Source organism: Helianthus annuus, chromosome 8 (genome assembly GCF_002127325.2).
Source record: "Helianthus annuus cultivar XRQ/B chromosome 8, HanXRQr2.0-SUNRISE, whole genome shotgun sequence".
NCBI lineage: Eukaryota > Viridiplantae > Streptophyta > Magnoliopsida > Asterales > Asteraceae > Helianthus > Helianthus annuus.
In genome coordinates, this window is record NC_035440.2 from 132,038,624 (window position 1) to 132,110,712 (window position 72,089).

A 72,089-nucleotide genomic window follows, 5' to 3' on the forward strand; every position below is an offset into this window, starting at 1 on the left:
TATATGATGGATAAGGGTCGAAACTTTGTTCTTCATAGTACTCATATGAGGTGGGTTGTTCACGCCATGGTTCCACATAATAAGAGTATGAAGGTGGTGGCTCATACCTTGAGTCCTCAAAGTATGAGTATGAAGGCTCATACCTTGGTTCATCAAAATATGAGTATGAGGGAGGAGGTTCATACCTTTGGTCTTCATAGGATGTGTATGAAGTTGATGGCTCGTACCTGGGCTCCTCATAATGGTTGTATGAAGTGGATGGTTGGAACAAGTTACAATATTGTACCGAGTGCGGGTTACCACAGTTAGTGTAATAGTCTCTCATATAATCATCCTCCTCATAGGTGTAGTTGTAACCTCCTGAGTATTGATCCATAAGAATCACTCAGCAGACCACAACTGAGTCTCGGGACCAGAAAACAAAATAAAAAACGGAAACAGAAGGCTGGACACGGCCCCGTGTTCAGTGGACACGGCCCCGTGTACAGGATCTGTATCTGGGCGTTTTAAATAAAGTTACTGGTCTCGTTGAGCACGGGGCGTGTTCGGTGGACACGTCCCCGTGGTCAAACTCTGTATCTGGGTATCTAACTAAAAATATGCAGCACGGGGGCGTGTTCAGTGAGCACGGCCCCGTGTTCAGGCTACTGTAAATGCAAACTAAACTAAAATGCAGAAAAATGTGCGCGCGTTTAAAAAAAGGTTTTGAAAAACTGATTTGGCCGTTTATTTTAAGCTTTCTTAAAATCCTTGTGTCCCCGGCAACGGCGCCAAAAACTTGATGCGTGTCAGTGTGTATATGTTTTAGATGTATATTTTAAGCCCTTTTACACTTTTAGCCAACTTTTAAATTTATAAAACACGATATTTACTAACACTAAACACACATATGGGCAAGTGCACCCATCGTGGACGTAGTATAGTGTTGGTAAGATACCGAGATCGTCCAAGGACACAAGAGCTTTTAGTACCGGTTTATCCTCAACGTCTAAATGTTAGAAAAAAGGTTTTTAAACTAAGAAAATAAAACTAACTAAATGCTGAAAAATAAAATAAAAATAAAAACATATAGACAAGATGAATCACTTGGATCCGACTCGTGTATTAGTATAACCTTTGATTATTTTCGCACTTTTGCACTTGTTTAAGAGATTATCTTAGTTATTGTAGTAGGCCCCTCTTTTGAAGGCGACGTTACCCTCAACCCAGTAGTTTGAGTCAGCAAGGATACAATCCTAAAGGGTCGGATTATTGAAAGATAATGAATTCAGTTATTAATGCAAATTATGGTAGGCCCCTCTTTTGGAGGTGACGTTACCCTCGACTAAGTAGTCTGAGTCAGCAGGGATACAGTCCTAATAGCCGGGTTATAGTATTAATAGTAGTTAACTTATGAGGGGGTCAAAGAGTTTGGATCCCCGCCATCCAATACCTATGGGTATTGAAGGAGATCCTACTAAATTTGACCCAGGTCCCTTGCAGGACCTCTAAACGCTGAACAAGGGCAAGACCCTTACCAAACCGTTCCCTTAACCCCCCGACCAGGTAGCCAACATACCTCCATATAGACCGTGGAGATATGAATGGTGAAAATCTTTTATTTTATATAGACAGTAAAATAATGCCAAGACACCACGGACAAACGATAAGGAAAAGTCACCTTCAACATAAGCGACTAGTTATTAAAGTCATTAATACAAAACCAAATAAAAAGTGCAAAAGATTAAAAATAATAAGTATTATACTAAACACTTGTCTTCACCAAGTGATGTAAGAGACTTAGGCAAATATGGCCTTGATTGTCAAGAACTCTTACGATCAATCTTGGATCCCGAGACGACTCACACACTCTATGATGGATAATGGATGATGGTGGTGGATGATGGTGTTGTGATGGTGGTGGATGGTGGATGAAGTGTGAGAGAGGTGGTGTGCCAAGGGATGAGTTGCAATGAAACCAAGCACTCCTATTTATAGGCTGAACAGAAGCCTAGGCACGGCCCCGTGCCTGTCTGACAATCTCTCTCCTCATTAATTGTAATTCGCAATTACAATTAATGCGCCTGCAGTACTTTCGCCACGCCCCCGTGTTCACTGGGCACGGCCCCGTGGTGGCAATAGAAGCTTCTATAGGTTTGTCTTATCTGCTGCTTCTTGGGCACGGCCCCGTGCTCGCTGAGCACGGGGCGTGTTCAGTCTTCTACCTTCTCTGTTTTGCTTGGGAGGATGCTGTCGAAGGGTCGGGCAATCCACTTATGTTCCTTTTCTTGTATTTATGTTAGATTTAGCTGTCTTTTTGCTTCTTTTGTTAATTTGAGCTCATTTAATCCGGAAAATACAAAAGGAAGACAAAAACACTCTTTTTCCAACATTAGTACTTAAAAAGGGTTAGTTTTATGCCTCATTTGATGTAATTTATATGTTGCATTTTACACACATCAAATGGATTTCCGTTATTGTTATAATGGAATGATGTCAACCATAGTTGGCGACAATACGGTATCCATCATGACTGAGGAGATGCATGAAAGGATCTATGGGGAAAGGCTACTGAAACCGTTTAACCCGGATGATGGCAAAGAAAGAAAAGATAAACGAGTTGAGAGAAAGTGATGCGTGTGAAGTGTTATATATATTAGGTGTATATTTTAAGCCCTTTTTACACTTTTTAGCCAAGTTTTAAATTTATAAACACGATATTTACTAACACTAAACACACATATGGGCAAATGCACCCATCGTGGACGTAGTATAGTGTTGGTAAAATACCGAGGTCGTCCAAGGACACAAGAGCTTTTAGTATCGGTTTATCCTCAACGTCTAATCAAATCAAAATGTTAGAAAAAGGTTTTTTAAACTAGGAAAATAAAACTAAATAAATTGCTGAAAAGTAAAATAAAAGTAAAAACGTATAGACAAGATAAATCACTTGGATCCGACTCGTGTGTAGTGTAACCTTTGATTATTTTCGCACTTTTGCACTTGTTTAAGAGATTATCTTAGTTATTGTAGTAGGCTCCTCTTTTGAAGGCGACGTTACCCTCAACACAGTAGTTTGAGTCAGCAAGGATACAATCCTAAAGTGTCGGATTATTGAAAGATAATTAATTAAGTTATTAATGCATAATGTGGTAGGCCCCTCTTTTGAAGGCGACGTTACCCTCGGCTAAGTAGTCCGAGTCAGCAGGGATACAGTCCTAAGTAGCCGGGTTAAAGTTTTAATACTAGTTTAACTTATGAGGGGATCAAAGAGTTTGGACCCCCGCCATCCAATACCGTTGGGTATTGAAGGAGGTCCTACTAAATTTGACCCAGGTCCTTTGCCGATCTATACACTGAACAATGGCAAGACTCTTACCAAACCGTTCCCTTAACCCCCGACCAGGTAGCCAACATACCTCCATATAGACCGTGGAGATATAAATGGTGAAAATCTTTTATTTTATATAGACAGTAAAATAATGCCAAGACACCACGGACAAACGATAAGGAAGAATCACCTTCAACATAAGAAACTAGTAATTAAAGTCATTAATACAAAACCAATTTAAGAAGTGCAAAAGATTAAAAATAAAAGTATTACACTAAACACTTGTCTTCACCAAGTGATGTAAGAGACTTAGGCAAACATGGCCTTTGATTGTCAAGAGCTCTTACGATCAATCTTGGATCCCGAGACGACTCACACACTCTATGATGGACAATGGATGATGGTGGTGGATGATGCTGTTGTGATGGTGGTGGGTGGTGGGTGAAGTGTGAGAGAGGTGGTGTGCCAAGGGATGAGTTGCAAGAGCTCCAAGCACTCCTATTTATAGGCTGAACAGAAGCTCGGGCACGGCCCCGTGTCCACTGGACACGGCCCCGTGTCCATCCTCCTCTCTTTCTTCATTAAATGCAGTTTGTCTGCATTAGTTGACCACGCCCCCGTATCCGCTGAGCACGACCCCGTGTGTAGAAGTATATCTGTACTATCAAGATTTGCCTGGATTCCGCGAATCTTATAGTTGACCACGGCCCCGTGTCCGCTGAGCACGGCCCCGTGGTGGGCGATGGAAGCTTCTACCACTTTGTCTTTTCTGCTGACACTTGGGCACGCCCCCGTGCTCACTGAGCACGGGGCGTGTTCAGTCTTCTGTCTTCTTGTTTTGCTTGGGAAGATGCTGTCAGGAGGTCGGGCATGCCACGTTTGTTCCTTTTCTTGTATTTATGTTAGATTTAGCTGTCTTTTTGCTTATTTTGTCTATTTGAGCTCATTTAATCCTGAAAATACAAAAGGAAGACAAAAGCACACTTTTTTCAACATTAGTACTAAAAAAGGGTTGGTTTTATGCCACAATTGATGTAATTTATATGTTGCATTTTGTGCACATCAAATACCCCCACACTTGAATCTTTGCTTGTCCTCAAGCAAAACTCTTTATAATGTGGCTTTTTCACTCCCAAATGGAATGGGTAGAAGAGAAGGTTTTTGGGCTTGTCATAGAGTGTCGGGATTTCCAAGATTCTTTATCAAGTTTTATTTTTATTTATTTACAATCCTATTCGTCATGATTTATTAAAAACGTTTCATAAGATAAATTACTTATTAGGGCATATCATGCCTTTTTAAAAATTCATTTATATACAAGTTCACATACCTCACGGGGGATCACTCAACACTCGGCCGAAGGTGTATTTTTAGTGAATCACTCGAGAGCGGCATGGAACTTACTCCTACCATAAGCTTGCCAAGCAATCAATCCTCCTCCTTTTTAACTATATACCTTTGTAAATATCAAGAGGACTTTTTGGGTGAAGGGTTAGGCTTGGGCTAAAGGTGAGTGGTTGGGTTAGTGGTTAGTAAAAAGGGCGAAAAGCGTAAAAAGCATCGGTTTTTGAAAGACTTTTTATTTTTCACAATTTTATTTTATTTTGATGAACCATTTCTTTCAAACAAAGTTATTTTTTTGATGAACTTGTTTGTTTATTTGGTTTCATCATATTTTTTTTAGGAAGTCGTAAGAAAAACCGAGCTTTGTTACTAAAAGAAAGGGTTAAAATAAAAAGGTTTAGGTGGGTAAAAATGGTGATTGTTTTCGGTTAAGAAATGAAAAGGTTTAGGCTCAAAGGGGTTAACTAGGGGGATTTTGGGTAGGTGGTAAAAAAATTGAAAATAATGGTGTAGAAAGAAAAAGGGTTAGTCCTAATGCCTCCATCATTTACTTACTCGGGTTTAAGTTGGTAAGGACCGGGAATGCATTGTCGTGGCAAGTTCTAGAGTCGTAAGAACCAAGCGGCTATTCACACAAGAAACGAAAAATGAGCATTTAGTGTAAAGATATGTATTTGTATGCTCAATAAAGGCTCAAAACTCACTTTTGTGGGAATGGGTTTTTATGTGATCAAGTATATATAATCAAATTTTAACTAAGCTTATCATGCTGTTTCGTAATTTTTTATGTTGGTTCTTTTTATCATGACGCTATCGGTTGTAAATTTGTTAAAATATAACCTTGTTAGAGCTTGAAATTCCCAACTTAAACTTAGACATGTAAAAAGAAAATGAAAATTTTTGAAAAAATTTGGGGTGATTAGCGGTTCCAATAGAGTTTTGAGTAAGGCTTGTTAATTAGGACTTGCAAGATTCAAAGTTTTAGCACCCCCCCCCCACACTTAAATTACACATTGTCCTTAATGTGTCCCAAAAATAAGTTTTTAGGTTGATTGAATGTGTAAAAAGGTGTTAAAAAACAAAATTTTATGTTACTGGCACTTTGGACACGACCTTGTGGTGACCGGGCACGGCCCCGTGTTCAGATGCCAGTAATCAAAATTTAGTAAAGAGAAACAGAAGCCTGGACACGGGGGCGTGTTCAGTGAACACGGCCCGTGTCCAGTTACCTGAACTGGGCGTTTTCTGCAGATTGTGCAGCACGGGGCCGTGTCAGGCAGACACGGTCCGTGCTGAACTTGCTGTAATGAAGAATTTCTTGTCGGGAAGTTCTGTTTTCGTGCATGGGGTGATGTTTCTCGTTTTCCTTGTTATCCTTCACCATCCCGAGTGTGATTTATTCATTACAACATCATCCAAACACTAAAACCATCATTTCATTAAAGTCATAGAGAGAATTACATTATCCTAAAAAGCTAGTAAGTTGGATAAGAAAGCACAAGAAGCTTAAACCAAGGAGTTCTAGCTACAAGTTATTTTAATTAGCAAAACTTCCGAAAAGATAATTTTCTCGGTTAGACGCGGCTTCAAAGAACTCCTTCCTCCGGGCAAGGGTTCCTCACACGTCGGCGAGCCACTCCTCTATGTCCCTTGGGAGGAGGAAGGCGGGCTCGTTGGCGTCGGTTTGAGGAGGTACAACTTCCACCGGGACTTCTTGTAGATCTTCAAGTGGAGGCTCCGCTGGAATGTCATCCCATCCGGTAGGATTGTTGACTCCAAGTGCTAGGTTCCAATCCTCTTGAGGGAGGATCGGTTCCATGGGAGGTGTTACAAGAATGTTTAACCTCTGGTGCAAGAGGTTAATTTCTTGAAAACTGTTTTCCAGCCCTACCGTAAGATAATTTATACGGTCTATTAGGACCTCCTCTACCGAAGTCATTTCATCAAGAGCTTCCCGTAGTGCCATGACGTAGCGTACAAGGGTAGCCTCAATTGAAGACGTTCTCTCTCTTCTACTGTTTCTGGAATGTGCAGACGATGTTCCACTGTTTTGACTTGACATTCTATGAAAACAAACCGAAAACAGCTCATTTTGATGAAACAGTACTTTGGACACGGCCCCGTGCTCAATGAGCACGGCCCCGTGTTCACCTTTCTGCAGAATTTTGGAACAAGGAATCTCAAAGTTTTAAGTTATTTTTCCAATTTGTGAAGCCATTTTGAGTAATAATAACTTAAAACAACGTTACACAACTTATTTTTTAACAAGATTCCTTGAACAAAACTCAACAATCCTTACAATAAAGCTTGATATCTCAAGCTTTAATGGAGGTTTTGGAGAAAGATGAAGAAGAAGAAGGAAATGGATAAAAGAGGAAAGGACAAGATGGTTGTTGGAACCTTCTTTTAGAACATACCTAGGATGGTAGGAGAGAAGATCCCTTCAAATCTCTGTCCCTGGATGGTCCAAATGTGCAGGATTCTTGGCTGCATTTATAGAAAACGATAGCATGCTGGACACGGCCCCGTGTCGGGTGGACACGACCCCGTGTGCAGGCAAGATCCTGACACATTTTTTCCGTATTCTGACGTAAAGTCAGAAGGGAATCTTTTGGTGGACACGGGGGCGTGTTGGCTGGGCACGGCCCCGTGTCGGAAGGCTGATTATGAAGATTGTCTATTTTCAAGGAACTTATCCGGATCAGGCAGTTCCTTACTGGACGGAAGAACCCCAAAGTGCCTAAGGTACCTTAATTGCTCTAGATTAAGACGAGAACACAAGAGGTTATCGGTGAGGGTGATTCCTATGCTAAATGTAGGTGGACAAGTCCAACCCTTTCCCGGGCTCTCGTTAAAAAAGGTGTATGCCGAATTTCTCAGGTCTATGTATGCATCGAACGAAGTCGATGGGGAGTCCTTCACGGCACAATCGGCACAGGGACGACTATCGTCTAAGTCCTCGCTAGAGTGGAAGGTATTATCGGGAGCAACGAGGTTGTTTTTATTTGAATGCGACCCCAACAATTCTTCTTGGTCATCGTCTTGAGATGAATTAAGGAAATCCATCTTAAGTTCTTTTAACCAATTAAGAACTAGATCTTCTAGTTGAAATAGTTCGTCGAGGAGCATTTCTCCTAGAATATCTGGTTGAGCGCATTCGAGGGAGAGATAAGGATTATTTTTACTTTTGCCCCTCTTAAGGCTACAGGAAAACGATGGGTCTTATAGTGGGGCTTATAGTTTAGAAAATAACATTCTAATTCTTTATGACCGCCACCACATAATTGACACCATGTACCATAAGAGTGCCGAAAGTAAAAAATATCATTATCACTCATGTTTGTGTCAGAAATTACCAACCGTCGGGATCTTACGTTTTTTTTTCAGTAACTGAATCTTGGGCACGGGGGCGTGTTGAGTGGGCACGGCCCCGTGTTCAGCTTACTGTCTGACTTAAAACAGGATTGCCAGTTCCAATGATTGGGCACGGGGCGTGTTCAGCGGGCACGGCCTGTGCTGAGTTCTGCAGAAGCTGAAAAATTAAGAAAATCATAAAAAAATAAAAATAAAATAGAAAAAATGATTAGGCCGCTAATTCCTAACTTTCTTAAAATCCTTGTGTCCCTGGCAACGGCGCCAAAAACTTGATGCGTGTGAAGTGTTATATATATTAGGTGTATATTTTAAGCCTTTTTTACACTTTTTAGCCAAGTTTTAAATTTATAAACACGATATTTACTAACACTAAACACACATATGGGCAAGTGCACCCATCGTGGACGTAGTATAGTGTTGGTAAGATACCGAGGTCGTCCAAGGACACAAGAGCTTTTAGTACCGGTTTATCCTCAACGTCTAATCAAATCAAAATGTTAGAAAAAGGTTTTTTAAACTAGGAAAATAAAACTAACTAAAATGCTGAAAAGTAAAAACAGATAGACAAGATGAATCACTTGGATCCGACTCGTGTGTAGTGTAACCTTTGATTATTTTCGCACTTTTGCACTTGTTTAAGAGATTATCATAGTTATTGTAGTAGGCCCCTCTTTTGAAGGCGACGTTACCCTCAACCCAGTAGTTTGAGTCAGCAAGGATACAATCCTAAAGGGTCGGATTATTGAAAGATAATTAATTAAGTTATTAATGCATAACGTGGTAGGCCCCTCTTTTGAAAGCGACGTTACCCTCGGCTAAGTAGTCTAAGTCAGCAGGGATACAATCCTAAGTAGCCGGGTTAAAGTTTTAATAGTAGTTTAACTTATAAGGGGATCAAAGAGTTTGGACCCCCGCCATCCAATACCGTTGGGTATTGAAGGAGGTCCTACTAAATTTGACCTAGGTCCTTTGCAGGATCTATACACTGAACAATGGCAAGACTCTTACCAAACCGTTCCCTTAACCCCCGACCAGGTAGCCAACATACCTCGATATAGACCGTGGAGATATGAATGGTGAAAATCTTTTATTTTATATAGACAGTAAAATAATGCCAAGACACCACGGACAAACGATAAAGAAGAATCACCTTCAACATAAGAAACTAGTAATTAAAGTCATTAATACAAAACCAATTTAAGAAGAACAAAAGATTAAAAATAAAAAGTATTACACTAAACACTTGTCTTCACCAAGTGATGTAAGAGACTTAGGAAAACATGGCCTTTGATTGTCAAGAGCTCTTACGATCAATCTTGGATCCCGAGACGACTCACACACTCTATGATGGACAATGGATGATGGTGGTGGATGATGGTGTTGTGATGGTGGTGGGTGGTGGGTGAAGTGTGAGAGAGGTGGTGTGCCAAGGGATGAGTTGCAAGAGCTCCAAGCACTCCTATTTATAGGCTGAACAGAAGCTCGGGCACGGCCCCGTGTCCATCCTCCTCTATTTCTTCATTAAATGCAGTTTGTCTGCATTAGTTGACCACGCCCCCGTGTCTGCTGAGCACGACCCCGTGTGCAGAAGCATATCTGTACTATCAAGATTTGCCTGGATTCCGGGAATCTTATAGTTGACCATGGCCCCGTGTCCGCTGAGCACGGCCCCGTGGTGAGCGATGGAAGCTTCTACCACTTTGTCTTTTCTGCTGACACTTGGGCACGCCCCCGTGCTCAGCGTGTTCAGTCTTCTGTCTTCTTGTTATGCTTGGGAAGATGCTGTCGGGAGGTCGGGCATGCCACGTTTGTTCCTTTTCTTGTATTTATGTTAGATTTAGCTGTCTTTTTGCTTCTTTTGTCTATTTGAGCTCATTTAATCCTGAAAATACAAAAGGAAGACAAAAGCACACTTTTTCCAACATTATTACTAAAAAAGGGTTGGTTTTATGCCACAATTGATGTAATTTATATGTTGCATTTTGTGCACATCAGAAAGCCCATTGGGGTAAGTATTGTAGGTACACGTATTAAAACTTCATTAAGTTAACGTTGGGCAACAATTAGATAATGAATTAAGGCTAAAAATGAGAAATTAAGACTTGGGCGGAAAATATCCTCAAGGAAAGACTAAATGAATTATACGTATTATTCGCCACTGCGAATAAGAAAGTATCATTAAATGCGGATTTAGAAACTTGGGTATGGGTAACCATCCAAGTAATATGTTCTTAATTAAATCCTTATGAGAAAAAAAAAAACAATGATCACATCGATGGGTGTGATTGTATAAAAGAGTAGTAAAAAAATTAATTAATTAACATTTTAAAAAGTGATGGAACGAAAACGGGTAAACCCCAAAAATCATATAACAATAGTAGTGATTTTACCGAATAAGGGTTAAGAAATGGGCCTTCGTGGCATTAATAAAAGAGATGGACCTAAGGGTCGCTAATAAAAAGAAAGCTGGGTGTTCAAACTAAATAAGTAGACTGTTTGATATTAAAGAAATACGTAAACCCGGGTAACGGGCTGTAAAGAAATACAAATATGAATCAGATAACGATAAGCGAAGAACAAACCGACGTATAAATGACGGAAGAAGTCATAGAGTCGGAAGAATAGTTCAAAAAACGGGTGTAGCCATAGACTACGGTCAAATCGATAAAATTCGAAAATGAAAACGAATAAGTTTTAGGATGGAAAAGGGTGCCCTGACACCAGAAGTGTAATTCTAAGAATACGAAATAACACAAGCAAAAGATGATCTACGGGATCATCATAACCCTTGAGATAATAAACAAAGTAAGGGTTTATAAGGACTAAGTGAACTACGCATTAGCAATAAAAGGAAATAAACCAAAAAGGGGTGAAAGCCTAACGGAATAACCTACGAGGCTAAGCAAAAGAACATATGAGTCACTTGGGGTAAAGCATGAGGATTAGTTACGATTCCTCGCGTAATATAAGAGCGGAAAAGAATAAATTCTTGTCGTCAATTCCTGGGTATGAGAATTTGCCATAAGTTAAAGAGGAAAACGTTAAACTAAAATTTAGTTCTAGTAAGAAACAACGTTTAATGATTATGAATATTATGAGACAAATTAGAAAATAGTTAATAATAAAGGATATAGGTCTTTACACCGATAGGTGTAAGACGATACATTAGAAAAAAGATTTTGTTGATGAAAGGTTTATGAAAACTTAAACATGACGTGATGCGATGCGATCATGGTCATAAAAGGTGGTGTAGAATACAACCACGTTGTAATATGAGTTATTGGATATGAAATTACAAGCGCGCAAAGGGCTGATGACGGCAATATAGTATATCAAAATAACGAGGTATGAGGTAAAACGTTGACTAATCAGTCTAGCCGATAAGACCATCTGAAGTCAAAATATTGTTGTGATTTATACAAAACACTGGTCAATATGGGGTTAGTATGGAGTAAACATGTTGACGAACTCATACTATTGAGTGGTTGATTGTCAATTGGGACAAATAGACGACAAAAATAAGAAATATAAGGCGAAAGTTAAGGCCCATGAGGACTTATATATAAAAGACACCCATGTCAATACGAATGACAACTCTTACCGAAAAGAAGGAATGTCATGAAAATGAAACTAGGTTCGTTGGTCTAACCAATAAACTACGTAAAGAAGGTTTCGGGGACGAAATCTCTTTAAGGGGGGTAGACTTGTAACACCCCGAAACTATAAATATTTATATTATAAATTAAATGTCAGACCAAGATAAAGTGACTAGAAATAAATAACCTAGTTAATCACAAGGCAAGTAATAATAAGGGAACTTGGTTAAATCACAATATATAAAATTTGAGGAAAATTGAGGGGCCAAAAGTGACAAAACCGAAAATGCTTTTTATTAAATTAAAACAACAAAAACCAAAACACACACTACGTGTGTGCTCTGGTTCAACTAAAAACAGGGGGCGACCAAGAAGTTCTCCACCAAACCCTAACAAGCACAAAATCAACAAATTAGAAGGGCAAATCGAGCCCAAATCGAAATTCAATCATAGATTAATGATCACCGCAGTAATGGGATCATAAGGTATGTAAAATTTCGTTGTTTGATTTCATCTTGAATTCTAGATGAACACATGAGAATCGAAATTAGAGCTTGCATGATCATTATCTGGATGAAATAAGAATAAAATCATGTCTATGGGTAAACCCTAGTCTTTATCTTGTTGAATTAATGATTAAACTACGAAATTCATGATCATCCACCATGTGTGTGTAGTGGGTTTTGTAGAAAAATGATGAACACTAAAATCATGATTAGTAAACTAGTGTTATTTGAACTCTATGAAGTTAATCTTGATATTGAACAATAAATTAGATGATTGACTAGAAAAAGGTGTTAAAATCTTGGCTAAATAAGTAGTCATGAACTTGAATGTTGATTTAGTGAAATTATGCCCTTTAGGTGTTTGTTGAAATGCCTAAAAGAAAGCTAGATATGGTGATTTCGAACGAAACGCATATTTAAATGATAAGATGAATTATGCGTTATAATACATGAATGGAGTTCTAAACGAAGTGTTGTTTGAACTCTATAGGCAAAGAAGCCGAGTCTTCAAGCGGACAAGCCGGAGCGGACACGTGCTTGAAAGGAACGCTTTGAAGGTACGCGACTTATCGTCTCGTTACATTTATGTAGATAAGCCTAGTCGTAAATATGTTTAATGTTGTTATAGAGAAAATAGTTGTGTTTGGTGAGTCTAGGAAGTGATGGAATTCACTCGACAAACAAAACGCGTCAAAAGAAATAGTTGAAATAGGTATGTTGTCGAAATAGTGAAATTGTATTCCTTTGGTAAGTCTAAGAAGTGATGGAATTCACTCGACAAACAAAACGCGTCAAAAGAAATAGTTGAAATAGGTATGTTGTCGAAATAGTGAAATTGTATTCCTTTGGTAAGTCTAAGAAGTGATGGAATTCACTCGACAAACCAAGCGGATCAAATTAAATAGTTGGTTAGATATGCTTATTGATAATATTGCTTAATTAGTCATAATGGGATGTAAGTAAAGTGACGTAATTCACTAGATAAAGAACGGGTTAAAACAATGGTCGAAATGGTAGTGTTTGGAGTGACTCGAACGTCACTCGTTAAATTGAGTCATAAAAAGCAAAAACCATGGATTAGAAGGGATACGCTAAGGTCGACAAGCCCGGGAATGGGTAATTATGGTTAGAAAGCAATGTCGACAAATTATGAAGGTATGTAACTTGTTCTGTTAGATTATGTAAATTTGATATTTAAATCATTCATAATTGTGTTTTAGAATAAAGATTTGTATTAGTTGAAGTGACAGTGTTCACTACTTGATTGAATAAGTTAAATTTAGATTAGAAAGCATTTGGTAGTCATTAGAAATGGAGGATTCCATAAATGAGCCAAACGGGTCGAATAATTGTTTAGTAAGTAGTAAAAGTGTGTTTTGAATAGCATTCGGCGATGACGGATCACAAGAGCGTGAAACCATAGACTTGGTAATGAAACGTCGGTGATCATAAGCCCCGGATGTTGGGTAAATACGCCTTGCGGTCATAAAATTTGTTAGTGGTTGAATTATTGCAAAACTATACGGGTCAAATAAATACGTTAGGCATTTATAGACTTCCAGCTTGTACACTTTATTTTTGACACAATGATCATAATAGACGCGTTGGTAATTTAATTACGGATGCGTAGGAAAAAGAATCATGAAAAACGGACTTGTGGAACGAAAGTTATGTTGATTTAAAGTTGATTTTGGTTAAAAAAAAAATTATAGCTGGGAATATGCAGCATCAAGGACCCAACCCTTCTGCCGAAATGGGGTGCCCGCGTCGCGCGGCACCAACCAGGAACAGAGTCGCGTCACGTGACAATTGGTTGCGGCCCGCGTAAGCCGAAGTGGGATCTGTCGCGGGGCGCGACAGACCCAAATTGCAGAATTTTTGCTTTGTTTTCATTGTTTGGCAATAGAACTTGATTATACACGTTTTAATATTGTCAAGACTAACATTTAAGTTGGTTTTGATGTTAGGTGAAACCGGAAATACTCCGGATGGCGATCAAGCAAGATCTTATGAACCGAACAGAACAATTTGAAGCTTCCGCGTTATTATAGTTTGTTTTGACTAAATATGAACATGTAACTTTGATGTCACTTTTCGAACGTTTTAAACTAGTAGGGATGTTAATCCTAAATACTCTAACCATGTATTGGATATTAGACTTAACAATTTTTGATAACCCGTATTTTACGCAAACTAAATGCGTATTTAGTAGTAGATTCATCTAAAATTGAGACAGGTGTTACACCTATAAGCGTACACCACGTTAAAGTTTGAGCATAAGACGTAGATGGCGTTCATGATCAACTCTAGTTTTCGAATAAATAAGAATATCATCAATGAAGACTATCACAAAACGATCCAAATAAGGTTTGCAGACATGATTTATAAGATCCATGAACACGGCGGGTGCGTTGGTCAGGCCAAAAGGCATAACCACGAACTCGTAGTGCCCATAACGAGTGCGAAACGCAGTTTTAGGGATATCATCTTCGAGAACACGGAGCTGATGATAACCACATCTAAGGTCGATTTTCGAGAAACAGGACGCGCCTTGTAGTTTGTCAAATAGGTCATCAATACGAGGGAAAGGATAACGATTCTTAACGGTAAGCTTATTAAGTCCTCGGTAGTCAATACACATACGAAACGAACCATCTTTCTTCTTGACGATTAGTACGGGAGCACCCCATGGAGAGGTACTTGGACGAATGAACCCTTTGTCGAGTAGTTCCTAAAGTTGACGGGATAATTCTTGCATTTAGGAAGGTGCAAGTTGATTAGGAGCCTTGGCAACAGGAGTCGTGCCAGGTATAAGATCAATACGAAAATCAACAGATCTAGGAGGAGGAAGACCAGGAAGATCTTCAGGAAAGATATCAGGGAAATCACACACTACTGGAACATCGCTTATGTTCTTTCCCTTGCCCTTTTGTTCCACCACGTGGGCCAAGAAGGCAAAGTTCTGTTTACGTAAGCACTTGTTCGCTTGAGTGCATGACATCAACTTCAGTCCTCTAGAAGGTCGGTCTCCATAAACGTGGTAAAATATCACCAGACAGAAGAGGTAGGCGAACAAACTTCTCGTGACAAGCAATCTCGGCATGATTCTTACGCAACCAATCCATGCCGATTATGACATCAAAACTACCAAGTTGCATGGGTATTAGATCAATAGTAAATACGTGGTCGTTAAGAGTCAAGGAACAACCACTGAGCATAGAATCAACTAGAATCGATTAACCATCGGCAATCTCAACCGAAAACGACTTAGGTAGCTTAGAGCGTGCACAGTTTAACAAAGATTCAAATTCTATGGACATAAAGCTTCTGTCGGCACCAGTATCAAATAGTATCAAAGCGTAAAGATTATTGACGTGAAACGTACCATTAACGACATCATTGTCGTTACGAGCCTGAATAGCATTAATGTTGAACGCTCGTCCACGAGCGGCTAGCTGTTGCTCCTTGTTTAGCCGAGGGCACTGATTACGAAGGTGAGTAGTGTCTCCACACTTGAAGCATGCACGAACAGCGTTGACTGGCCTAGGATTCTGCTGAGGAGCTGGTATAGTTTCCTGAACTGGGGCTTGCTGAGCTTGGTTGGCTTGACGGCAGCAGAGAGTCGTGTGACCATAACAATTGCAATTGGTACACAGGCGACCGACAGAAGTAACAGGATGATGAAAGTTGCAAGTTGTACACTTAGGATGAGGCCTAGTGTACTGCTTTTTGATTTCAGGAGCAGGAGGGTTTGGAACAGCAGCAGCAAGAACAGTCTTAGCAGCAAGGTTTGCAGCAGGGACGATCGCATTGCACCCTGAACCCTGAGACTTTCTCTTCTTGTTCTTGCTGCCACTTGGCTGCTGGGTAACTTGGTTCGCTGATTTGGAGGGAGCAGAGGTAGCAAACTGTTTGTGACGGACATGGTTATTGTTTAAGCTTGCGGCAAGACGGTAAACTTCTTCAATAGTCTCCAGTTGAGCTGCTTCAATCGAATCACGCATTGCAGGAGGTAACCCATTGATGTACTTGGTTATCATGCATTTAGGAGTAGAAACTAAATGGGGCACGATAACGCTGAGTTGCTTGAAACGGGTAGTATAAGCCAGATTGTCATCACCAATCTGCCTGAGATGCCAGAACTCTTCCTCAAGCTTTAGCTGTTCATGGGGAGGACAGAATTCGAGCATCATCATTTCTCGCACCTCAGGCCATGGAATAGCATAAGCTTCTTCGTTAGAGTGGATGTTTCTCTCATTCGACCACCATTCCAAAGCTCTGACTTGAAACATTCACGTTGCACTCCTAGTCTTTAGATGTTCTGGGCATTCGCTGTTAATGAAGGTAACCTCGATGCTGTCGAACCACTCCAGCATAGCGGTCACCCCATCACTGCCCGTGAAAGGCCTAGGGTTGCAAGAGACAAAGTGTTTGTAGCTGAACTTTGTAGGCTTTAGCTTCTTGCCTTTAGATTCCACAGAGGAATGAGGAGTGTTCGATCCTTGGATGTCAGAGACGATCTTTGGCACGATGCGAGCGATCTGATCGGCCATGAATGACATCATCTTTTTCTGAGATTTTCCCCTGGACTTCTTGAGAGAGTCGGATAGTTTGCGGGAAGACATCTAAAGATCCAAGAAAAGGATCGTATGAGTCTAGGTCACAAAGTCTCACATTATATAGATTCATACACGGTTGCATAAAGACTCAAGTTTCACATAGTTTAAAAGATTCAACATCCGCAAACTCACGACTTTCGAATGGCACGTTGTGCGAAGGTCGGCGACATGTCAGAAACACTTATATATAGGAAGTTGCGGCGTATCCACCATGTTTCGGGCACATTACGCCCGCCTCGTATTCGGGGTCATGTTACGAGTCGCTTTTTGCCAACCATAACCATACACTCATTGTCACACACGCGTAGATTAATCAAATAGTTTCATATAGCTTAGCGTTCAACATTCTCACTACAGTCCATAAAACAACGAATTCCCACATGGCATGTGTTACGAAAGTTCGGCAACAGGATAGAAGCACTTATATATAGGAAGTACTAGTGGCGTATCCACCATGATTCGATCATGCCACGTCCGTCTCGTCGTCAGTGTCATGTTTCGCCAACCATAACATCAGACTCCATCATTTTCACATAACTTTCACATAGATCAATCAAGTAGTTTCAACAATTCCACCACGAGTCTGCAAACTACGAATTTCACATAGAACGTGGTACGAAAGTTCGGTAACATGCCAGAAACACTTATATGTAGGAAGTACCAGCGGCGTATCCACCATGTTGCGGACATGTCACGTCTGTCTCGTATTCGGTGCTAGGCTACGTTTCGTATTTGCCACTCACAACAACACATACACATTAGAGTACACATAGATTAATCAAGTAGTTTCACATAGCTTCAGAGTTCATTCTCATCACCGGCCTGCAAAACACTAGATTTCACATGGCACGTGGTACGAAAGTTGGTAACATGTCGGTAACACTTATATATAGGAAGTACCAGCGGCGTATCCACTATGTTTCGTCCATGTTACTTCTGTCTCGTATTTCGATGCCATGTTACGTATAGTGTTTTGCTACCACAACAACACATAGATTTAACCAGTAGTGTTACATATTTTCACGTTTAATCATGTTTCTCATAGTTCAATCAAGATTACCACATAGATTATCATGATGAATAAAGCATCATAAATTTAGTTCGATCCTGAAAGATTATGAATTATTGTTTTAGATTGCGGACATACATGCGATTTGTGTAAAAGTCTCGAAATGAACTAAGAATCAAGTTTAAAACCACATATAAAAATCGAGATAACATAAAAGATAGGCTTATAAAACATATGATTGTTCCGGGTAGAGGAACGTTGACTAACCAAAGTGATTCGAACCCCTTTCGAATTAAGGCAACGTGTTTTGACTTACTTAGACAAATACGTCATCGATGTTAGGCCTACGATATTTGTCCTTTTGGTCATTTCACGTTCCTAATTGATTGGGAATTTTGAGACTTCAGTGAGACAGAAAAATCAAAGAGTGGGACTAGTTATCAAGGTGCGAGTTTCACCTCTAACTTGACAACATCGTACCCTAATAGTATCGGTACTTATCAAAGGACAAGACCTACTAGAATATAGTATGGAAATTTCCTTCAAGGTTTTGATGTCACTCCTGGATTGAAGGTAATCTCGTGTAAAACACAAACACCGCATAGCAACGTTTTTCAAAGTATCCACCTGTATATTGTGTCAGCCTTAGGAAAGGCATGTAAGTTAACAAGAATATGTGTTGCTAGGAAGCAAGTACGGTAGAATGCATAAGTCTTAAAAAAAAGATAAGAGTCAAGATTCCTATAACTATAGACTAGGCAAAGCATTCCTACTTTTCCTAATTCCCTATAGTTATGGCTCTGATACCTATCTGTCACACCCCAACCGATGGCGGAAACATCGGGGTGCGGCAGTAAGCGTTCAGATTGGTCAAAAGTTTCCATAACACTAAAGATTTCAATATAGATTAATCAAGTTTCAAACGTAGTCTAAAGTCACACACAACGATCACCACAAAAGTATCAAATTACACAACTTCTCAAATTTTGTTCATAACTTATTAAATTAACTAGGTGAGTTTCTATGCATCATCCTAGCTTGATTCCTGAATCCAGCATCCTATCAGCCTGCAACATGTATTAAAATAATGTCAATACAATAATGTACTGGCGAGTATACAAGTTTGAGTATATAGAATAATACTTTAAAAGACTCATATCCGTCATGTAAACATATAAAATAGTTTCAGCCATGCTAGTTTTCGCAGTCCGAGTGATAGCCCAAGTATCCCAATGCGTTTACCACTTTCCCAAGTCTCAAGGAAAGCAAAATAGAATCATCCTAACAATACCCCCGAGGATAATGGGGAGGTGCATTACTCCTATAACGCTACTATTGTTAAGGCAGAACTACACACAAGGATTAAACGTTCACATAGCATAAAGAATCAAGAATCCAAAAAGTATCAAGTTTCACATTTACCGAGGATAGAGTATGATTCAAATAGTTTCAAGTTTCATAGAATACATGCTGCATCCCAAAAGTTTAAAACGAAAAGGGATCGAGTATAGTCACAGCGGGTGCTAAGTATCGACACCTACTGATTGGATCAAAGGGAGCTTTGAGATTAGCCTGATTATAGCTTAACAGATAAGCATCGGATAGAAAGGCAGAATCGTGAAAAGTGTCAGACCAGTCTTCTGATCGGATGGCCATCCAGACAGATGGTCATCCGGTCGGATGACTTATTAGATTCAGGATGACCACCATCCGATCGGATGGTCATCCGGACGGATGGCCATTCGATCGAATGGTCATTCGATCCAAAAGTGTGTTTTCCAAAATGTTTCAACTTTTGAAGTTTTTGTTGTAGTATAAATCCAAGTCGTTCGATCGGATGGTCATCCGAACGGATGACCGTTCGGTCGAATGACTGTTTGAGTGTAAGTTTCAAGGTTTAAAGTTCTGATTCAGAAATAGTTTAAGTGTTGGAGTTAGGGGTGCAAACGAGCCGAGCCCGAGCTCAACCAGGCTCGAGCTCGAGCTCGATTAACTTATGAGAGCTCGGGCTCGAGCTCGGCTCGAGTCGAGCTTTGTTTTCAAAGCTCGAGCTCGACTCCTTTGTATTTTCTCAAGCTCGAGCTCGGCTCGGGCTCGGTTCGTTTATTATCTATTTATTAGTATATTAAATAAAATAATATAAATAATAGACTTTTTAGGCTCGCGAGCTCGATAAGTGAAGCTCGGGCTCGGGCTCGTTTACTAAATAAGCTTATTTTTAGGTTCGAGGTCGGCTTGTGAACAAGTTTAAATAAGCTTGGCTCGACTCGGCTCGTTTACACTAAGGCTCGATAAGGCTCGACGAGCCTAACGAGCTTCACATGCGAGGCTCGAGCTCGGGCTCGATAAACAAACGAGCTTTGTTTTGAGGCTCAAGCTCGGCTCGGGCTCGATAAGGCTCGGCTCGTTTCGAGCTTTTTTCTAAGCCAATCTCGAGTAGCTCGCGAGCCGCTCGGCTCGTTTGCACCCCTAGTTGGAGTTCACTGAGATAATCCACCTGGTCGGACGGTCATTCGATCGGACGGCCGTCCGATCGGATGGTCGTTCGTTCTTCCTTGGTGTTCTTGTCTCTTTGAAACATCGTAAAATTTCTAAGTTTGAGTTTAATGAAGGTGACATGGTAACGCATCGATACAACAGAAAACCCACTAAGGTTCGGCTCGCCTGATCGGATGGGAATCACCCCGTTCGATCGGACGGCAGTTCTTGGCTAGGTTTCATGTCTGACCCGTAATCCGGTCATCTTCTTCGGTGGAATCCATCATCGAGCCAATCTCCAGACTAAGAAACAAGTCCTAAGTCTGTTTTGGATCTAGATTCCACCGATTTTAGTAAAAGTTTAAGAAAACTTGAAGGAATCGTGTGAAATCAACCAAAGGTGTTTATTTTATGATTAGATTGCAGAAAACATGTAAAAATCTAGTGAAATCTTTCGGATTTGTACTGACTTTGATGGAATGACATCATACTCACTAAACCGAGATGACATCACCTCCAAAGAGTCTAGATCTTGGGGATTTCATGGTGGAAATCAGTGATTCGACCGAGATTAAGATGAGGAATTGTGTAATGAGTAAAGTTGTACAAGAATCGAGTTAAAAATTACAGAAATCGCCGGAAAATGGAGGAAAAGTGTAGTGCGTGCGCTTGGATCGGAGGGGACTGTCACATCAGTGAAGAATGATGTGACAGGTCCTATTTATAGTGTCAGAGGTGAGAAAGGCGGTGCAAGAAGCTAGATCGGATGGCTGTTCGGTCGAATGGCCCTCCGATCGGATGGTCATCCGGTCGGATGGTCATCGATTGGATGTCCATTCGGTCAATCCAATCCGTTCAGCAACTTTTCCGTCTTTGGATCGTTTTGCGAGCTAGATCAAGCGTTGCGTTGCGTATTATTGTGTAGTTTTATGACAAGATTATTTAATTAACACAAAAGTTTCCAAGTTTACGTAAGTGTCAAGCCTCTAGTTTCTCGTTCAACCAAGTCTCAAGTCTCACGAGTCTCAAGAGTCAATAGTCCAGTATCAAGAGTCAAGCACCAAGTCTCTAGTTTCAAGAGTCAAATATCTAGTATTAAGCATCAAGTATCAAGAATCAAACATCAAGAATCAAGTATCAATAATCAAGTATCAAGAGTCAAGTATCAAGAATCAAGTATCAAGAGTCTAGTATCAAGTATCACCAAGATTCAAGTTTCAAGTGTCAAGATTCACAAAGTATCATAAGTGTCAAGTTTCACATCGTATAAGGACTAAAATTGTCAAAAGATAAAAGTTTAGGGACGCAGGGCGTTACAGTTATAACATCAAGTATAACAAATCATATTGAATGTCCAATTACGTAATAATTTATATTGAATGTTTAATCACGTAATCTTTAAAAAAATAAAAAATTAAGAAAAACTATAGCAAGAATCTACTTAAATTAAAGATAATGAAATTCTCGTTAATTTGATGTAATTTTTTTATAAAGCATTACTATATAAAAAAAGTTATAATCGTTTAAAAATTATGAGAAAAGTAACTTTATAAGTCGAACAATATTAGACATTATCAAAGTACTCTTCTTCACTTCGTACAAGATTAATGTGTTTAATGTCTTGTAGAATAACCAATCTCTCAACAACAATTACTGAAGACAACTTATTTCTTTAAAAGAGTAGACTGTTAAAATGGTCCCTGAGGTTTGGTCACTTTGGTGACTTTAATCCAAAACTCAAACCTTTTGAATCGGGGTCCTTGTGGTTTCAATTTTGTTATTATTTTCATCCAAAATCAAAATCTTGTCGGATCTTTTCAGTTAACATCAAACTTTTTGTCTTTTTCCTCCCTTTTAATGCAGGGTAAAATGATTTTTTAGCGTTTTATTATAACAATATAAAAAAAATTTGACCAAATTTTAACTAAAAAAGATGGATGCTAACTGAAAAAAATTTAACTAGATTTTGTTTTAAAATGAAAATGGCAACAAAATTAAAATCACATAAATTCATATTTAAAAGGTTTGAGTTTTTAACTAAATTGATAAAACTGAACGAACTTATCTGACATTTTGGGAGTTTACTCTCTTTAAAAAAGACGACTTAAACGATCACCTTTTTCCTATATAAATAACACCTGCAAAGCACCTTAGGCACCACGCTATTCAGCTGCACCACCTCTCATTCGGTAAACCATCTCTTTGACCATTCAATTAAGGGCTTTCATGATCTGATATTTTCATGCTACAAACTTGTTTATGTTCTGAATTATATGCTATATTTAGGTTTTCAAGAACGAATGTTTGATCAATTTCACACTCAATTCACATGATTATTTTGTTATATGTGATGTTGGGGATCTATAATTTCAATTTGGGATGGTGGGTTTGGTTGGAATTGTGTGAATATTTTGGTGAGATTAGTGTAGGCAAGGTGTTTTATGTGAGTTTGTTTGTGTTGGTTTTAGTGTGATATTATGGGGAACTTGCTCTGTTTGGTTCAAGTAGATCAATCTACTGTTGCTATAAAGGAGACTTTTGGGAAGTTTGATGATGTTCTTGAGCCGGGTTGTCATTGCGTGCCTTGGATATTCGGAAGTCGGCTTGCTGGTCATCTTACTCTCAGGGTTCAGCAGTTGGATGTCAAGTGTGAGACCAAAACAAAGGTCTTAATCTTTCCCTTCGTATAATATGTTCAATTTGGGGACAATTTATATTTGAGTAAAGATGTGTTGAATGATGAGTTCTCAATGTTTAAAGTACATGTATAAATGTATTTATGAATTATTAAAAGACAATCTGAACCATAAAGACTCATCTCATGCTTGTCAATGGCGGCTATATCGCGTTACGTAGCGTTGTGCGTGCGTCCATATGGCGCTATAGGGTTTATAGCGACATACAACAACCCGTTCTGTAATTATTTATCTTTTTATTTTTTGACGACTATAAATAGTGATGCCCGTTAGTGTTTTTTTTTTTTTTTTGTTTCACGATTGAAAAATGAAGCGTATTTCGATGAAAATACATGTAAAAATAGCGTATTTTGATAAAATATACATGTAAAATGTTTCTTAAATTTTATATTACTTTATCGCAAAAAAGTGTTTTCTAAGGTGCTTTTAAGCGTTTCTCGTAATTGTAATTCAAAACATGTTATATTGTTTTTCAGGACAATGTCTTTGTCAATGTTGTAGCTTCGATACAATATCGTGCTTTGTCTGATAAGGCGAGCGATGCTTACTACAAACTCAGCAATACAAGGGCCCAAATCCAGGCCTATGTTTTTGATGGTATAAACCTTGAACAATCACAGGCTACATATCAAGAAATTTTTTTCCTTTTCTGTTTTAAATCTTTATATGTTGTCGGTAGGGGTGCTAAACGGGTCGTGTTCGCGGGTTCAACACGACCCGAACCCGAAAATTTTACACAAACCCGAACCCGAAAATCGTATCATACATATGAACCCGAACACGACCCGAAGTTTCGTGGGTTGACCCGAACACGACCCGTTCAACCCGATTTTTTTTATTTTTTGCTGAAATTAATATATTAAAACTAAAATTTACTTAAAAACACAAATGTATATAATAATATCATATTTAAATTACAAAATCTATGTTAATTTCTCTTTTTAAGTTATAATCATGGCATAAAATACACACCCCATTTAATTTATGACATAAAATATATTGTAAAAAAATATAATATAGTATAAATGTGTTAAATGGGTCAACTTGCCAACCCGACCAGGTTGACCCGAAACCGACCTGTTAACCTAAACGGGTTCGCGGGTTCAACCTGAAACCGACCCGAACTCGTTTAGGCTAAACCTAGACCCGCGAATTTCGTGTTAGGTTCGTATCGGGTTTTCGGGTCGTGTCAGAAATTCACACCCCTAGTTGTCGGTATCCTAACATGAACATTTATTTACATCTTCTAGTTATAAGAGCTAGTGTTCCAAAGCTTAATCTTGATGATGTGTTTGAGCAAAAGAATGATATTGCTAAGACTGTGGAAGAAGAACTTGAAAAGGTAAATTATTAAGTCAAGGAGTCGTCCATTCGTTATATCATATATGTTCATGAACAGCAGAATCTTTAATTGATTGTGACATGTTTATGTTTGAACTTACTTATAGGCAATGTCGGCTTACGGTTTTGAGATTGTTCAAACATTGATTGTTGATATCGAACCCGATGTGCATGTGAAGAGAGCAATGAATGAGATCAACGCAGGTAAAGTTTTCTTATTACGCATCTCCCTGTTATCATCCTGTCTTAATTGACACATTTGTTTCGAAAGGAAATAGTTCAAACGCATCCAAAGTCGTTCAAAATGTATTTTTAACAAATAAAAACGTCCTTTTTTATTCATCAAAAAGATTGTTATTCAAATAATATTACTAATGTAGGCATGTCTACACAGTAGTTTTTTTTTATAAATAACTAAAATATTTGGACATAATTTTTTTCGGTCAACCCAATTTGACCAGAACCAAAACGTTACCCATCTGATGGAACCCGTCTGACTCAATTATTTTGCAGCTGCAAGGCTAAGGGTGGCGGCTACTGAGAAAGCTGAGGCTGAAAAAATTCTACAAATCAAGAGAGCCGAGGGTGAGGCTGAGTCGAAATACCTGTCTGGTTTGGGTATTGCGCGCCAACGACAAGCGATTGTGGATGGGTTAAGAGACAGCGTGTTGGGTTTCTCGGTCAATGTGCCCGGGACCACAGCTAAAGACGTGATGGACATGGTTCTAGTGACTCAGTATTTTGACACCATGAAGGAAATTGGGGCTGCATCCAAATCGTCTGCTGTGTTTATTCCTCATGGACCTGGTGCTGTTCGTGATGTGGCTACTCAGATACGTGATGGTCTTCTTCAAGGCAGTGCTGCTGCTAGTTGATTTTCGGAGTTTGATGGCAATGCAATCGTAAGAGTACAGTTTCATGTTTTCTTAAGTAATCGTGGTGTATGTTTTTAACTTCGTGTGAAGCTTATGTGCGGACGCTATGTTTGTGTATATAGGGTTATGAAATGATGTCTATATGGATATTTCCTGCTTGAATACGGTTTTCTAAATAGAAGCCCTGTTGTCTTTTACAAGTCTATAGATCTAGCTTTTTGGGTATATTTATGGGTCGGCCATGATTACTAGGGTTGTTCACGAGCCAAGCCGAGTCCGACGCAGGCTTAGCTCAAGCTCGCCTCAAATTCTAAAGTGAGCTGGCTTGGCTAGAGTTTTACACCGAGCTAAAAATCTGAGCTCCAGCTTGGCTCAGCTAAATCCGAGGCACAAGCTATTTGAATGTTATTAAACCCAGTAACCCACTCACCATAAGCAAGACGAATTTGATAAACGTCGATTTACTGTATGTAGTCGAGATGGCATTGTGATGTTGTGAGATGCTATATACTCTAGTTAGGTAGTCTGACCCAATATATTTCAATTTCCTGGAACCTAGTGAAGGGTATACAGATAAAGTTCTTGTTGAATATTTATTGAACCAACGAATTTGCAGAAACAAGTTCCCATATAGTTGACTCGGATAGCCGCTAAGAATCGCAAATCATGCTATTAGATCGAATAACTTGAGGTTACCTTTCAACTTTCGATCGGATTAGAGTCTACCATTAGACTTTGGTAGCGTTTATTTATGAAATGTAAAAGAATTAGAATTAGAATTAGAATTGGGATTTACACGAAAATTGAAATTTGATTTGAAATTTAAGCACAGTTTAGTGACACAATCAAATGAGTAAATACCAAATCATGGATTAAGGCCCAATTTAGTAACACATAATTAAATGAGCCCAAACATATATTTGTGTGTAAATAGAATGTTGATAATTAAACCACGAATTTAAAGCCGATAAATATACCAAACCTTGATAATATTCTACGAGTATGTACTCTCACATCTTCTAACTCGTTTAATTATTAAGTGTAAAGATCAAATACAAATGAGTCTTAACATACTAAATATCCTTGACGTGAGAAGTGAAGGAAGTGTTTTTTTTTTTTTTTTTTTTTTTAAATTTCCCTGGTACTTAAGAAGGATGTATAATTGCAGAATGTAAGGAAAAAATCGTGACTTTATAGTAGTAGAGTAGTTATTGTAGAGTAATTGTAGAATAATTATAATTACTCTACAAAACTACACAATTACTCTACTTGTGTAAAATCACGTTTTTTTTTTAATTATGGGATTAAAATACGTGATTAATAATAGAAAATTTTTTTCAAAAAAAAACCTCTCATCCACTTCTCACGTTAAAGGGTATTTTGTATGTTAAGACCTATTTGTACAATAACTTAACGCTAATTATTAATAAGATTAACTAAGTCGACAATTTAACCCAGTACCACTAAAATCCGTTGATAACACTAATATTACCGACACTTCTATACAATATAATTAAAACTTTTCATTCAAGTTAAAACGTTTTGTGAGAGCACCCTAGTGATGTGATTATAGTCTAGACTTGAGACGGAATCCTAATTCGCTATAATCGAAGCTCTGATACCAATCTGACACACCCCACCCAAGGCGGAAACGTGAGGTGCAACCACGAAAGGTTTTCAAGCATCCGATTAGCAAACCTCTACGTGATTTAAAATAAACCACCGATACCAAATATTTTGTATTTAAAACAGTTAAAAGACCATAGAATTGGAGTTATTATACATGCTTAAAAGAAACATCATGTTTCACCAAATTGGTTAGAAAAAATTTTAATTTCTTAAAACAAGGCTATATCCCGCACAAAGGTGGAAATTATAAGACAAACCCTCCTAAATGGTATCGTCTTTTGCATCCTAATCTTGACCTTCCAACCATGTGACACTGCTTACTTTCCTAAAATACATGTTCATAAAAAAACATGTCAACATGTTATCCGTGAGTTCTGGTGTGCGTTCGGTGCGATATATTTTATTAATATTTTGAGCCCATTTTACGCATTAGTCAAGTTTTAAATTTATAAAACACGATATTATACTAACACTAAACACACACTTGGGCAAGTGCACCGATCGTGAGCGTAGTATAGTGTTGGTAAGATACCGAGGTCGTCCAAGGACACAAGAGCTTTTAATACCGGTTTATCCTCAAGGTCTAATAAATCTAGATTTTTGAGAAAAGTTTTGAAACATAAAAATAAAACTAAAAATGAAAAGATAAATAAAAGTAAAAACAGATAGACAAGATAAAATCACTTGGATCCAACTCGTCTTTAAGGTATCATTTGATGATTTTCGCACTTTCGGACTTTTTAAGAGATTATCTTAGTTATAGTAGTAGGCCCCTCTTTTGAATGTGACGTTACCCTCAACCCAGTGGTTTGAGTCAGCAGGGATACAATCCCAAAGGGTCGGAATATTGAAAGACAATTAAGTTAGTTATTAATGCGAAAAGTGGTAGGCACCTCTTTTGAAGGTGACGTTACCCTCGGCTAAGTGGTTTGAGTCAGCAAGGATACAATCCCAAGAAGATGGTTTAAAGTATTAATAGTAGTTTACATATGAGGGGTTCAAGCTATTCGCACCCCCGCTATCCAATACCAGTGGGTAATGAAGGAGGTCCTAGTAAGCTTGAACCAGGTCCTCGCAGGATCTATACACTGAACGAGACAAGAACTTTACCAAACCATTCCCCTAACCCCCGACCAGGTAGTCAACGTTCCTTTATATAGACCGTAAAGACACGAATGATGCAATCTTTTACTTTATATAGATAGTAAAGTAACCTCAAGACATCACGGAAAAATGATAAAGAAAATTCACCTTCAACATAAAACACTAGTTATTAAAGCCATTAATACAAACCCAAATAAAAAGTGCCGAAAGATTAAAAATCAAAAGTAATACATAAAAGACTTGTCTTCACCAAGTGATGTAAGAGGCTTAACCAAACATGGCTTTTGATTGGCAAGAACGCTTACAATCAATCTTGGATCCCGAGACTACTACACACTCTAAAGATGGATGATGGATGATGGTGGTGGGTGTTGGTGTTGTAGTGGTGGTGGAGTGGTGGCAAAGTGGGAGAGTAGTGGTTTGCCAAGGGATGCCTTTCAAGTGAACCAAGCACCCATATTTATAGCCAGTACAGAGCTCTGGCCACGGCTCTGTGTCCAGCGGGCACGCCCTGTGGCCAGCATCTTCTCTTCTTTCATTAATTACAAATGTCAGTAGAGGGCCCCATATGACCCCGTGTCTCCTAGGCACGGCCCCGTGGTCAACTCTTATCTATACTATCAAGATTCTGCGTATCTTTGCGTTGACGACGCCCCGTGTTAAGCTGAGCACGCCCCCGTGGTGGGCGTGGAAGCTTCTACAGGTTTGTCTTTTGTCTAGGCCCCTAGCTACGCCCCATGCCCAGCTGGGCACGGCCCCGTGGTCAGACTCTGTTGTCTTGTTTTTGCTTTGGGGATGCTGCCGAGGGGTCGGACATGTCATGTTTATTCCTTCTTTTTGTATTTATGTTGGTTTTGGCTGCTTATTTGATCCTTTTGTTCTTTTAAGCTCGTTTTGTAAATTCAAAAGGAAGAAAGAAACACGCTTTTTCCAATATTAGTACTAAAAAGGGTTAGTTTTATGCCTCATTGTAATTTATATGTTGTATTTTACACACATCAAATACCCCCACACTTGATTCTTTACTTGTCCTCAAGCAAAACTCTTTAATATGTGGCTTACACACCCAAATGGAAGAGGTAGAGGAGAAGTTTTTGTGGCTTATCTTGTGTATCGGGAATCCAAGATCTTTATTTATTTTTATTTTTATTTTATTTACAATCCTATTCGTCATGATTTATTTAGAACATTTTATAAGAAAAATTATTTATTTGGGAATAACATGCCTCTTTATAATTCCATTTATATACAAGTTCACATACCTCACGGGAGATCACTCAACACTCGGCCGAAGATGTATTTTTATGAAACACTGGAGACCGGCACGGAACTTACTTCTACCATATGCTTTCTAAGCGATCAATCCTCCTCCTTTTTAACTATAAACCTTTGTAAATATCAAGAGGACTTGGGTAAGGGTTAGGCTTGAGCTAAGGGTAGGTGGTTTTTGGTTAGTGGTTAGTAAAAATGGCGAAAAGCGTAAAAAGCGTCGGTCGTCGTAAAACTTTTTGTTTTTTGTGACTTTTATTCAAACCAAGCACATTCAAACATGATTTCTTTGAGGAACTTGTTTGTTTATTGCAAGACATTCATTTTTTTTCATGTCACAAGATAACCGAGCTTTTTACTAAAACAAAAGGGTTAAAAAGAAAAAGGTTTTGGTGGGTGATGGGTGTTTGTTTTGTGGGTTTTGAAACGAAAAGGTTTAGGCTCAAAGGGGTTAACTAGGGGGATTTTGGGTAGGTGATAAAAAATGAAAAATAATGGTGTTCAAAGGAAAATGGGTTAGTCCTAATGTCTCTATCATTTACTTACTTGGGTTCAAGTTGGTAAGGACCGGGAATGTATCGTCTTGGCAAGTTCTAGAGTCGTAAGAACTAAGCGGCTATTCACACAAGAAATGAAAAATGAGTATTTAGTTTAAAGATATATGCATGTATGCTCAATAAAGGCTCAAAACTCACTTGTTGTGGGAATGGGTTTATAATGTGATCAAGTATATATAATCAAATTTTAATTAGATTTGTCATGCCTTTTCATAATTTTCGTATTTGGTTCTTTTTATCACGACGCTATCGGTTGTAAATTTGTAAAAATATAACCTTTTTAGAACTTTTTATTCCCGAATTAAACCAAGACAAGTAAAAAATGAAATCTTTGAAAAAAAATTGGGGTGATTAGCGGTTCCAACAGAGTTTTGTGTAAGGCTTGTTATTAGGACTTGCAAGATTCAAGGTTTTAGCATCCCCACCGCCACACTTAAATTACACATTGTCCTCAATGTGTCCAAAAATAAGTTTTTAGGTTGATTCGAATGCGTAAAAAGTGTTTAAAAACAAGTTTTTCTGTTATTGGGCGTCTGGCCACGACCCCGTGTGGTCCGCACACGGCCCCGTGGTCAAATCGCCAGTATCAAAATTTTTAACAGAAGGCTGGCCACGAGGCGTGCTGAGCACGGCCCCGTGCTGCACATGCTGTAATGCTGGAAAAGTTGACGGAAGGCTCTGTTTTTGTAAATGGGGTGTGGTTTTAGCGTCCCTTTGGCCATTTTCATCTTCCCTCGTTTGTTAAACCATTATAACATCATCCAAACACCACAAAATAATTCAAACCATCCTTCATTAAGAGTACAAGATACATAGTTCCTAGAAATTAACCTTAAGAGTCCTAAAAATGAAAAACTACAAAACTCCTAAGATGGATAGGTCATAAAATGCAGGAAATTTAAATCACGATGAAGTTCTTCCCTAGATGTTTACATGATAAGGATGATAAAAACCCAGAAATGATTTTCCGGTGTCTAAGGGCTTTTAGAACTCCAAACCGGAGGATGCCCCTCAAATGTCGTTGAGCCATTCCTCAATCTCCCTAGGGAGAAAGAAGGCGGGCTCATTTTCCACAACATCTTGTGGAGGAGGTGCAATGGCCACCGGAACTCCTTTTAACACGGTTAGAGGAGGTTCCGAAGGAAGGTCATTCCATCCGGTTGGGATAATGATTTCCGGCACGAGATTCCAACTCCCTTGCGTGACGATTGGCACCATGGGAGGCATGGAAAGAATCTTCAACCTTTGGTGCAAAAGGTTGACTTCTTGGAGGCAATCCTCTAATCCCACCATCAAATGATTAATACGGTCAATGAGGGCTTCTTCCACGGATGTCATCACATCAATGGCTTCTCATAGGGCATACACATAGTTGACCAAGGAGGCTTCCACTGATGGTCTTCTCCCCCTTCGATTTTTTCTCGAGTGAACTGGAGATGTTCCGCTGTTTTAGCTTGACATTCTGAGAAACAAGGTGAAAATTTCAAAAAGGTTGAAATTGAGACTCCGGCCACGGCTCCGTGCCCGCTGGGCACGGCCCCGTGGTCACACCTCTGCAGGTTTTTGAACCAAGGAATATTATTGTTTTAAATTATTTTTCTATATTCTGAAACATTTCTAAACATAAATAACTTAAAACAGTGTTGTTAAACTTATGTTTAATAAGATTCCTTAGTTAAAAACCTTGCAAATATTACACTAAAGCTTAAAGTTATGAATGTTTCAAGCTTTAATGGAGGTTGGAGTGTTTTTGGAGAAGAAGGTAAGTGACAAAAGTGGCAAAGACAAGATGGTTGGTGAGAAACCTTCTTTGGAATATACCTTTTAAGGTATGTGTGACGATCCCAGCAAATCTTGGTCTTTGGAATGGATCCAAATGTGCAGGACTCATGCTGACTTTATAGAAAACGTCAGCACGCTGACCACGGCCCCGTGGTTAGACAAGGTTCTGACACATTTTGTCCGTATTATGAGCACGGGGCATGTTGGTCTGGACATGACCCCGTGGTCAGATTTGAGGTGGGCACAAGGCGTGTTAACCTGGGCATGACCCCGTGGCTAGAGTATTTATGAAGTGGCGTCTTATTTTAAGGTTTTTATTCGGATCAGGCGGTTCCTTACTGGAGGGAACAACACCGAAGTGCCTAAGGTACCTTAATTGCTCTTGATTTAAACAAGAACGCAAGAGGTTATCAGAAAGGGTAAAACCTAAACTAAATACCGGTGGGCGAAACCAACCTTTATTCCCCTTATCCGGGCTCTTGTTAAAGAAGGTATATGCCGAATCGCTCAGGTCTATGAACGCATCGGTGGGGGCCTATGGAGAGTCCTTCACGGCATAATCAACACAGGGACGACTATCGCTCATGTTTTCACAAGAGGTTGAGGTACTTTTGGTGTCGTCGATGTTGGTAGAATCCGAATGTGACCCCAACAATTCTCCTTTATTGTTGTCTTGTGATGAATACCTTGCGTTCATCTCAAGCTCTATTTCTTTTAATTTTAGGAGAATTACTTCTTCGAGTCGACATAATTCTTCGGAGGTTATGTCGGTTGAAAGAGATGGTTGAGGGCATTCGGGTGAGAGATAGTGATCGTTTTTACTTTCGCCCATCTTAAGGTGATTATAGGAAGACGATGGTTCTAAATAATGGGGATCACAATTTAGAAAGAAACATTCTAAATCTTGATGGAATCCACCACATATTTGACACCACTCACCGTAAGAGGAGCAAAAGTAAAAATAATCAATATCACTCATATTTTTGTCAGAATTTACGAATCGTCGGGATCTTATGGTTCTGTTTTCAGCAACTGGGGAGTGGAAACGGGGGCGTGTCGAGTGGGCACAACCACGTGGTCAGCTACTGTCTGACTTAAAATGTGACATCTGTGCCTCCACGGCCATCAAACAAATACCAAATCAATGAAATATTGTATTTCATACTTGGGATTTGTGTAAATATGTGTATCATTTGCACATATCAATTCTTGTTTGATTTCAAGCTTTAAATCGCTTTCTGGAAGGTTATACGCAAGCTGGTGCGTAAACGCAGTCAGTTTAACACGAAAAACACTCCGGAATAGTGAAATAGGCTTAGCATACCTTAAATAACCTTCTCATAACTTAGAAATAAGTTTCGGATGGTTTGGTGTGTCGAAAACAAGTTTGTTCGATCGCAGGGACTATTTGTGTCAAACTGTGAAACTATACCGATTTGTATAGTAACGAACATTCCGGAACTTGATCATAAGTTAAACATACCCTAAATATCCTTTACCTAGCTTAGAAATAGGCTTTGAGGGATTCGGTATGCTAAAATAAACTTATTGGTCATTCAGGGACTAAAAGCGTCAAAAAGTGCACAAGTTTGCATTTTCGCGCATATCTTACGTTCTGAATATATCCGGACACCAAAAAATTTATGTAATCATTAAAATATTTTATTTTTGTGATTGGCATGATAAAATTCCATTCGTCGCTTAATTTGGATCGTTATTGCGTTCGTTACGACTTCCGTCGTAATTAACCGAACAACGCAACCGTACGACAAAATGAACCGACATCCGAGATATTTTTGAGCATTTTTTGAGTTCCCAATACTTTAACTTCATTTTAGAGCCTTGAAATGAGGTTAACGGGGCTTAAACGTGTCAAAAATGGGCCGAAATGCATGTTTTCCAAGCTCAGGGACTTGTTTTGACAATCTGTCAAAGTTGGCCAGGCCTGGGGCGTAAGCCCAAGCTTAATTCTTACGCGGGGCGCGAGAGCCTATCAGACAGAAACATTGAATCTGTAGCTCGTTTTTGATGGTTTTGATCAGTGGATTTCAATGCTAGGGGCTGGTTTGTGTGGAGAACAAGTCCCCCAATCAGTCCTTAACACTTGTATGGCCTAGATCATTTCCTCTTCTCCAAGAAACGATCCTAACGGTTTTGCGAAAACTATATATAGCCATCCATCTTTCACTTGTTCCTTGCTCATTTCCCTCTTTCTCTTCTCTACAATCTGCATTGGGAGCTTTCTCAATCTGATTTGGAAGTTGGTTTTCTTGTAGAAAAGATACCAAGGACCCATAGTGAGCATTCTTTCATTCTTTTTATTGTTTTCCTAGTTTGAAAGTCAAATATTGTTTGACTTTCAGTTTGACCAGTCCATGGTCAACGCAAAGTTCGGTTGAACTTTGCAACGTGATTGTAATCACGATGGTTATAATCCTTAGCGATTATACCTATTGATTACCACGTTAACTAGGTGTAGTGTCGAGTCAAAGTTTCGGTCAAAATGCATTTTAGCACGCATTTTGCAACGGAACTACTATTAGGTATAAAAACACTTTGTTTTTGTGACACTCTAGGTTTTTCCGAACGAACACCTTGTAATAGGTTTGTGTATATATATGTTATTAAATGAAAACGTGATCTTTATTTGCATAATGTATGTTGTATGTACGTATTATATATATATGTATGTGAGTCGAGACCATGACTCGCAACCACTCGGTTGCGAGTGGGCCACTCGGTCTCGAGTGGGCCTCTTGGGCCGTAACCGGTTTGGGCCGAAACCCCCTTAGCCTACTTGATACTTGGTATATAATCCCAACCTTTTCCCCACTTCCTTCATTTTACACAACACACAAACACACTTCTTCTATTCTCTCTCAACTAGAAAACCCCAAACAACATCCCATTCTCTTCCAACTTTCGGATCAAGCAAGGATCTCGGTCAAGGAATCTCGGACAAGATCATCATCATTCGGACACTTTACTTTCTCAGTTCCCTTCTTTTGTTTCGGCTCCTTCTTCTCAAACCGGTTAGTGTTATTATCATGTGCATAGGATTTATGTGGGTTAAATGAACTAGAAAATGCTTGATTAGTAGTATTATGCATGATCTTTAGGATGATTTGTGAAGTTTGACTATGTGTAAAATTTTATGTGTAAAATACTTGTAACATGTTTAAAATGGCTAGAAAATGGTAGTTTAAGAATGATTATGGCCAACCAAACTATGCTTCATTGTTTCTTGCAAAATGATGTTGTTGAACATAAGATTTCGGCTACAAAATGTATGTTTTCTTGTTCTCGCAAATGATCTTGTTAAAAATATGTGATTTTGGTTCATAAATGTATGGTTATGTTTGACATGAAAACCCTAGAATTGATGAACTTATGATGAACATTGTTGAATATGGTTTAAAGATTTCAAAAAGGGCAATGTTTGATCTATTTTACTAATAGACTGATTAGGAAAAGTTGTTAGTTGAACCTTATTGGCTATTACTCGATTTGGGCCTGATTACATAGTACAACTTGGACTGATGTACCTGAATCAACACGTGAACATGAAAGGGACAGCATTACGACTTGCAACCACAGCGTGATAACTCGAGATCACACGGTTGCGACTCGCAACCATAGCGTGACAACTCGAAACCACACGATTGCGACTCGAAACCACACGGTTGCGACTCGTAATCACAGCGTGACAACTCGAGACTACGACGGTTGCGACTCGCAACCACAGCATGACAAGCCGAGACCTCCTGGTTGCGACTCGAGACCACCTGGTTGCGACTGGGCTGTCCACTTCGGTTATTGGGCCATAATGTGTGTAACTTGGGCTACCTGTTGACTGGACTATGTAAATGTTAGGGCCGGCCCAATAACCCACTGTTTACTTGTATGCATGATACGTGGTAGTAATGTGTAAGTTTTTACGTGAATGCTTGTACACCGAACCTGACCCATACCGGTAACCATGTTAGGACGTGGTGACCAGCGTGTTTGACCAAGTAACCTAATCTGCCGAGCAACCCAAGGTGAGTTCACACACTAAAAGCATGCGTCCCGCGGAGGGACACGAACAAACTACCAACTTTGGGAAAAACACTTTTGACCCATTACTCCGGGGGAAATCAGAATGGGTAATTACTATCTCCGGGGGAGATACGTTTGGACACTATTTATTAATCACAACTAGCCATGCTAAACGAAACTCTATCACTCTAAGTCCCTGCTTACAGTACCGATTAATCGCCGGGGGCGAACGGGTTATTAGTTGATAGCGCTATTAGGTTTGACAACCTCACACCGTGACCGGGGGAGATCGGGCGTGAACTAGTAGACCTTGCAACATGGTCAATGACGATAGACATTGACTCGGGGCACGATAATATTTCCGTCAACAGTTTCGGTATCTACAGTTTAGTGAGCTTACAGATGGGGTAGCTCCCCAAAACGTGATTATAAATGCTTTATCTAACAACTTAAGTTTTTTTGGTAAACTAAAACTGGAACTAGTGAACTCACTCAGCATTATTGTTGACCCCCTTACTGCATGCTTTGCAGGTAACCAGTGACTCAGGAGCTGCTGCTTGGGGATGTGTAGTGTTCGTCAAAACCCGTGTGTTGGGTTTAACTATCTTGAACTAAGGACTATCTTTAAAACTACTTGGTTTATGCTTCCGCTGTTTTGTTAAACTAATTATCGAACTTAAACTATGATGTTGCTAACTACTTTGGATATTAAATATTTCTACTATTAATTCAATGCTCGGTATAATTGGTGGCTGGATCCTGGTCAGTCACGCCCTCAAAGCGGGTGTTATCCGCAGGTGGATTTTGGGGGTGTGACAGATTGGTATCAGAGCCATTGGTTATAGTGAACTTGGTTTTAAAAAGGGGAAAATCTTTTGGGAAAACCAGACTATAACCTGTGACTCGCGACGACACTACACTCCAAGTGCAAGGCTCGACACACTTGACCTCATAGCTCGGACCAGTGTTTACTTGTTTGCTTACCTTGTGTTTCATGTTTTACCATACGTACTAGTGTGCCTAAATTAGATAGATACACCTCTCTCTTCTATCTCATTCTCGCTACGTTACAACATCACACTCATACTGCGTTTTTTGATTTTGAAGACAATGAGTGGACGAGGAAGAGGAAACATCAACATGACTCAGGCTCAATTCACTAACCTGCTTAACACGGTGGCTGCAGCTTTCGCAGCTCACCCTGGAGGTCAGCATGCACCTGCGCAACCACCCGTGTGTACTTTCAAAACTTTCATGGATTGCAAGCCTCTCCCTTTCAACGGCACTGAGGGTGCCATAGGTCTTCTGCATTGGATTGAGAAAGTTGAAGCTGTCTTTGCTGTCTGTGAGTGTCCCCCTGCGAATTGGGTGAAGTTTGCTACTGCTACGCTTGAAGGAAACGCGCTTTCTTGGTGGAAGGCGCAAATTCAGATGTTTGGATTGGAAACTGCTAATGCTACTGCGTGGGAGGATTTCAAGGACATGATTAAGGAGGAGTACTGTCACCGGGATGACATCCACAAGCTTGAGAACGAGTACTATGCGCTTAAGATGGTTGGGTCAGAGATTGAAACCTACACCAAGCTGTCCAATGACTATGCTGCTCTTTGCCCAAATATGTCTCGACCTATGTATCGAAGAATCGAGTTGTACGTCAAGGGTTTGGCTCCAGAAATTCGAAGCCATGTAACTTCAGCCAACCTCACTACCATTCAGCCGATCGTTCGACTTGCTCACAAACTTACTGATCAGGCCGTAGAAGAGGGCAGGTTGCCCAAAAGGATCAGTGCTACTGTCGGAACTTCTAGTGACAACAAGCGTAAGTGGGAAGGAAATCAAAGCAAGGATGCTAACCCCACTCAGGCCCCGGCACAGCAAAGGAAAACTGAAAACAACAAGGGCACTCAACAACAGGGTGGCTATCGCGGTAACCACCCCAAGTGCAACAAGTGCAATCGACATCACAGCGGGCCGTGTGGGAAAAGTCAGTGTCAGCGATGTAACAAGATGGGGCATGAGGCCAAGGACTGTAGGAGTCCACGTCCCGTGGGGCAGAACCAGCAGCAACAACATCACGGGAATGCCAAGGGTTGTTTCCAGTGTGGAGCTGAGGGGCACTATAAGAAGAATTGCCCTGAACTGAACCAGAACCGCAACAACAATCAGGGAGCTGGAAACAACGATCAGAACAACAACGCTGGGAACGGTGCTAGAGGAAGGGCTTTTGTGATTGGAGCTGGAGAAGCAAGGAATGACCCCAATGTCGTGGCGGGTAAGTTCCTACTCGATGATCGTTATGTTTCTGTATTATTTGATTCTGGAGCCGATGCTAGTTATGTGTCCCTACGTATTAGTAAGAAGCTTAAGCGTCCGCTTTCGTTACTAAGTTCTCCTCATATCGTCGAGTTAGCTAATGGTAGAAACATCGAGACCTCACATGTTATCAGAGGCTGCAAACTGGAGTTGTCTGGTCAGACATTTAGTATCGATCTTTTCCCTGTTACACTTGGAAGCTTCGACGTCGTTATCGGCATGGATTGGTTATCCAAGCATCGCGCGGAGATCCTCTGTCAAGAGAAAGCAGTTCGTATTCCCCGCCGTTCTGGCAAACCCCTTATTGTACAAGGTGGCAAAGGTGGAGAAATCTCCGGCGTTATCTCGTTCTTGAAAGCCCAGAAGTGTTTACGAAAAGGGCACACCGCTATCTTGGCACTTGTCACCAACACGCAGGAAAAGGAAAAGAGGATTGAAGATTTTCCAGTAGTGCGTGACTACCCCGAGGTATTTCCTGAGGAACTACCTGGACTCCCTCCCCACCGTCAGGTTGAATTCCAAATCGAGCTAGCTCCCGGAGCAGCGCCTATAGCTCGTGCGCCTTATCGACTAGCCCCCGCAGAATTGAAAGAACTCTCTACTCAACTACAGGAGCTTTTGGATAAAGGGTTTATTCGCCCTAGTTCATCACCCTGGGGAGCACCGGTACTCTTTGTTAAGAAGAAGGATGGCACGTTCCGAATGTGCATTGACTATCGTGAGCTGAACAAAGTTACCATCAAGAATCGTTACCCTCTCCCGCGAATCGACGACCTATTTGATCAGTTGCAAGGATCGAGCTACTATTCTAAGATTGACCTGCGATCAGGTTATCATCAGCTAAGGGTCCGTAATGAAGACATCTCCAAAACTGCATTCAGAACTCGTTATGGTCATTATGAATTCCTTGTTATGCCCTTTGGAATGACCAATGCGCCCGCAGTATTCATGGATCTCATGAACCGAGTGTGCAAACCCTATCTCGACAAATTTGTGATCGTGTTTATAGACGACATCCTGATCTACTCGAAATGTCAAGAAGAGCATGAACAGCACCTACGCCTTGTCCTCGAACTCCTTCGCAATGAGCAACTGTATACCAAGTTCTCGAAATGCGACTTCTGGCTTCGAGAAGTCCATTTCCTTGGGCACGTGGTTAACAAGGATGGAATCCACGTCGACCCTGCAAAGATCGACTCAATAAAGAATTGGCCTACCCCTAAGACTCCGACCGAAGTCCGCCAATTCTTGGGACTAGCGGGATACTATCGAAGATTTATCATGGGATTTTCAAAGATCGCTCAGCCTCTCACGGCTCTTACCCAGAAGGGTATGGTTTATAAATGGGGTGAAGCTCAGGAAACCGCATTTCAGACACTAAAGGATAACCTCTGTAGTGCTCCTATTCTCTCGTTACCTGAAGGAACTGACGACTTTGTGGTTTACTGTGATGCATCCATCCATGGGCTCGGTTGTGTGTTAATGCAACGCGACAAAGTTATTGCTTACGCCTCTCGACAACTTAAGACGCACGAAAGGAACTACACTACGCACGACTTGGAACTAGGAGCGGTGATCTTTGCGCTTAAGATGTGGAGACATTACCTGTACGGTACCAAGTGCACCATTTACACCGATCACAGGAGTCTCGAGCATATCTTCAAGCAAAAGGAATTAAACATGCGACAACGTCGATGGGTCGAGCTCCTGAATGATTATGAATGCGCCATCAAGTACCATCCGGGCAAGGCCAATGTCGTGGCAGACGCCCTCAGCCGAAAAGACACTACTCCCAAGCGCGTGCGAGCGTTACAACTTACCATCCAGTCTAACCTCCCTACCCAGATTCGAAATGCTCAGATTGAAGCTCTGAAACCGGAAAACATCAGGGCTGAGTCCCTGCGAGGATCGAGACAACGACTAGAGCAAAAAGAAGACGGCGCCTACTATGTGGCAGGTCGCATTTGGGTCCCACTTTACGGAGATCTACGAGAGCTTGTGATGGACGAAGCCCATAAGTCCCGTTATTCAGTACATCCTGGTTCAGATAAGATGTACCACGACTTAAGGACCACTTACTGGTGGCCTGGCATGAAAGCCCACATAGCAGCATACGTTAGCAAATGTTTAACCTGCGCAAGAGTCAAGACTGAGTATCAGAAACCAGCAGGCCTACTCCAGCAACCCGAAATCCCGAAGTGGAAGTGGGAGCAAATTTCCATGGATTTTGTTACAGGGTTACCTAGATCCCAACGCGGGAATGATACTATTTGGGTGATAGTAGACCGATTGACTAAGTCCGCGCACTTTCTGGCTATTAAGGAAACAGACAAGTTTTCTTCCTTGGCGGAAATTTACTTAAAGGAAGTAGTTTCGAGGCACGGGGTGCCAACTTCTATTATTTCCGACCGAGACGCTCGTTTTACTTCCGAGTTGTGGCAAGCTATGCACAAATCCTTTGGCTCACGTTTGGACATGAGCACCGCTTATCACCCACAAACGGATGGGCAGTCTGAACGCACCATCCAAACCCTGGAAGACATGCTTAGAGCATGTGTGATCGATTTTGGCAAGAACTGGGAGAAACATCTACCGCTGGTGGAATTCTCTTACAATAACAGCTACCACACTAGCATTCAGGCGGCACCTTTTGAGGCCTTGTACGGTCGTAAATGCCGATCACCTCTTTGCTGGGCGAAAATAGGTGACAGTCAAATCACAGGCCCAGAACTGGTGGTAGACACAACGGAAAAGATTGCCCAGATAAGGCAACGCATGGCGGCAGCTCGTGACCGTCAGAAAAGCTACGCTGATAAGCGTAGGAAACCGCTAGAATTCCAGGTCGGGGACCGGGTTCTACTTAAAATCTCACCCTGGAAGGGTGTTGTTCGTTTCGGTAAACGAGGCAAGCTGAACCCGCGATATGTTGGACCATTCGAAATTATCGAGAAAATCGGTAAGGTTGCTTATAGATTGAACCTGCCTGCAGAGCTGAGTGCAGTGCACAATGTTTTTCATGTGTCTAATCTGAAGAAGTGTCTGTCAGATGAAACACTCATAATTCCTTTCAAGGAACTCACTATTGATGAACAACTACACTTTACTGAGGAACCGATTGAGATCACGGATCGAGAGATCAAAACCCTCAAACGTAGCCAGATACCTCTCGTGCGAGTTCGTTGGAACTCACGACGTGGCCCAGAGTTTACCTGGGAGCGGGAATGTCACACCCCTTTCTGCGGCGGAAGCACGAGGTGTGATCATGAAAGGTTCTCATTGCATACGAAAGGTAAACATACTACATGCTCATGTAAATAACTTCAAATACCATAACTTGAAACATACGTTTAGCGTTTACATCACTAGGTCGCACAAAACATTGTCTTAAAAGTTTACAACTTTATTTAAAGATAAACATAAGCGACATCCACGAGCATAAGTAAGACTGCGCGCACATCCACCTTTAGTTACCTGAAACACATGTGAGTTTTGGAAAAACATCAACATAATGTTGGTGTGAATTCATGCAGTTTTTGTATTGAACGTTTGTATACTTTGTATGAAAAGCATGGTATGTATTTTGTTTCAAATCACGTATTCATGAATGAGTCAAGTATCTCTATATGTATCAAGTGTTAATGGGTTGCAAAGCCATTAACATGTGACACGACATAGGAAGTCACCAATCCATAGGCATTTTCTGTAGTCGATTCACGACTGAGACACAAAAACACTACTTGGTTCTAGTTGTCACCAAGAGTGGGGCTGCCCTGAACCCATTAGATCTAACCTTTTGTTCTGCGGTCTAAGTATGTACACGATTAATGGTGCTTATGGTACCCTATTCGTGACACTATTTCTCGTATCATTTCTCGTAACGCATCATACTTGGTACTCGTTTTCACCAAGTGCGTTTCTCGTATTTTTATATCTCATCACACTTGGTACTCGTTCTCACCAAGTGTGCTTTTTGTTATCATACCATTTGTAAACATAGAAATATTTGTAACATGTATTTCATCCCCGAAGTTATAAAACTGAAAACAGTTAAGAGAAAAGGGGAGCATGAACTCACAACTTTGCGTTCCTGTGCGTCGTAAACTTCACCGGGTTTGCTTAATTAACGTCGTAACCTATACGCGTTTTCTTAACGTTAGTCACTAGACTTGCGTCACACAAGTTCAGTCACTCACTTTTGTATTCGTATTGTCGTGTTAAAAATATTTCATATTTTTAACTAAGTATCTTACTTATATTATTTTTCGCAAATTACTATAAGTATCTTGTGTTTTGCACTTTGCACCCGAATTATATGTCTTGTATATTGTATGTGTAATTTCATGTTTATACTCCTCATGAGTATTTAGTGTATTTTTATCTCTTAATACGTTAGCACGTATAACACATACTATATACACTTAGCACAAGAGTTGGTGATAAAATAATATATATTTTTCTCTCAAAAATATACATACTTATATCCATTTTTATTCTTGAAGAAATCCTCATTTCTTATTACCAAAAATTAGGGAAACCTTGAAAATAGTCTTAAATACATTTTTAGGGAATAAGTTTCTCAAAAACTTATATTTTTCTAAGTGTCAAAATTTATAAAAATTTTGGCAGAGTTTCCCCTAAAAATGGAGGTTTCCCATGTTTTCAAAACATGTGTTTATTTTCTTTTAGATCGTCAACAATCATCAACAACACTTATCAACAATAATCATCCACAAATATCACTAATTTCTCCATTTCATGAACTTGGTTATTTACTAAAATTGTGTAGTAACTTACTAGCACATTTAGTAAGTCTTGTTATCTTTAAAAATAAGTTTAGTTTCTTAAAAACCTTATTTTTAAAGAATATAAAGTTTCACAACTTCTAGTCGGTTTTTACGAAAATTATTTCTTTGCTAAAACTTTTGTTACACAAGTGTCCATACACTTGTTTGTTCACAAAAATCACTTTTGTTTGTGTAAGATCCGGTTTAGAACATGTGGTTCCTTTTGACGCTTGGTCTTTTGAAAATACCACTTGTAGATACATAGATCGGCTAGTTTTAAACACTATTTCACAAGTTAAATCGCTTTTACACAAGTTCATGATTTGGGTGGGGTAGAGTTTCATCTTCTAACCCTTTTTATACTTAAACAAGCTCTATGTCATAATCCAAGATCATGACTAAACCGGGTTAAATGATGATCCGAGCTACCACAACATAGATCGGGTCCAAATAAGCACACAAAACAAATACTACATGATTTACACAACATATGTGCTTTTAATCATCTTTACTTGCAATTCTAGTAGACTTTAATGCACCAATTTGTAAGATTTCGAGTTATAATTGTTACAATTCATTTTAACCATTTTAGAATAGTTCAAGAAAAGGGATTTAAGCATCATACCACTAGCTCGAGGCTAGGGAAGAATGTAAGCGCAAAATGGGTGGTTAAAAGCAAACGAAGAAGGTTCTTCAAGATCTACAAGCTCCACACTTCGTTAGACACCTTCTTGCATCTTATGTAAAGCTTGGGATGGTTGAACAATTGACGAAGATGGTGGTGGTTTGGGTGGTGGCTCACGGCCGTAGAGGGAGAGAGAGGAAGGGAGTGAGTGGTGATCTTGAGTGATGATGAAAATGATCTTGCTCCATACTTATAAAGATGTGTTCCTATCCTAAGGATACTAACACAAGCAAGATCTACAACATAATCTATCCAAGATATATGAATTATGGTGTGGGTGATCTTGGCCTTACTTAAATAGATATGATCGTATTTTATGGCCACTTCTACAAGAAAAGATCTAATAAACAAATGGAATTAAATCTTTAGACAAGATTTGATATATTTTATGGCCATTTCTACAAGAAAAGATCTAATAAACAAATGGAATTAAATCTTTAGACAAGATTTGATATATTTTATGGCCATTTCTACAAGAAAAGATCTAATAAACAAATGGAATTAAATCTTTAGACAAGATTTGATATATTTTATGGCCATTTCTTCAAGAAAAGATCTAATAAACAAATGGAATTAAATCTTTAGACAAGATTTGATAGTATGGTGCTATGGTCCTTGTGACCGAATCGGTTAGGGGAGGGGGGGGGGTTGGTTGTAACTTTTTGCAACTAATATGTAATGGTAAGTTAGTTTTCAAGTATTAACTTCCATATGTTATGTATTGATATTTAGTGGGTGTTGGGGTGTTCGGGGATCACGACTAGTCAAGAAACAAATAAACAAGGTGTTTGGCAAAAATTTAATGTCCCGGGTACTGTCCGGTTATTTGGTTAGATATCGTTCCGTTAAAGTGCTAAATAAGCATTTAAAGTGTCGTTAAGTACCTTTCTTGTATCCTTTCAATTCCCAACACTTAGGGAAATATTCTGGATAATAAAACAACATTTTTGCACAATATTTATGTTGTTAAAAGCTGAATTATTGCTGAATTATATAAATTCTGCACTTAAAGTGCGTTTCGGGTGCTTTTAGTGCGTATTTTTGCTTTCGCAAAATCTATAAATTAAACCCTTATATGTATTCTTGTCGTAGGACCTACACCTAGGCCTCCATTCTAATGTCTGACTGCTTTCTGCAGTTCTGTTGACACATCGTGTCTTACCGGTGAGTTTACTTAGTATTTTTGACGCAACGCTCTTGTTTATGCATAAAGCAGTATTCTGTAGTATACAACGTGCATGAATTCACTTGTTTAACATCAAATCAGTCAATGCTGATATTTAAGCACATAATTGCAGTCATTAAATAATGATTAAAGTGTACGGAAATTACCGGTTTTGTGCCAGTTGTCACAGTCTCCCCCCGTTAAAAGAATTTCGTCCCGAAATTCAGGATGAACTAACCCTCGCAGGAGTCTCTTTGAATAGGTGGGGATACTTTTCCTTGAACTGGTCTTCGCGTTCCCATGTATACTCGGGTCCGTGCTTAGAGCTCCAACGTACTTTGACAAGTTTCACACTGCTCCTCCTAGTCTTGTTGACTTTCCAGTCAGTAACCTCAACGGGTTGTTCTGTAAATCGGAGGGCTTCATCAATATGCACTTCATCCATCGGGATGATTACGTTTTCTTGTGTTGGACTCTTCTTCAGGTTGGATACATGAAACGTATCATGTACTCCATTAAGTTCTTCCGGTAACTCCAACTTGTACGCCACGGTACCAATTCTTCTCAAGATTCTGAATGGTCTGATGTATCGTGGGTTCAGCTTTCCACGCTTTCCAAATCTGACTACGCCCTTCCAAGGTGAGACTTTTAACAACACTTTGTCTCCCACCTCGAATTCTACTGATTTTCTTTTCGGATCAGCGTAGCTCTTTTGTCGATCTCGAGCCGCCTTAATGCGCTCTCGGATCTGCGCAATCTTGTCGGTTGTCTCTTGTACAAGTTCAGGACCAACCATACGTTTATCTCCGGCATCTGCCCAACATAAGGGCGATCGGCACTTGCGGCCATACAGAGCTTCGAACGGCGCGGCCTTTATGCTTGTATGATAACTGTTATTGTAGGAAAACTCAACTAAGGGTAGGTGAGTATCCCAGCTGCCGCCTAGATCCATGACACATGCGCGAAGCATATCTTCTAACGTTTGTATAGTCCGTTCGCTCTGGCCGTCTGTTTGCGGATGGAATGCCGTGCTTAGATCTAACTGAGATCCAAAGGCTTCCTGAAATGATTGCCAGATTCTTGAGACAAAGCGTCCATCTCTGTCTGAAATGATTGAGATAGGCACTCCATGACGTGCCACAATTTCTCTTAAGTATATTTCTGCAAGCTTTCCAGTGCTATCCTTCTCACGGATTGGTAGGAAATGCGCAGACTTCGTCAACCGATCAATTATTACCCATATCATGTCGTGCCCTCTCGGGGTCCTGGGTAATTTCGTTATGAAGTCCATCGAGATTTGTTCCCACTTCCACACGGGAATCTCTGGTTGTTGTAGTAGACCGGACGGTTTTTGATATTCGGCCTTAACCTTAGCACAGGTTAGGCATTTTCCAACATAGACAGCAACATCGCTTTTGAGTCTCGGCCACCAATAGTACTCTTTCAAGTCTTGATACATCTTGTCCGATCCTGGGTGGATCGAATATCTCGATTTGTGGGCTTCATTAAGGATGACTTCTCGTATGCCACCATAGAGTGGAACCCAAATACGCTTCTTGAAGTATAAGGCTCCCTCTTCATTTGGTGCCATGTACTTCAATGCACCTCGGAGGTATTCAGCTTTACGGTTCTCTCCTTTAAGAGCTTCTTGTTGTGCATCACGAATGCGTGCAATGAGGTTCGTTCGAATGGTCATTTCTAACGCTCGAACTCTTAGGGTCTTAACCCTTTCTTTTCGACTTAATGCGTCTGCTACAACGTTTGCCTTTCCTGGGTGGTACTTAATCTCACAGTCGTAATCATTTAGCAGCTCGACCCATCGCCGCTGGCGCATATTCAATTCCTTCTGATCAAATATATGTTGTAGGCTTTTGTGATCTGTGAAGATTGTACATCGAGTACCATATAGATAGTGTCGCCAGATTTTCAAGGCGAATACCACCGCGCCCAGCTCCAGGTCATGAGTGGTATAGTTTCTTTCATGCACCTTCAGTTGCCTTGAAGCGTAAGCGATGACCTTTTGGCGTTGCATGAGCACGCATCCCAGTCCTTGTCGCGAGGCGTCGCAGTATACCACGAAGTCTTCCGTGCCTTCGGGCAGTGACAATATTGGTGCATCGCATAGCTTGTTTTTGAGTAGCTGAAAAGCTTCCTCTTGTTTAACACCCCAGTCATACTTCTTGTCTTTCTGAGTAAGGGTAGTTAGCGGCTGAGCTATTTTCGAGAAATTCTCGATGAATCTCCTATAGTAGCCCGCTAAGCCCAAAAATTGGCGAACCTCAGTTGGGGTTTTGGGAGCTTCCCAATTCTTTATTGCTTCTATCTTGGACGGGTCTACATGAATGCCCTTCTTATTCACAACGTGACCAAGAAATTGTACTTCGCGAATCCAGAATTCGCATTTTGAGAACTTTGCATAAAGTCTCTCCTTTTTCAGTAGCTCGAAGATGGTTCTGAGGTGTTGCTCGTGCTCTTCTTTCGTCCGAGAGTAAATCAGGATATCATCGATAAATACAATCACAAATTTATCGAGATATGGTTTGCATACGCGGTTCATCAGATCCATAAAGACCGCTGGTGCATTCGTCAGCCCGAATGGCATCACAAGAAACTCGTAATGCCCATAGCGTGTTCTGAATGCAGTCTTTGGTACGCTCTCCTCTTGGATTCTCAGCTGGTGGTATCCAGACCGAAGGTCGATCTTGGAATAATAGCTTGACCCTTGTAACTGGTCAAACAAGTCGTCAATCCTCGGTAGTGGGTACCGATTCTTGATCGTTAGCTTGTTCAGTTCCCTGTAATCGATACACATCCGCATGGTTCCATCCTTTTTCTTCACGAACAGAACTGGAGCTCCCCATGGCGAGAAGCTTGGCCTTATGAATCCTTTATCCAACAACTCCTGGAGTTGTGTAGATAGTTCTTGCATTTCGGATGGCGCAAGTCTATACGGTGCCTTGGCTACAGGAGCAGCTCCCGGAACCAAGTCTATACGGAATTCGACTTGTCGTTGCGGAGGTAGTCCTGGCAGATCCTCAGGGAACACATCAGGAAATTCCTTCACCACAGGAATGTCTTCGAGATTCGGCTCCACAGCCTTCTTGTCTATTACGTGTGCTAGGAAGGCAACACATCCTTTCCTTAAGCACTTCTGTGCCTTCATGCAACTGATGATTCGAAGAGGCGCGTCTCGTTTTTCTCCATGTACGATGAGGGTTTCATCATTCGCCAAAGGGATGCGAATGATTTTCTCATGACAAATAACTTCAGCTTTGTTCTTGGACAACCAGTCCATTCCGACTACTACATCGAAGCTACCTAATTGGATAGGTAAGAGGTCGATGCTAAATTTACGTTCACCAAGTTCTAGTATGCATCCTCTAACAACTTCGCTCGACTTAACGAGTTTACCATTGGCTAATTCTATGGAGTATGGAATATCCAATCTACTAGACTCTAACCCAAGCGTTCGTTTAAAGTCCACGGACATGAAACTATAATCGGCTCCAGTGTCGAATAATATGGATGCAAAGTGATTGTTAATGAGAAACGTACCGGTGACCACGTTAGGGTCCTCGCGTGCGTCCCTTGCTCCAATCACAAATGCTCGAGCCTGAGCATTCTCTTTCTTCGGGCAGTCTCTCATGAAGTGATCATTGCTTCCACAACGGAAGCATCCTTGGTTTCGCCCATTTCCGTTCCCAATACCATTTCCATTTCCACCATTGTTCCTATTATCGGCCCCATTCCGATTTCCATTCCCGTTCTTCTTACTCCAACAGTCTTCAGTGCGGTGACCCAACTTTCCACACTTGTCACACTTTGAGATGCGACAAACTCCCTCGTGATGGCGTTTGCACCGATGGCATTTGGGCAAGGTGCCCAAGTATCCTTTAGTTGGAGCGTCGTTCATAGCTGCAAGCGATTTCGCCTCCTGAGGCGGGTTGGGGCCACGCTTCTTGTTGGAACCCTTGTTGTTGCGAGTTACTTGAGTCAGAGTCGAATGCTTCCTCTTCTTGTCCCCGGACGACTCAACATGTGTCTCGGTCTTCTCTGTTGGGTTCAACGATAACTTCTCCATACGAACACAATCCTCAGTAAGACTGACAGCCAGAGTTACAGCCTCAGTGATTGTTTGTGGTTTGGCCGACGTCACCATGCCACGAAATTCTGGGGCCAATCCCCAAATGTAGCGTTCAACGCGCTTGAATTCGGGAGTCACCATGTAAGGAATCACCCTGGACAAATCATGGAACCTCCGAGTATACCCAGTGATGTCAGCTCCTACCATAGTCAAGTGCCAGAACTCTGTCTCCAACCTTTGGAGTTCGGCACGAGAGCAATACTTCTCTCTCATCTTCTCCTTCAATTCATCCCAAGTCATGCCATACGCAGCATCATCGCCTAGGGTTTGGACTTGTAAATTCCACCATGTCAGTGCTTCGTCGACAAACAGCCCAGTAGCAAAAGTGACTTGCTGATCTGCGGTACACTTGCTCATGCGGATTGTGGCTTCAGTCTTTTCCGTCCAACGCACAAAGGCTACTGCTCCTCCAGTGCCATCGTAGTTCATAGGTTTGCAGTCGAGGAACTGCTTGAAGGTGCAGCCTGTAATTAACCCAACCAATTCACTTATGAGCAATCGAAGAAATAATGAAACAAAGACCGTTCATAAATTTCTTCATGCTTAGTAAATTGTTCTAAGGTTACCTTGAACTGCGTTTCCACCGGACGAATCTCCATGTCCGTTACGCCTGGCACTGCTTGGCCCTCCACTGTCTTGGGTACGGTTCGCCTCGTACTGGGCGATAGCAGCAGAGATTCTCTCTTCCAGTAGAGCGTTCAGCTCTTCAGCAGTTTTTGGTAGTGGGGGAGGAGGAGGTTGATCATCATTGCGAGCATTCACAGCTTTCCTGGGTGCCATGTTCTGACAGAACACAACACAGCAGGGTTAGGCATTTGTTTTGACGTCGTCATACTGGACAGTAGTAGTATATATTCACAGGTATATACCACATAATTAACATGAAATAATTATTACTCTAGCAGAGTACTTAGTAGGCTTGTACTGAGGGAATCTATACGTGACTAGACTTGCTGTGATTTCTGTGCACTGAATTCCATAATTATGTATGCATCCATAATTACGTAACTCCTTGCACAGTCCGCACAGTTCGTTTCATCCTCGTATCTCTTCCTTCAGATGGGCCATCGTTGCAGGCAAAGTCACGTATACCTGTGACATTCTACATCTAGTATATGCTAATTATCACACATAATTGCACGTAATTTCTCAGTTAAGACAAGTGCTACTCCTGTGCACCCTAAGTCTCGTAGTGTCTTTTCTAGACTCGTGTAGACAGTTTCAGGCAGTGGATGTCGCGGGACATTTTATGCAATGAAAACTCTTTGAAAAATTGTTTTCGTGATAGGATCCTAGAGATTGTAGACTAGACTCGAGAAGGAATCCTGGTTCACTACAATCGCAGCTCTGATACCAATCTGTCACACCCCTTTCTGCGGCGGAAGCACGAGGTGTGATCATGAAAGGTTCTCATTGCATACGAAAGGTAAACATACTACATGCTCATGTAAATAACTTCAAATACCATAACTTGAAACATACGTTTAGCGTTTACATCACTAGGTCGCACAAAACATTGTCTTAAAAGTTTACAACTTTATTTAAAGATAAACATAAGCGACATCCACGAGCATAAGTAAGACTGCGCGCACATCCACCTTTAGTTACCTGAAACACATGTGAGTTTTGGAAAAACATCAACATAATGTTGGTGTGAATTCATGCAGTTTTTGTATTGAACGTTTGTATACTTTGTATGAAAAGCATGGTATGTATTTTGTTTCAAATCACGTATTCATGAATGAGTCAAGTATCTCTATATGTATCAAGTGTTAATGGGTTGCAAAGCCATTAACATGTGACACGACATAGGAAGTCACCAATCCATAGGCATTTTCTGTAGTCGATTCACGACTGAGACACAAAAACACTACTTGGTTCTAGTTGTCACCAAGAGTGGGGCTGCCCTGAACCCATTAGATCTAACCTTTTGTTCTGCGGTCTAAGTATGTACACGATTAATGGTGCTTATGGTACCCTATTCGTGACACTATTTCTCGTATCATTTCTCGTAACGCATCATACTTGGTACTCGTTTTCACCAAGTGCGTTTCTCGTATTTTTATATCTCATCACACTTGGTACTCGTTCTCACCAAGTGTGCTTTTTGTTATCATACCATTTGTAAACATAGAAATATTTGTAACATGTATTTCATCCCCGAAGTTATAAAACTGAAAACAGTTAAGAGAAAAGGGGAGCATGAACTCACAACTTTGCGTTCCTGTGCGTCGTAAACTTCACCGGGTTTGCTTAATTAACGTCGTAACCTATACGCGTTTTCTTAACGTTAGTCACTAGACTTGCGTCACACAAGTTCAGTCACTCACTTTTGTATTCGTATTGTCGTGTTAAAAATATTTCATATTTTTAACTAAGTATCTTACTTATATTATTTTTCGCAAATTACTATAAGTATCTTGTGTTTTGCACTTTGCACCCGAATTATATGTCTTGTATATTGTATGTGTAATTTCATGTTTATACTCCTCATGAGTATTTAGTGTATTTTTATCTCTTAATACGTTAGCACGTATAACACATACTATATACACTTAGCACAAGAGTTGGTGATAAAATAATATATATTTTTCTCTCAAAAATATACATACTTATATCCATTTTTATTCTTGAAGAAATCCTCATTTCTTATTACCAAAAATTAGGGAAACCTTGAAAATAGTCTTAAATACATTTTTAGGGAATAAGTTTCTCAAAAACTTATATTTTTCTAAGTGTCAAAATTTATAAAAATTTTGGCAGAGTTTCCCCTAAAAATGGAGGTTTCCCATGTTTTCAAAACATGTGTTTATTTTCTTTTAGATCGTCAACAATCATCAACAACACTTATCAACAATAATCATCCACAAATATCACTAATTTCTCCATTTCATGAACTTGGTTATTTACTAAAATTGTGTAGTAACTTACTAGCACATTTAGTAAGTCTTGTTATCTTTAAAAATAAGTTTAGTTTCTTAAAAACCTTATTTTTAAAGAATATAAAGTTTCACAACTTCTAGTCGGTTTTTACGAAAATTATTTCTTTGCTAAAACTTTTGTTACACAAGTGTCCATACACTTGTTTGTTCACAAAAATCACTTTTGTTTGTGTAAGATCCGGTTTAGAACATGTGGTTCCTTTTGACGCTTGGTCTTTTGAAAATACCACTTGTAGATACATAGATCGGCTAGTTTTAAACACTATTTCACAAGTTAAATCGCTTTTACACAAGTTCATGATTTGGGTGGGGTAGAGTTTCATCTTCTAACCCTTTTTATACTTAAACAAGCTCTATGTCATAATCCAAGATCATGACTAAACCGGGTTAAATGATGATCCGAGCTACCACAACATAGATCGGGTCCAAATAAGCACACAAAACAAATACTACATGATTTACACAACATATGTGCTTTTAATCATCTTTACTTGCAATTCTAGTAGACTTTAATGCACCAATTTGTAAGATTTCGAGTTATAATTGTTACAATTCAGTTTAACCATTTTAGAATAGTTCAAGAAAAGGGATTTAAGCATCATACCACTAGCTCGAGGCTAGGGAAGAATGTAAGCGCAAAATGGGTGGTTAAAAGCAAACGAAGAAGGTTCTTCAAGATCTACAAGCTCCACACTTCGTTAGACACCTTCTTGCATCTTATGTAAAGCTTGGGATGGTTGAACAATTGACGAAGATGGTGGTGGTTTGGGTGGTGGCTCACGGCCGTAGAGGGAGAGAGAGGAAGGGAGTGAGTGGTGATCTTGAGTGATGATGAAAATGATCTTGCTCCATACTTATAAAGATGTGTTCCTATCCTAAGGATACTAACACAAGCAAGATCTACAACATAATCTATCCAAGATATATGAATTATGGTGTGGGTGATCTTGGCCTTACTTAAATAGATATGATCGTATTTTATGGCCACTTCTACAAGAAAAGATCTAATAAACAAATGGAATTAAATCTTTAGACAAGATTTGATATATTTTATGGCCATTTCTACAAGAAAAGATCTAATAAACAAATGGAATTAAATCTTTAGACAAGATTTGATATATTTTATGGCCATTTCTACAAGAAAAGATCTAATAAACAAATGGAATTAAATCTTTAGACAAGATTTGATATATTTTATGGCCATTTCTTCAAGAAAAGATCTAATAAACAAATGGAATTAAATCTTTAGACAAGATTTGATAGTATGGTGCTATGGTCCTTGTGACCGAATCGGTTAGGGGAGGGGGGGGGGTTGGTTGTAACTTTTTGCAACTAATATGTAATGGTAAGTTAGTTTTCAAGTATTAACTTCCATATGTTATGTATTGATATTTAGTGGGTGTTGGGGTGTTCGGGGATCACGACTAGTCAAGAAACAAATAAACAAGGTGTTTGGCAAAAATTTAATGTCCCGGGTACTGTCCGGTTATTTGGTTAGATATCGTTCCGTTAAAGTGCTAAATAAGCATTTAAAGTGTCGTTAAGTACCTTTCTTGTATCCTTTCAATTCCCAACACTTAGGGAAATATTCTGGATAATAAAACAACATTTTTGCACAATATTTATGTTGTTAAAAGCTGAATTATTGCTGAATTATATAAATTCTGCACTTAAAGTGCGTTTCGGGTGCTTTTAGTGCGTATTTTTGCTTTCGCAAAATCTATAAATTAAACCCTTATATGTATTCTTGTCGTAGGACCTACACCTAGGCCTCCATTCTAATGTCTGACTGCTTTCTGCAGTTCTGTTGACACATCGTGTCTTACCGGTGAGTTTACTTAGTATTTTTGACGCAACGCTCTTGTTTATGCATAAAGCAGTATTCTGTAGTATACAACGTGCATGAATTCACTTGTTTAACATCAAATCAGTCAATGCTGATATTTAAGCACATAATTGCAGTCATTAAATAATGATTAAAGTGTACGGAAATTACCGGTTTTGTGCCAGTTGTCACAGGGAAGACCAGATAAAGTCCAAATACCCCCAGTTGTTCCCAAACGAAAACCCCAGCACTGAAGCTACAACCGAATTTCGGGACGAAATTCCAAACTAACGGGGGGATGATGTGACACCCCATTGAAACACGCTAGCTTGGCAGTGGCTGCCTTAACTTTCGGGACGAAAGTTCTTAAAACTTGGGGATAATGTGACACTCTAGGTTTTTCCGAACGAACACCTTGTAATAGGTTTGTGTATATATATGTTATTAAATGAAAACGTGATCTTTATTTGCATAATGTATGTTGTATGTACGTATTATATATATATGTATGTGAGTCGAGACCATGACTCGCAACCACTCGGTTGCGAGTGGGCCACTCGGTCTCGAGTGGGCCTCTTGGGCCGTAACCGGTTTGGGCCGAAACCCCCTTAGCCTACTTGATACTTGGTATATAATCCCAACCTTTTCCCCACTTCCTTCATTTTACACAACACACAAACACACTTCTTCTATTCTCTCTCAACTAGAAAACCCCAAACAACATCCCATTCTCTTCCAACTTTCGGATCAAGCAAGGATCTCGGTCAAGGAATCTCGGACAAGATCATCATCATTCGGACACTTTACTTTCTCGGTTCCCTTCTTTTGTTTCGGCTCCTTCTTCTCAAACCGGTTAGTGTTATTATCATGTGCATAGGATTTATGTGGGTTAAATGAACTAGAAAATGCTTGATTAGTAGTATTATGCATGATCTTTAGGATGATTTGTGAAGTTTGACTATGTGTAAACTTTTATGTGTAAAATACTTGTAACATGTTTAAAATGGCTAGAAAATGGTAGTTTAAGAATGATTATGGCCAACCAAACTATGCTTCATTGTTTCTTGCAAAATGATGTTGTTGAACATAAGATTTCGGCTACAAAATGTATGTTTTCTTGTTCTCGCAAATGATCTTGTTAAAAATATGTGATTTTGGTTCATAAATGTATGGTTATGTTTGACATGAAAACCCTAGAATTGATGAACTTATGATGAACATTGTTGAATATGGTTTAAAGATTTCAAAAAGGGCAATGTTTGATCTATTTTACTAATAGACTGATTAGGAAAAGTTGTTAGTTGAACCTTATTGGCTATTACTCGATTTGGGCCTGATTACATAGTACAACTTGGACTGATGTACCTGAATCAACACGTGAACATGAAAGGGACAGCATTACGACTCGCAACCACAGCGTGATAACTCGAGATCACACGGTTGCGACTCGCAACCATAGCGTGACAACTCGAAACCACACGATTGCGACTCGAAACCACACGGTTGCGACTCGTAATCACAGCGTGACAACTCGAGACTACGACGGTTGCGACTCGCAACCACAGCATGACAAGCCGAGACCTCCTGGTTGCGACTCGAGACCACCTGGTTGCGACTGGGCTGTCCACTTCGGTTATTGGGCCATAATGTGTGTAACTTGGGCTACCTGTTGACTGGACTGTGTAAATGTTAGGGCCGGCCCAATAACCCACTGTTTACTTGTATGCATGATACGTGGTAGTAATGTGTAAGTTTTTACGTGAATGCTTGTACACCGAACCTGACCCATACCGGTAACCATGTTAGGACGTGGTGACCAGCGTGTTTGACCAAGTAACCTAATCTGCCGAGCAACCCAAGGTGAGTTCACACACTAAAAGCATGCGTCCCGCGGAGGGACACGAACAAACTACCAACTTTGGGAAAAACACTTTTGACCCATTACTCCGGGGGAAATCAGAATGGGTAATTACTATCTCCGGGGGAGATACGTTTGGACACTATTTATTAATCACAACTAGCCATGCTAAACGAAACTCTATCACTCTAAGTCCCTGCTTACAGTACCGATTAATCGCCGGGGGCGAACGGGTTATTAGTTGATAGCGCTATTAGGTTTGACAACCTCACACCGTGACCGGGGGAGATCGGGCGTGAACTAGTAGACCTTGCAACATGGTCAATGACGATAGACATTGACTCGGGGCACGATAATATTTCCGTCAACAGTTTCGGTATCTACAGTTTAGTGAGCTTACAGATGGGGTAGCTCCCCAAAACGTGATTATAAATGCTTTATCTAACAACTTAAGTTTTTTTGGTAAACTAAAACTGGAACTAGTGAACTCACTCAGCATTATTGTTGACCCCCTTACTGCATGCTTTGCAGGTAACCAGTGACTCAGGAGCTGCTGCTTGGGGATGTGTAGTGTTCGTCAAAACCCGCGTGTTGGGTTTAACTATCTTGAACTAAGGACTATCTTTAAAACTACTTGGTTTATGCTTCCGCTGTTTTGTTAAACTAATTATCGAACTTAAACTATGATGTTGCTAACTACTTTGGATATTAAATATTTCTACTATTAATTCAATGCTCGGTATAATTGGTGGCTGGATCCTGGTCAGTCACGCCCTCAAAGCGGGTGTTATCCGCAGGTGGATTTTGGGGGTGTGACAGGTTGGTATCAGAGCCATTGGTTATAGTGAACTTGGTTTTAAAAAGGGGAAAATCTTTTGGGAAAACCAGACTATAACCTGTGACTCGCGACGACACTACACTCCAAGTGCAAGGCTCGACACACTTGACCTCATAGCTCGGACCAGTGTTTACTTGTTTGCTTACCTTGTGTTTCATGTTTTACCATACGTACTAGTGTGCCTAAATTAGATAGATACACCTCTCTCTTCTATCTCATTCTCGCTACGTTACAACATCACACTCATACTGCGTTTTTTGATTTTGAAGACAATGAGTGGACGAGGAAGAGGAAACATCAACATGACTCAGGCTCAATTCACTAACCTGCTTAACACGGTGGCTGCAGCTTTCGCAGCTCACCCTGGAGGTCAGCATGCACCTGCGCAACCACCCGTGTGTACTTTCAAAACTTTCATGGATTGCAAGCCTCTCCCTTTCAACGGCACTGAGGGTGCCATAGGTCTTCTGCATTGGATTGAGAAAGTTGAAGCTGTCTTTGCTGTCTGTGAGTGTCCCCCTGCGAATTGGGTGAAGTTTGGTACTGCTACGCTTGAAGGAAACGCGCTTTCTTGGTGGAAGGCGCAAATTCAGATGTTTGGATTGGAAACTGCTAATGCTACTGCGTGGGAGGATTTCAAGGACATGATTAAGGAGGAGTACTGTCACCGGGATGACATCCACAAGCTTGAGAACGAGTACTATGCGCTTAAGATGGTTGGGTCAGAGATTGAAACCTACACCAAGCTGTCCAATGACTATGCTGCTCTTTGCCCAAATATGTCTCGACCTATGTATCGAAGAATCGAGTTGTACGTCAAGGGTTTGGCTCCAGAAATTCGAAGCCATGTAACTTCAGCCAACCTCACTACCATTCAGCCGATCGTTCGACTTGCTCACAAACTTACTGATCAGGCCGTAGAAGAGGGCAGGTTGCCCAAAAGGATCAGTGCTACTGTCGGAACTTCTAGTGACAACAAGCGTAAGTGGGAAGGAAATCAAAGCAAGGATGCTAACCCCACTCAGGCCCCGGCACAGCAAAGGAAAACTGAAAACAACAAGGGCACTCAACAACAGGGTGGCTATCGCGGTAACCACCCCAAGTGCAACAAGTGCAATCGACATCACAGCGGGCCGTGTGGGAAAAGTCAGTGTCAGCGATGTAACAAGATGGGGCATGAGGCCAAGGACTATAGGAGTCCACGTCCCGTGGGGCAGAACCAGCAGCAACAACATCACGGGAATGCCAAGGGTTGTTTCCAGTGTGGAGCTGAGGGGCACTATAAGAAGAATTGCCCTGAACTGAACCAGAACCGCAACAACAATCAGGGAGCTGGAAACAACGATCAGAACAACAACGCTGGGAACGGTGCTAGAGGAAGGGCTTTTGTGATTGGAGCTGGAGAAGCAAGGAATGACCCCAATGTCGTGGCGGGTAAGTTCCTACTCGATGATCGTTATGTTTCTGTATTATTTGATTCTAGAGCCGATGCTAGTTATGTGTCCCTACGTATTAGTAAGAAGCTTAAGCGTCCGCTTTCGTTACTAAGTTCTCCTCATATCGTCGAGTTAGCTAATGGTAGAAACATCGAGACCTCACATGTTATCAGAGGCTGCAAACTGGAGTTGTCTGGTCAGACATTTAGTATCGATCTTTTCCCTGTTACACTTGGAAGCTTCGACGTCGTTATCGGCATGGATTGGTTATCCAAGCATCGCGCGGAGATCCTCTATCAAGAGAAAGCAGTTCGTATTCCCCGCCGTTCTGGCAAACCCCTTATTGTACAAGGTGGCAAAGGTGGAGAAATCTCCGGCGTTATCTCGTTCTTGAAAGCCCAGAAGTGTTTACGAAAAGGGCACACCGCTATCTTGGCACTTGTCACCAACACGCAGGAAAAGGAAAAGAGGATTGAAGATTTTCCAGTAGTGCGTGACTACCCCGAGGTATTTCCTGAGGAACTACCTGGACTCCCTCCCCACCGTCAGGTTGAATTCCAAATCGAGCTAGCTCCCGGAGCAGCGCCTATAGCTCGTGCGCCTTATCGACTAGCCCCCGCAGAATTGAAAGAACTCTCTACTCAACTACAGGAGCTTTTGGATAAAGGGTTTATTCGCCCTAGTTCATCACCCTGGGGAGCACCGGTACTCTTTGTTAAGAAGAAGGATGGCACGTTCCGAATGTGCATTGACTATCGTGAGCTGAACAAAGTTACCATCAAGAATCGTTACCCTCTCCCGCGAATCGACGACCTATTTGATCAGTTGCAAGGATCGAGCTACTATTCTAAGATTGACCTGCGATCAGGTTATCATCAGCTAAGGGTCCGTAATGAAGACATCTCCAAAACTGCATTCAGAACTCGTTATGGTCATTATGAATTCCTTGTTATGCCCTTTGGAATGACCAATGCGCCCGCAGTATTCATGGATCTCATGAACCGAGTGTGCAAACCCTATCTCGACAAATTTGTGATCGTGTTTATAGACGACATCCTGATCTACTCGAAAAGTCATGAAGAGCATGAACAGCACCTACGCCTTGTCCTCGAACTCCTTCGCAATGAGCAACTGTATGCCAAGTTCTCGAAATGCGACTTCTGGCTTCGAGAAGTCCATTTCCTTGGGCACGTGGTTAACAAGGATGGAATCCACGTCGACCCTGCAAAGATCGACTCAATAAAGAATTGGCCTACCCCTAAGACTCCGACCGAAGTCCGCCAATTCTTGGGACTAGCGGGATACTATCGAAGATTTATCATGGGATTTTCAAAGATCGCTCAGCCTCTCACGGCTCTTACCCAGAAGGGTATGGTTTATAAATGGGGTGAAGCTCAGGAAACCGCATTTCAGACACTAAAGGATAACCTCTGTAGTGCTCCTATTCTCTCGTTACCTGAAGGAACTGACGACTTTGTGGTTTACTGCGATGCATCCATCCATGGGCTCGGTTGTGTGTTAATGCAACGCGACAAAGTTATTGCTTACGCCTCTCGACAACTTAAGACGCACGAAAGGAACTACACTACGCACGACTTGGAACTAGGAGCGGTGATCTTTGCGCTTAAGATGTGGAGACATTACCTGTACGGTACCAAGTGCACCATTTACACCGATCACAGGAGTCTCGAGCATATCTTCAAGCAAAAGGAATTAAACATGCGACAACGTCGATGGGTCGAGCTCCTGAATGATTATGAATGCGCCATCAAGTACCATCCGGGCAAGGCCAATGTCGTGGCAGACGCCCTCAGCCGAAAAGACACTACTCCCAAGCGCGTGCGAGCGTTACAACTTACCATCCAGTCTAACCTCCCTACCCAGATTCGAAATGCTCAGATTGAAGCTCTGAAACCGGAAAACATCAGGGCTGAGTCCCTGCGAGGATCGAGACAACGACTAGAGCAAAAAGAAGACGGCGCCTACTATGTGGCAGGTCGCATTTGGGTCCCACTTTACGGAGATCTACGAGAGCTTGTGATGGACGAAGCCCATAAGTCCCGTTATTCAGTACATCCTGGTTCAGATAAGATGTACCACGACTTAAGGACCACTTGCTGGTGGCCTGGCATGAAAGCCCACATAGCAGCATACGTTAGCAAATGTTTAACCTGCGCAAGAGTCAAGACTGAGTATCAGAAACCAGCAGGCCTACTCCAGCAACCCGAAATCCCGAAGTGGAAGTGGGAGCAAATTTCCATGGATTTTGTTACAGGGTTACCTAGATCCCAACGCGGGAATGATACTATTTGGGTGATAGTAGACCGATTGACTAAGTCCGCGCACTTTCTGGCTATTAAGGAAACAGACAAGTTTTCTTCCTTGGCGGAAATTTACTTAAAGGAAGTAGTTTCGAGGCACGGGGTGCCAACTTCTATTATTTCCGACCGAGACGCTCGTTTTACTTCCGAGTTGTGGCAAGCTATGCACAAATCCTTTGGCTCACGTTTGGACATGAGCACCGCTTATCACCCACAAACGGATGGGCAGTCTGAACGCACCATCCAAACCCTGGAAGACATGCTTAGAGCATGTGTGATCGATTTTGGCAAGAACTGGGAGAAACATCTACCGCTGGTGGAATTCTCTTACAATAACAGCTACCACACTAGCATTCAGGCGGCACCTTTTGAGGCCTTGTACGGTCGTAAATGCCGATCACCTCTTTGCTGGGCGAAAATAGGTGACAGTCAAATCACAGGCCCAGAACTGGTGGTAGACACAACGGAAAAGATTGCCCAGATAAGGCAACGCATGGCGGCAGCTCGTGACCGTCAGAAAAGCTACGCTGATAAGCGTAGGAAACCGCTAGAATTCCAGGTCGGGGACCGGGTTCTACTTAAAATCTCACCCTGGAAGGGTGTTGTTCGTTTCGGTAAACGAGGCAAGCTGAACCCGCGATATGTTGGACCATTCGAAATTATCGAGAAAATCGGTAAGGTTGCTTATAGATTGAACCTGCCTGCAGAGCTGAGTGCAGTGCACAGTGTTTTTCATGTGTCTAATCTGAAGAAGTGTCTGTCAGATGAAACACTCATAATTCCTTTCAAGGAACTCACTATTGATGAACAACTACACTTTACTGAGGAACCGATTGAGATCACGGATCGAGAGATCAAAACCCTCAAACGTAGCCAGATACCTCTCGTGCGAGTTCGTTGGAACTCACGACGTGGCCAAGAGTTTACCTGGGAGCGGGAAGACCAGATAAAGTCCAAATACCCCCAGTTGTTCCCAAACAAAAACCCCAGCACTGAAGCTACAACCGAATTTCGGGACGAAATTCCAAACTAACGGGGGGATGATGTGACACCCCATTGAAACACGCTAGCTTGGCAGTGGCTGCCTTAACTTTCGGGACGAAAGTTCTTAAAACTTGGGGATAATGTGACACTCTAGGTTTTTCCGAACGAACACCTTGTAATAGGTTTGTGTATATATATGTTATTAAATGAAAACGTGATCTTTATTTGCATAATGTATGTTGTATGTACGTATTATATATATATGTATGTGAGTCGAGACCATGACTCGCAACCACTCGGTTGCGAGTGGGCCACTCGGTCTCGAGTGGGCCTCTTGGGCCGTAACCGGTTTGGGCCGAAACCCCCTTAGCCTACTTGATACTTGGTATATAATCCCAACCTTTTCCCCACTTCCTTCATTTTACACAACACACAAACACACTTCTTCTATTCTCTCTCAACTAGAAAACCCCAAACAACATCCCATTCTCTTCCAACTTTCGGATCAAGCAAGGATCTCGGTCAAGGAATCTCGGACAAGATCATCATCATTCGGACACTTTACTTTCTCGGTTCCCTTCTTTTGTTTCGGCTCCTTCTTCTCAAACCGGTTAGTGTTATTATCATGTGCATAGGATTTATGTGGGTTAAATGAACTAGAAAATGCTTGATTAGTAGTATTATGCATGATCTTTAGGATGATTTGTGAAGTTTGACTATGTGTAAACTTTTATGTGTAAAATACTTGTAACATGTTTAAAATGGCTAGAAAATGGTAGTTTAAGAATGATTATGGCCAACCAAACTATGCTTCATTGTTTCTTGCAAAATGATGTTGTTGAACATAAGATTTCGGCTACAAAATGTATGTTTTCTTGTTCTCGCAAATGATCTTGTTAAAAATATGTGATTTTGGTTCATAAATGTATGGTTATGTTTGACATGAAAACCCTAGAATTGATGAACTTATGATGAACATTGTTGAATATGGTTTAAAGATTTCAAAAAGGGCAATGTTTGATCTATTTTACTAATAGACTGATTAGGAAAAGTTGTTAGTTGAACCTTATTGGCTATTACTCGATTTGGGCCTGATTACATAGTACAACTTGGACTGATGTACCTGAATCAACACGTGAACATGAAAGGGACAGCATTACGACTCGCAACCACAGCGTGATAACTCGAGATCACACGGTTGCGACTCGCAACCATAGCGTGACAACTCGAAACCACACGATTGCGACTCGAAACCACACGGTTGCGACTCGTAATCACAGCGTGACAACTCGAGACTACGACGGTTGCGACTCGCAACCACAGCATGACAAGCCGAGACCTCCTGGTTGCGACTCGAGACCACCTGGTTGCGACTGGGCTGTCCACTTCGGTTATTGGGCCATAATGTGTGTAACTTGGGCTACCTGTTGACTGGACTGTGTGGTGCTGTTTGACTGTGTAAATGTTAGGGCCGGCCCAATAACCCACTGTTTACTTGTATGCATGATACGTGGTAGTAATGTGTAAGTTTTTACGTGAATGCTTGTACACCGAACCTGACCCATACCGGTAACCATGTTAGGACGTGGTGACCAGCGTGTTTGACCAAGTAACCTAATCTGCCGAGCAACCCAAGGTGAGTTCACACACTAAAAGCATGCGTCCCGCGGAGGGACACGAACAAACTACCAACTTTGGGAAAAACACTTTTGACCCATTACTCCGGGGGAAATCAGAATGGGTAATTACTATCTCCGGGGGAGATACGTTTGGACACTATTTATTAATCACAACTAGCCATGCTAAACGAAACTCTATCACTCTAAGTCCCTGCTTACAGTACCGATTAATCGCCGGGGGCGAACGGGTTATTAGTTGATAGCGCTATTAGGTTTGACAACCTCACACCGTGACCGGGGGAGATCGGGCGTGAACTAGTAGACCTTGCAACATGGTCAATGACGATAGACATTGACTCGGGGCACGATAATATTTCCGTCAACAGTTTCGGTATCTACAGTTTAGTGAGCTTACAGATGGGGTAGCTCCCCAAAACGTGATTATGAATGCTTTATCTAACAACTTAAGTTTTTTTGGTAAACTAAAACTGGAACTAGTGAACTCACTCAGCATTATTGTTGACCCCCTTACTGCATGCTTTGCAGGTAACCAGTGACTCAGGAGCTGCTGCTTGGGGATGTGTAGTGTTCGTCAAAACCCGCGTGTTGGGTTTAACTATCTTGAACTAAGGACTATCTTTAAAACTACTTGGTTTATGCTTCCGCTGTTTTGTTAAACTAATTATCGAACTTAAACTATGATGTTGCTAACTACTTTGGATATTAAATATTTCTACTACTAATTCAATGCTCGGTATAATTGGTGGCTGGATCCTGGTCAGTCACGCCCTCAAAGCGGGTGTTATCCGCAGGTGGATTTTGGGGGTGTGACAGTTTTGATACCAAATCAGTAGGTTAAACATGTTTTGACATGTTTAGCTCGTCACTTTTAGTTAGTGCTTGTTTAGAGTCGTAAGTCAAGCGGTCTAAACCACCGCTTAGACTTTCGAACTCGACCCGTTTGGTCGATCATTAGGATCCGACCAAGCATGGTTAGTGACCATAGTTGCATAGGGAATAACCTTCCGAGGTTATACCTTATGGTCACCTAGTTTAAGTAGTTGTATGATAGGTAGTTTATATGCCTTAGGTAAATTACCAAAATGCCCTTTTCATGCATAATTAAATTTTAAACATATGTAACCCAAATATTTGTCACATAACTGATTATGTAACATAAATAAACATGTTTAGGCATATAATACTTGTCATAGGACTAGTTAGACGTCTCGAACGCGTTTTACGCGAACGACGCGTTAAAGTAGCGTAAGCTACCTAAACGGGTCGTAGCGGGTCGAAAGCACTTAGGTTAGGTTTTGATTTAGTATGTAGGCATTGTTAAACCATGTCATATGAGTTCCAATAACTCATTTGGTTTACAAGACCTCATCCTATCCGATCTTCCGACTTAGGTCCGGTTTATTTATATAGTTATTAGGTTGCCGATTGATTCCGTGCTCCCTCTAGCTTTGCTTGGTTGTTGTTCAAAGACCACTAAGCATTCTCAAGTGAGTACATAGTTCCCCTATTTTACTGTTTTCGGTTGTTTTGGGGTGATTCATATGTGTTAAATGATCACGGTGATCTAACGATGATTTTTTTGAAAACGATTAAAATGGTTTATATTAAATTAATAACGATTTTGATAAAGTGAACAAACTTGTTTGTTGTAATTACATAACGAATTACATTCATTAATTTTGGCCAAACCGACCAGTATTAGGTTATGGTACCATAGGATCTGACAAATCCTGTTATCAGACTGCATCCATGGTTATGTGTGGGTTAGTTGGGTAGCGACCAAATCTGTGATTATTAATTTACCCTTTGGTGGTTTATTAATGCGAAAGGCGAGATAGTCGAGTCACGAAGGTTTGAATGTTATTAGCGAGACGACCAAAAGTAGTTTCACTATTAAAACGAGTTAAACGATTTTGGGATAAGTTAAACAATTTGAAACGACTTAAACGAGATAAACGAATTGGTTAAACGATTGGTTTTGGGTTGTGATTAGATAATGGGATAGGTGTAGCATGATAAAAGCATGGTAGATACGCCGCTGGTACATCTTATATATAAGTGCTCTTATCATATTACATTTTGTGTCATTATTTAGTTCACTAGGGAAACGATTTTAAAACGATGTCACACAACGAGGTTTTCAAAATGATATAAACCATACGAGTTTTATTAACGAGTTTTTACGAGATGTTTTACAATTTGATTTGATTAAATAAATGTTTTGGGTTAAGAATCATGGCTACGAGATTTTATAAATTATAACCAACTTGATTTGAGTCGGTTAATTATGTCTCAATACTATTTTTTTCAAAACAAGGTCTTAGTTAAGTATTGCAGCATGTAAACTAGCCATGAATCCAACACTCTCATAAAACCTATGTACTCGTCAGCATTTCTTTGCTGACTTTGTTTTCACATATGTTTCAGGTATTGTTGAATGATGTTGATTGCTAGGATGCATACTCACATAGGACTGGACGAGGCCTTAGTGACTTAAGAACAATAATAGACTATGTTTAACTTGTTTGTTAGATCTCAAGACGATGTAAATGTTTAATGTTTAATAAAACGAAATTTCAAATTTCCGTGTGTTTTGAAACAATGATTCTGTTACAACACTCCCCGATGTTTCCGCCACGATTTGTTGTTTTATCGTGGTCGGGGTGTGACAGAAAAGTTGGTATCAGAGCTCATGGTTATAGGGAATTAGGTTATTAGTAATGCTTTGACCTAGTCTATAACCTTCCTAGGACCCTAACACAAGATTCTTGTGTTTAGATCTTAAAACAATACCGTCACCTATCCTTTGGTGATAACCATAACGAGAACACAATAATAAATCTGCTTCAAAAATTAATCATCTGTTCTAGGATGATTGATTACTAGGTTTTGAACCCTCTGTTATAAGGTTTTGAACCCTTCCAGTTTGATTCATCATTGGCTTTGTGCCTTCTGAGTTTTCAAAATCTCGTCAAAGTTTGGGTCTAAATAATGTGAACACGTGCAAACTGGAAGAGTGAATGCCTGTACCCTGAGTTTTCTGTCTAAGGCTAGAGTGTTCGTACAAATCCGCAGTATCGGACCAGCCACTCTTACCTGGGAACTCTTGGGGTGAGTGTTCACTTATAGGCGAGCATGTCTTCAGTGATACATTAATATGACCCATTTACTTTGATTAGTCACCGTCTCATTTGTTTACCTTAGGTAACAAACAAATGATCGCAATTTTTATGCGTTGTCATTCTGTTTTGATTACCCGATAGCATTTCATTCATTTCTTCCTATGTCTTCCATTTCCTCTAGAATGTCACTTCATCGCAACGACGCTCAGATGTCTGAACAGGCTACTAAAGTTACCCAGTGAATAGGCGAAGTAATCCTGACGACTGCTGAATTAGCTGTTGCCATGTCCCGTCTCCAGGATGAAACCACCCGAGAAGCATCAAAGGAAGCAGAAGCCAAGCCTTCAAAAAGGTCAAAGAAGCGTAAGACCTCAAAGAATCCTCCAGCCGTTGCACCAAATCAAGAAGGACCTAGTCAGGTGGCAACACCACCAGCCAAGAAGCGGTACTTGGGAACTGCTCCTTTCTGCAATCAATGCAATGGCCATCATCCGAATCAAGCACCTTGTTTCAAATGTACCCACAGCGGATGTGACACCCCAGGAAAAACCAGTAAACGATTACAACTAACCTAGCTTCCTCATTAACCGCGTGCTAAATTTCGGGACGAAATTTCTTTCAAGTTGGGGATAATGTGACAACTCGAGTTTCCAAGACTTTCATCCTTACATTTATTGCACATAATTGATTAGATTGATTGTTTACGCGACTTGTTGGTTTTACAATTGGACACGTTAGTAATACATTAAATCGTATTGTGACTATATATTATATCCGGTGTATTATCAATCGTGTTTATTTAATTGAAGTGCAATATAAGTTGTGAAGTGCAATATGGGGTTGTGTTATATGATTATTGTAGTATACTTATTAGAATATGGAACTTGGATTGTTTACCCTACCCCCCACATAAAATACTTAGCCAAACCCCCCCCCCTCTCCTGCGAAATCACCATCACGAAAACACAATAGTGTTTTCATCAACTGGTGGGCCGGACAAATTAACACAAGGGCTTCGGGCCCAGAATTAGTGTTTTAATATATCTGTTCCTCATTTACGTAAGAAGGTTAATCTATAAAACCAAAACCCTAGAGTTCTTTGTTTGCGACGGCAGGGGATCATCATCACCGAAGCCTTTTCCCCTCTTGTATTCGGGTATGTTAGTATTGTGTTTTTAGAGTATTATTTTAAATTATTGCTCATGATTAGCGGATTAAATGAGATGATGATTTATGTTATTTATCCGATTGTTGTTTCAAGAATCATGCTAATTAAAGATTGTGTGTGAGTGTGTGATAGTCAAGGGACGTGATTGGTGTCAGCCTATCTCTATGGTGTGGTCCAATTATAATTGAGATTTGTGAATTGTTAATTAAAGTTCATGTGATCCCACTTCTAGTTCAATTATCAAGTTGGGAAATAAATAAATAATACATGTCATAGCTTGGTCCAATACTCTTGAGGTGATAAACTAATTGTCTGCCATTTCAAAAGAATAATAAATATATACATGTGCCATATGAGTATGTGATGAGTAAATGTTGACTTGAATTTTGAGGATGAATCAGTTATGATAAAGTAATGGTTGCAGAACTAATCATTGTTATGCATGGGTATGATTAATTGATTTCTGGTGGAAGCCGTAGGAAATTTTAGTGAGAATTAGGGTTATCAGTTATGTAATTGTTGATGATGTATTGTCCCACAAAAACACCACAGCAACGAAAACACAAAGGGATTTCGGCACTAGTGTTTTCGGCACCAAGGGGAATTTCGATATCTACGTGTTTTCGGCCCACAAATTGCTTTTGGCCCAATGTGATTCTGGCCCAAGGGATCTCGGCCCAGGTGTTGTTTTTGGCTCAAAGGGATTTCGGTCCTTGGTGTTCTCACTAAACAAGTAATTCCGATTTCGCTACATGTGTGTGCTAGTTTAACATTCTGGATCGTAACCTTGTTAGCTTATAACCTGGTTAGCGGATAAATTATGTTAGAAGTTAACCCTGTTAAATTTAACTCTGTTCGTTCAGTTAATCTTATTAGTTGGCCAATGTTGTTAGTGAGTTAACCTGGTTATGTGTATTAACCCCGTTAGCTTATATTTCGTGTTTGTATGTTAATCTCATGAAGTTGTATATTCTGTTGAGCCTAGCAACTCTATTAAGTATGTTAAAACTGTAAATTTATCAACTCAGTTAATAAGTACCTTAACCTTGTTGAGGATGATAATTTCATTAAGGAACTTGCAAGTAACTATGAGTGTGACTAACAAGCTGTATGAGTACTACTTGGTGTTAAATGCCAACCCACGTTGTAATGCTGATTTTACGTGAAACGTTACAAACATGTACTGACTGAACATACGTGCATAAATATAGGATTTGACTGATAAATTGTGAGCACTAAACCTAGCAAACCGAGCAAACCAAGGTGAGTTCACACTCTTTACCAAGGCATGGGATTCCCGGGGATAGGGAATGGGTTGAATGATGGAATTAAACAATTACGCGTACATACACGGTTACTAGACTATCTACCATGGTCCTCGAGTTAAGCATGACACTTACGTAAAACCTACGTAAACAGGAATATGCTACTGTCTTCCGGAGTCAGGAAGGACACTTACGTAAAACCTACGTAAACAATAACATGCTACTGTCTTCCGGAGTCAGGAAGGACACTTATGTAAAACCTACGTAAACCCCACGCGTACCACTGTCCTCGGGTATAGAAGGACACTTACGTAAAACCTACGTAAAGCTTGTACGTACTACTGTTCTCGGTTGTGAAGAACACTTATGGTTTCGAATAGTCTAGTGGATATGCAATATGGGAAGCCCCCGCTAATAGAACATACTAACGGCCCAGTAGAGCCACATGTTACAAACGAACTTACTATTACGCATTTACTTTCTGTGAACTCGCTCAACTAGTTGTTGATCCTCTGTTACATGCCTTGCAGGTTGTTAGGTACATGGAGCTTGCACAGGGAGGAGCTGGTCGTTGTGGGCAAGGATCGTGGATGTTTCATTAAACATTTTATGACATTTCACACTTATTTATGTTGGGTTTTTATTTATACGCTTCCGCTAAACACTGATAACATACTTATATTTTGAACATCTTTCATATTGGTGGATTGAATGGCATTTACTTTTACATATTAATTACATGTTCAATATGATTGGTGGCTTGATCCTGGTCAGTCACGCTCCCAAGCGGTGATACTCCGCATGTGGATTTTGGGGGTGTGACAGATTGGTATCAGAGCCATTGGTTATAGGGAACTTGGTTTTAATATGGGAAAACGTTTTTATTAAAACCAGACTATAACCAGAACAGTGCTCTCAACGATCCACAACGACGCTTCGCTCCACGTGCAAGACTCAACATCCTAGGTAATAAGGTTTATGTTTATTACCTGCTTGCTAGAAATATATAGAACTTTGCTCGTGGTATGCTTAGATAACATTACTTGCTATTCGTTATTACATGAGAACACCTATGTGCTTACACTCTTCTGTCATCGCACTACACGCGAACCATTCTCACTTATTCTACATTTTCTATGAAGATCATGGCCGGACATATCAACTTGACTCAAGCCCAGTTGACGGCTCTCATTAACGAACGAATTGCTGCGGCACTTGCAGCCATACAAGCAGGAGGTATACCCTGCAGTCGTAACTAGGATCTTTAGATCCTACACTCCTAAACCAACTCTCATGTTTAACCTTGTTCTATTCTTATACACAATAGGTCAACACGCTCAGCCACCTGTTTACACCTTCAAAAATCTCAAGGATTGCCAACCTAGTACCTTTAGTGGAACTGAGGGAGTTGAAGGCCTCCTCCACTGGTTCGAAAGGCTCGAAACTGACTTTGAGGTGCATGATTGTTCTGAGTCTCGTAGAGTAAAGTTTGCTACTGGAACACTTGAGGGTGCTGCATTAACCTGGTGGGAAGCACAGGTTCAGATGTTAGGGCTGGCAGCTGCTAATGCCACCCCCTGGAACGAGTTCAAGGACCTAATTAAGGAAGAGTTTTGTAGTCGTGAAGACATCCACAAACTAGAGGTAGAGTTCCTCAACCTACAGATGGTGGGGTCTGAAATTGAAGTTTATACGAAGAGATCGAATGAATTAGCCACATTTTGTCCTACTATGGTAGACCCTCCCACCAAACGTATCGAGCTGTATCTCAAGGGTCTGGTGCCAGAAATTCAGAGTCATGTGACTGCAGCTAACCTTGGCACTATCCAGCAAGTCACTCGACTTGCTCATCGTCTCACAGACTAGGCTGTAGAACAAAACAAGTTACCGAAACGTGCTAAGACTGATATTACATGTGCTTCTAGTGATAACAAACGCAAGTGGGATGAAAGCCTGAGCAAGGAATTAATTTTGGTCCAGCCTCTGGCGCAGCAGCAAAAGATAGATGACTACCACAGCCCCAGACAACAATTTTCTAGTAGTCGCGGGCAGAGTGGATATCGAGGAAATCATCCAAAGTGTAACAGATGCAATAGACACCACAGCGGTCAGTGCAACAAGGGTCGTTGCCAGAGGTGTCTCAAGATTGGTCATGAAGCTAAGGATTGTCGAAGCTTTCGCCCTGTAACTCAAGAACAGCTACGGCCGCCTCAATCTTCACAGAATCAGCAGCAACAACAAAGTTTTAAAGGATGTTTTCAGTGTGATGCTAAAGATCACTACAAGAGACATTGTCCGCATATAAACCAGGACCAGACTCAGAACCACGACCATGGAAACAGGGATGACAATGGGGATAGCTTTGGGGGAAACAATGGAAACAATGACGCCGAGGCCGCATGTACGTGATTGGTCAGGGTGACGCAAGGAACGATCCAAACGTAATAATGGGTAAGTTTCTTCTCGACGACTTTTATGTTACTGTCTTGTTTGATTTGGGTGTGGATACCAGTTATATGTTCTTGAAAGATAGTCAAATGTTACAACGTACACCAACTCCCTTGAACACCAAACCTGTCGTAGTGTTAGCTTATGGTACAAGTCTAGAGGCCACACATAGTTCAGGGTTGTAATCTTATCCTCGCTGGGCAGACGTTCCCTATCGACCTCATTCCTACAGTCCTGGGCAGCACCTATAGCTCACGCACCGTATCGCTTAGCTCCATCAGAATTGGAAGAACTATCGACGCAGCTACAAGAACTCTTGGATAAGGGATTCATCCGACCCATCTTTTCGCCTTGGGGAGCTCTAGTATTATTTGTGAAAAAGAAGGATGGCACTTACAGGATGTGCATAGACTACCGCGAACTGAACAAGGTGACAGTGAAGAACCACTACCCTCTTTCACGTATTGACGACTTATTCGACCAGTTGCAAGGGTCGAGCAACTACCCCAGGATTGATCTTAGGTTCGGTTACCATCAGCTGAGAGTCCGGGATGAGGACGTCTCCAAGACAGCATTCGGAACTCGCTACGGCCATTACGAATTTCTAGTCATGCCATTCGGGCTGACGAACGCGCCTGCAGTCTTCATGGATCTTATGAACAGGGTGTGCAAACCCTATCTAGACAAGTTCGTCATCGTTTTCATCGACGACATTCTGATCTACTCCAAGAGTCTGGAGGAACACGAGCAGCACTTACGTCTTATCCTGGAACTTCTTGCCAGAGGAAACGGCTTTTCAGTACCTGAAGGATAGACTGTGCAGCGCACCTATTCTCTCATTGCCAGAGGGCCCAGATGATTTTGTGGTCTATTGTGACGCATCGATACATGGGCGTGGTTGTGTATTGATGCAGCGGGATAAAGTTATTGCCTACGCTTCGCGACAACTCAAAGTTCATGAACGGAACTACACGACGCACGATTTAGAGCTGGGAGCTGTTGTTTTCGCGCTTAAGATATGGCGACACTACCTGTACGGTACCAAGTGCACTGTTTACACCGATCACAGGAGTCTCGAGCATATCTTCAAGCAGAAGGAATTGAACATGCGGCAACGACGGTGGGTCGAGCTGCTTAATGATTACGAATGCGCCATCAAGTACCATCTAGGCAAAGCCAATGTTGTGGCTGACGCTCTCAGTCGAAAAGACACTCTACCTAGGCGTGTACGAGCTTTGCAGCTCACTATTCAGTCTAATCTTCCTGCACAGATACGAGATGCTCAGGTAGAAGCATTGAAACCAGAAAACGTAAGGGCTGAAGCCTTACGTGGCTCAAGACCACGGTTAGAACAGAAGGAAGACGGCGCCTACTATGTAACAGGACGTATTTGGATACCACTATATGGCGGTCTACGGGAACTTGTGACCTAGCATGAAGGCTCACATAGCAACTTACGTCGGCAAGTGTTTGACTTGTGCGAGAGTCAAGACAGAGTACCAGAAACCCTCAGGCCTACTGCAACAACCCAGGATACCACAATGGAAATAGGAAGAAATTTCCATGGATTTTGTTACTGGCCTGCCTAGATCTCAGCGTGGGAATGATACTATTTGGGTGATC

At 40.8% G+C, this 72,089-nt stretch overlaps 1 protein-coding gene and 1 long non-coding RNA gene across 2 annotated transcripts; both read left to right on the forward strand.

The window, feature by feature from the left end:
• The first annotated feature begins 11,971 nt into the window (after nucleotides 1-11,971).
• On the forward strand, nucleotides 11,972-14,284 carry LOC110871485. Its single transcript, XR_002553779.2, has 3 exons — nucleotides 11,972-12,110; nucleotides 12,622-12,688; nucleotides 14,099-14,284. It is a non-coding gene; the product is annotated as an uncharacterized LOC110871485 (long non-coding RNA).
• An 8,010-nt stretch (nucleotides 14,285-22,294) lies between these two features.
• Nucleotides 22,295-25,352, forward strand: LOC110873743 (hypersensitive-induced response protein 1). Its single transcript, XM_022122739.2, has 6 exons — nucleotides 22,295-22,426; nucleotides 22,706-22,903; nucleotides 23,410-23,530; nucleotides 24,184-24,275; nucleotides 24,382-24,478; nucleotides 24,788-25,352. The coding sequence occupies exons 2-6, from the start codon at nucleotides 22,715-22,717 to the stop codon at nucleotides 25,147-25,149; spliced, it is 861 nt and encodes a 286-aa protein (XP_021978431.1). The 5' UTR covers nucleotides 22,295-22,426; nucleotides 22,706-22,714; the 3' UTR covers nucleotides 25,150-25,352.
• The last annotated feature ends 46,737 nt before the right edge of the window (nucleotides 25,353-72,089 follow it).

Bases quoted from the DNA above. Each gene is read 5' to 3' on its own strand.
- LOC110873743 (XM_022122739.2), top strand. From the start codon at position 22,715: ATGGGGAACTTGCTCTGTTTGGTTCAAGTAGATCAATCTACTGTTGCT. The intron at 23,531-24,183 runs GTATAAACCTTG...TACATCTTCTAG, and splicing joins CCAGGCCTATGTTTTTGATG to TTATAAGAGCTAGTGTTCCA. The intron at 24,276-24,381 runs GTAAATTATTAA...ACTTACTTATAG, and splicing joins TGGAAGAAGAACTTGAAAAG to GCAATGTCGGCTTACGGTTT.